A 72,089-nucleotide genomic window follows, 5' to 3' on the forward strand; every position below is an offset into this window, starting at 1 on the left:
TGAAAAGGATGATTTGGTTGATCAAACACTATATAGAAGCATGATTAGGTCTTTATTGTACCTAACTGCATCTAGGCCAGACATAATGTTTGCAACATATGTTTGTGCAAGATCCCAATCAGCACCTAGGAAGTTTAACCTCATTGCTGTAAAAAGGATATTCAGATACATAAAAGGTGCTCCCACACTTGGTATCTGGTATCCTGCTGATGGGTGTAAGTCCCAACATCCCAAGATATAACTCAAAGGTTTAATCGAACGTGGAACATAAGATCAAACCACAAGAACAAAAAGAAAATATATTATTACAAAACATTGTGCCACTGCTTCGATCGCACACGGTTTCTAGAACCGTCTGGTACGATCTCTAAGAATATTGCACACGTTCTTTAGGAACGTCTGGTACAATCTCTAGGAACCTTGCACACAATCTCTAGGATTGTCTGGTACAAGGTTCTCCATAGGGGATTACATGATTACAAAATGAGAGGCCTACCTAACAATAAACTAGATAAGAAAATATATAGGAGCCTCTAACCAATTGGTCCACATGGCCTAGCCTAAACCCAAGTCCTAATCTAAGCCCAATAAACATAAACGTGTACAATAAAGATAAGCGTAAAACTATACAATTTCCGGGCCTTACAATATCCCCCTAGTTTTATGCTATCTTTATTACGGCTTAGTAAAAAAATAATATCTTCAGCTTTTATGATCTTCAATCTTAGGTCTTTTCTTTCAAGGGTACAATAGTAAACAGGCACACTCTCTATAAACCTTTCGGTCCAACAAAGAAACTTAATCAGCCCATAAGACCCGGAATAGAGGAGATCCACCAAAAAAATCCATATCCTTCTTCGGCCCAGAGAAAACAAAACTGCGCCTGGCTTCAGGTGATGATCGACGGAGGAAACGAAGAACGGTGATGCGTTGGAGTGTGCGGTTTCGAAAATGTAGTGTGCGGATTTGAACGGTGAAAAGGTGTGCGAGGTCGGTGTACGGTTCCGTTGTGCGGTGTGCGAGATCAAAGTGCGGGATCGGTGTATGAGATAGGAGTTGTTACGGAGAATCAATGAAGAGAACGATGATGATGATGAAGACTTGTTGTCAACTAGAGATGATGTACGATGATAACCAGCGTAGGTTGGAGGTGATATTAAACGTTGATGATGATGAACAGTACACCGAACTTGTAACCTTTGTAGGAATAGTATGATGATTGTGACGATGAATGATGATTAACGATGATGATGAATGGTTAGATGTCGCACAACACCGATGTAGTCGCACACTTGAAGATATGGTTTGATGTCACACAGTTAACTGGAGTCGCACACTAATTTGAATATTGATGATTCTGAATTTTGATGAAAGAGGATTTGTCGCACACTAGTTCCAGCTCAACTTGTCTTATCGTACACTCCAACTCTTGTCGCACAGTGATGTTGAATGTGATGAAGATGTCGCACACTCCAAACTTTATCTTTGAATTTATAAAGTGGCACACTCAAAAGGCCGGACCCACACACTCCAACTTTGTCGTACACTATATGTTGAACATGAAGATTAGTTGAACACTTCAATATTTGGTTGGACACCTTTCTGAATTGATTATAGACGCACACTTCAAAATAATTCAGCTAATCAAATCCCGAAAATCAAGGAGTTGATTTGAAATTCAATTTTGAGAGATTATTTCCACCAATAGTCTCCTAAAAATCAGGAAACACCAATTTCAACCCACCAAATAGATCAAAACGTAAAATTCAAGTTGTTCTTGATGATCTTCAAACTATTCTTCGAGATCTTCAAATCTTTTTCTGTCTTTTTCTTCACTCTCGTTCTTCGATCTTCCAAATCATACACATCTATAGTTCAAATCATGATTCTCAACAATAAGATAAACTATTAACCTTGTGAACCGAAGATCTCCCTTTTGACGAACATACATCCCACGACAATGTGCAAATCCTTCTTCTTGTTCTTCGAGTGATATCAAAACCGAGCCCTTGAATGGCTTCAATGGCTCTGATACCACTTGTAAGTCCCAACATCCCAAGATATCACTCAAAGATTTAATCGAACGCAGAACATAAGATCAAACCATAAGAACAAAAAGAAAATATCTTATTACAAAACATTGTGCCACTGCTTCAATCGCACACGGTTTCTAGAACCGTCTGGTAAGATCTCTAAGAAGATTGCACACGTTCTCTAGGAATGTCTGGTACAATCTCTAGGAACCTTGCACACAATCTCTAAGATTGTCTGGTACAAGGTTCTCCATAGGGGATTACATGATTACAAAATGAGAGGCCTACCTAACAATAAACTAGATAAGACAATATATAGGAGCCTCTAACCAATTTGCCCACATGGCCTAGCCCAAACCCAAGTCCTAATCTAAGCCCAATAAACATAAACGTGTACAATAAAGATAAGCGTAAAACTATACAATTTATGGGCCTTACAATGGGAATGTTAAGCTTTTAAGTTTCTCAGATAGTGACTTTGCTGGATGCAACACAACCAGGAAGTCTACATCAGGTGGGTGTCAATTCCTAGGCAATTGCTTAGTGTCTTGGCAAAGCAAAAAGCAAGCAGCTATTTCTACATCCACTGCTGAAGCAGAATATATTGCTGCTGCAAGTTGTACAGCCCAACTATTGTGGCTTCAAAATCAACTGCTGGATTTTGGTATAAATGCTTTAAAGACACCTTTTATGTTGGATAGTCAAGCAGCTGAAAATATCATCAAAAATCCAGTCTCTCATTCAACCACCAAGCACATTGACATCAGACATCACTTTGTGAGGGATTGCTATGAAAAAGGTTTGATTTCTTTGCATCATGTTCCAACTAAGGATCAGCTGGCAGATGTGCTAACAAAAGCTTTAGACACATCCACCTTTGAAAGCTTGATCTCTAGAATTGGCATGCTTAATGTGGACTAACAAGCAATATCTTGTTTGTACATGCATAAAAAGCATTAAAATGTTTTCAGAAAATCAAAAATTCATCCTTAAAAATAGTTAAAATGAAATTTTTTCATTAATCCTTAAAAGTCTGTCCATATCCACTGTTTGGTTCAAACATCTGATTGTTGAAAATTCACCCACTGCTGAAAGACAACCTCTGTTTCTTCATTTTCTTTGTTGACCACTGTTGACCAAACATCAGTGCTCCAACCACTGATGTCTATCCACTGATAGTTAAAATCAGACATTGTCCTCGTTTTTCACTACTGTCAACCACTGATATTGTCCATCAGTGGTTCCCAAACAACTGTCTTCCACTTTTTCATTAGAGGTTGCCACGTGGGCAGATGTTAACCGTCCGATCTTTGAAACCACTGCCACATTAGCATTCACTTTTTTCACTCAAATAAAACCCTGATAAAACCCCCAAACAGAGTTTTCACTGCCATATCGAATTCAAAAAATTCTTCAAAAGCGGTTTCCTCTCACATTCAACCTTTCTCTTTCATTCACGATTTTCATAATCACCATGGCTCTCATCATCAAACACCCACACAACTACCTCTGTACACTTGAAAAATCAAGCAAAAATACAGATTTTCATTCCATTATCAACGCCCTCTCATCATCAAAGTACAGAACTTTGTTGACTTGCAATGCTCCCATTTACCAAGATACTCTACGAGATTTCTGGGCAAATGCCAAACTTGAAATACAAGATAAAAAGGCTTGGGCAATCTTATCACAAGTAGGTGGAATTTTGGTCCCAATAACACCACAGACCATATTAGAAGTCTTTCAGATGAACGACCAAGCAGGTAAAACCTCTTTCCCTAAGGATGAGTATCAAATTGATTTGATCGAAAGAGGGTACGCAGGACAATGGTCAAAAGCTACTATGCAAAAGGGAGAATTTCCACCTCCCATGAAATTCCTGTTTTATACCCTTCTCACCTGTGTGTCTAATAAAACAACTGCTTTTAATGAAATTCCTCTGAAAATCCAATACTTGGGGTATGCTATCATGTCTAAAATTGATTTCAATTACTCCCAAGAAATTTTTAATGATTTGGCCAAAAATGTGAAAAATATTAAAGAAAAGAATCCACAGGCTTTCTTATTGTTTCCAAGATTTTTGAGTTATTATTTGCAACAGAAAATCCCAAAAGAAAATGCACAAGTACTTGTACAAGGTGCTCATTTTCAAATAAACAGTCTGTCTGCTGAAACTTTTACTCGCTTCATAGCTAAAGAGACAAAAAGTTCAAAAACACAAACAGGGGAGTCTGAGCAAATTTTGGATGAGTCCACATCTGCTCCTCAGACTTCAGTTGGTGAGCCTACTGCTCTTGGTGAACACAGCAGCACAACCACTACTGTGCAACCCCCACCAAGAACCTCCAAAAAGACCAAAAAGAAATCCACCAAGCCCACCAAACCCAGTAAAAAGGGCCTTCTGGAAGATGAGATCCCAGAAGTTAACCCAGTGACAACACAAATGTCACCAACAACCATTGTTGCTACTTCCACACAACAGTTGGAAAGATCTCCACCCAAAGCCTCAACTCCTCATGATTCCTCACAAAAGGAACATGTTGTAACCATAGGGACACCTCAATATGAAGTATTACCCTCACTTGAGAGTATGCTTAACAGCCCTTCTCCCTGGGCAAATTCTCTTTCAACACCACTATCTTCATCTCAACTTCCACCATCCCTTGTACCTCTGTTTGATGCCATTGAGCTTCAGACTCAAAACAGCCCCTCTCAATCACACATTAAAGAGAGTATAACTTCAACAATGGCTGTGTTTGAACCACCTCAATTGGTTATCCCACAAACAGCTAAGGAGGCTACACCACATGGATTTTACGAAATCCTTGTTGGTAGTTCAAGTGGAGCAGCTACTACAGATGTTGGATCCACTGATCTACATCTGGACAGTAGTTTCATTAGTAAGAATCCCTTGAAGGCAAGTTCTTCTATGGGAACCAAGGTATCCACTAGTGTGTTCAAACTAACCAATGGTGAGATTTCCAAAGTAACCACTGCTGAAAAAAGAAGTCCCTAGTACCAAGAAAAAGGGGCATCAGCTGATGAACCTTTGGAGACTCCTCCAGGTTCAAAAGCTGATACAACCACCACTGGTGGGAAATCAGATGATCTCATTCATTTGGGTGATGGTTTAAAATACCAAGATTTGAGGGAGGGGTTATCTTCCATTGAAACCACTGTTCTCACCATGAATCAATCAATACAAACTCTGGTAGAAGCTTCCAAAAGTCAACCAACACATCAACAATTATCCCAAGAGCTCTGGAACTCAGTCCAGCCCATTCTTACTGCTCAAAGGGAACTTGCAGAAATTCAACATAATACACATATGGCACTGATCAGAAATATGGTTGAAGCAAGGTACAAAGATACTCAGGCTGAAATCAAGGCTATCAAAGAGGCCTTGACAAAAATGACTGGCACTGCCCCTGCACCTATCTTTGAAGATGATGATGATCAAGATGATGCCAAAAAGGGGAAGAAACATGATATGAAGAAGTTTGGCAGACCTACTCCAACGCAAAAGCCACTCAAAAGTCAGAGCCTGAAAAGAAGTCTTCTGCAACCACTGCTGAAACATCTGTCAAAGAAAAGGAAAAGGGAATTGATGAAACCCTGAACATTCAAGCAGATGAAGAGGCTGCAAACAAAAAGACTGTCCAAAATCAGAATGCAACAAAAGAAAGGATTTGGAAGAAGGAACAAAAGGCAATGAAGTATTGGGAAATCAAAACAAAGGATCTTGGCACTTCCAACAGGAAGAAATCATTCAAACATAATAAACCACCACTTACCACATTTTCAAAACCACAATTACAAAAACAAACACCTAAAAAGCAAACCACAGCTGGTCTCAAAACCACTGCTGGTTCAAAAAAGACACCCACTGTTACACCTAAACCAACACCACCACCACAAAACCAACCTGCCAAAAAGCAGAAAACAAAACCATCCTCACCAATACCATCCAACACTGCAACAAATGTTGACAATTCAACAGTTATTATGACAACAGCGGTTGAGACACCAGTTGTTTCCACAGCTGTTAGTCAACCAACCACTACTTTCCAATTTGCTTCCTAAGAAATATTCATTCCTATTTCCAACTCTCCAACAAAAACTCCTTCTCCTAAATCTGTTTATACAAGGAAAAGAAAATTCCAGGTGAATGATTATGATATACCTGCACCTACTCCAATATCATCTTCACCATTCATTCAAACCAACCCTGAACCTTTTAATCCTCCATCATCACCAACATCCAATCCACTTGTTCAACCACAAACACTTGAAGGTCAAGATCCTTCAAGAACCATCCCATTGGCAGTAAATTATCCTCTGGAATTGCATGCATTGAAAGCTGAAATGAGGCAATTCTATACAGAGGATGATCCATCTAAAAGAACTTTCCCATCTCTTCGTGGCTTCAGAACTCCAAAGAACATGGATGATTATCTGAAACTCAAAGCCAAGTAAGCTGAATATATTGCTAAGCAAGAGGGTAAAGGGAAAGGTGACACCAACATCTCAAGTCGAATGCAGCATGGGTTAAGTAAAGTCAGGAAACTGGAAGACTATGCAAGAGACTTGAACAAGGAGATGTCAAACCGGCCACCAAATGTTGATCTTCAAAAGAAGCTAAGGAAAGATCTCTTAGAGCTTATCATGAGAGGAAAATTTTACCATGCCAAAGTAGAACAGTTTAAAGACTGGCCACTCACAGCTCTCAAAGCAGAAGTAAACAGAATTGAAAGAATAAAGAATGATCCTCAGATGAAGAAGTCTGCACCAAACTGGAACAGGTTCAAGAAATCCAGTGCAGAGCTTACTTTAGAATACAAGAGGGAGAAAGTTGAGTTGGTTGCAGCTAAGTATGGGTCTGCAAAGACCATTTCAAGATGGTCCAGGCAGTACGTTGATCAAATCTATGACAAGCTGGAAAAACTAAGAGAAACTGATCCTACAGCTCCAAAGAAGCCAGTATACAAAGAAAAAACCACTGATAAGCCAGAACAGCAGGCCCTCTCTCTGAAAACACTATTCACATCCTCTGACTTATCCACCCATGTCTTAGATCAAAGAAAAATACAAAAGCAGACGGATAAGGAAGATGCAAAGAGATAAGCTGATATCATGAAAGAATCTATCAAGAACCAGATCTTGTATGCCTAGGATGATGCCTCATTAAAACTTCAAGCTCAACTTGCTGTAACAGTTCAAAGGCTGACAAGCAGACCTCCTTCACCAAAATCATCACAAATAAAGTCTATCCCCAGCAACCCTTTGGACTCAAAAATACTAAAGTGGAAGTCTGCTAGAAAGACCCATGTATTGACTTTGCTCAAGTCTAATGGTAGAGTTGAACACATTTCAAGGGAGGATGCATTAGGCCTGGATGCATCTGATCTCCTAGATCTTTTAGAACTTCAACTTCACAATGATGAGGATGATGAAGACTCCATGAACTTTGAATTACAATTCAAAGGGCAAATCAGGGAGAAATTGATGAGAGAATAAAGATCATGAATAAGGAAGTGTTTTGGCATCATCTGTTCTAGGGGGAGATTGTTGGCCCATGTAATCAAACCTAGAAGAACTGATGATATTGAAAGCCAAAACTGGTTCTCAACAGTTGATCACCAATAAGCAATGCTTGACCTAAGTTCCCTCCAATGGAAGTGCTTCTATCAACTGATGACTTCAAGTACTGATCTCTCAACAGTTGCTCTTCAAAGAACTACTGATTGTAAAGACTGAAGACCTAACAACTGTTGTTTGTCAAAGTACTGATGAAGACAAAGCACTGCTGATTCAAGGCCTGATCAACTATTGAAGAAAGCACTGATATGCAACATCAGTGCTTAGGCAACAACATTGGAAAGCAACATCAGTATTTTATGTATCAGTTGTTTAATGTAACAGTGTTTAGAGGTTGTTAGTCTGTTAGATGTCACTGTCTAGGTGACGTCAGCATTAGATGCTCAGTGGTTAGGATTGTACAATAAATAGAACAGTACCTGTACTATTCTAATAGCTCTTTTGCACACATTCATCTTGTACGAACTAACTGTGAGCTCAGGCTGAGGGGGAGTTTAGTGTTGCATGCATGCATAATTGAATCTTGTAATTCATACAATCATTCAATTAATGAAATCATGTTTGCTGAAAACTATTCTCTTGTGATTGTGTTATAAAGTTTAATTTCCATTTCCGCTTAAATACATCTCTGTTTCATCTTCTTACATTAATCATTTAATTAAACAACACAGACAAAGAAACTCAGATCCTAACAATGATAAAATCTGGTGATAACTTCTTCTAGTGACTCGTGCCTCATGCACTTGAACACAGCAAACTGCTTCTTCAGTAGATCAACCTTACTTTTCTTGACTTCTGCATTACCCTCATATCTCTTTTCTAGGGCATCCCATAGTTCCTTGGAGATAGTATACCTACGAAAGGTATGTTTGATTTCATGGGGTAGAGCCATTTAATAGCAGCTAAAGCTCTTTTTTCAGCTTCATACATCTTCTTATCTAGTTCAGACATGGAAGCATAGGGAGTCACTCATTGTATTCCCTCAAAATCATGAGTGGGATTCACATCCACGTCTTCGTATCATTATAATATGCGAATGATTCAGACCTGTCTTTCCATTCCACATACTGCGAAAATGGAGTAGTTTAGGCAGTTTGTTGTACCTACCTCATGATCCATCTTTATAAATTGGGTTAAGTTCGTGAGATTCGACATTTTTTTAACACAACCGGCTCGTTAAAAATGGTTAAATATTGTCTGAAACTTGTTTTTACTAAAATGTACTGTTAGTCTCGTCTCGAGATTACGAATCCAATGATATATAGTGTCCAAAACCTATTTCAGAATTTTTGTGTCTTTTTCCTTAAAAATCAAAGGAACCTAACCATGCAGTCGGTTTTTAAAGATAGTTCATAGAACAAATTTTACACTCAAAAACGTTTATTACTGAATACACCAACTGGTTAAACTTCCACCTTTTTGAAATAATCCGGAATTGTTAAACTCTGAACACTAAATTCGGACCACCTTAAATTAGGAATATCGTGTCAAATCTGGAATAAGTTCACAAATTCGGAACACTCTTCTTGTTACAAATTCAGATTGATTAATTTCAGACAGATTAAATTTTTGATGGGTTTAAATCCGAAAGGTTAAATTCGGACACTTATAAATCCAGAACTCTTGTATCAAATCTGGAATGATTAAATTCAGACAAGTTACAAATTCGGAACAATGTGACAAGTTCGGAACCTTGTAACAAGTTCAGAACAGTGACAAATTCGGAACAGTCCAAAATTCCTAAAAAATTTGTGTGTTTTTGGTAAATCGCAAAACTGTGACTTCACGATAATGCAAATTTGCCCACAAACTTAGGAAACTCTAATGATCACAGAAGGATGACGACGGAAACTTTCTTCACACAAAAACTTGAATCTTGTAGAATTAATCTCGAACCATACAATAAGAGCAAACACTCTGATACCAATTGTAGGTCCCTATCACATGTGGATTGATACGAGATTGACTAATCAACCAAGGGTGTGGAATCTCCTTGATAGATCACACGAACAGAAACAAGTATTAAGATAAAGAACATACAAAATACTTTAAACTGATCTTCTGTGATTAACAAACACAAGTGTTTACAATCACTCAAGATCTCACACCATTCGAACTCACAGTCTTTCTCTGTGTTTTCTCTAACTCTGTAACTGCTCTCTCTAGTGTTTATCAAGTATCTAACCTAAAACCCTAATGTAGAACTGTTTATATAACACAGTTACATGCATACTGGGCTAGGCCCATATTACATAAAATACAAATTCGGAATATTTAATACAAAACACAAATTCGGGCTAACTAACTAAACTCAGAATTATTCCATGCATTCTCAAACTCGGACCATTATCCACAGACTCGGGATTCTCTGAATCTTCACAGATTCGGGATTCTCTGAATCTTCACAGATTCGGAATTCTTGTTGATTAACAAACTCGGAATCCACTTCGTAAACTCGGACTCTTGTTTAGCAAAAACTCGGAATTCCTCATTTCTCTAAACTCATAACCCAAGTCTTGTTTAAGATATCCAAAGACTAAACCATATGTTGTTGTCACATAAAATGCACCAAGATCACTATCAATGTGATGTCAACCAATCACAATATAGCTTCCGTACTTAGTATAAATAGATCTCACATGTTAGAGATCTATTCTATCACACACATTACCTTTTCTTTTGTACGAACAAATTTGTTAAGTGATCGGCTGAGAGGGGAATTTCTAGAGTCAATCTTTTGTCAAACATTTGTAATCGTTGGATTATAATTGAAAAAAAAATTGTTGATGATAACTTCTCGTTTATGATTATTTATCTTTTGTTATACAATTCAATATTATTTAAGCTTAAACTGTTTCATAATCACAAAGTAACTCGGACCTAACATGTATATTGATACAGTGACAGACCGAACTCATGCTGAGATCAGTACTGGGCTACTGGTATAACTAAAACTGATATTGATATATGTTTTTATGTATAACCTTTTGGGGTATCACAATTTTATTTTTTGAGGCTTTTCTTTTTTCGATTGTTATACGGTATGATAGAATCGTATCAAATTGATACTAACCGGCATCCCGCATTATTGTGTGAGAAATCCCACTAGTTAACTTTAATTTAAACTGGAAAGATAAAGTGAATACCGAATATGATGTAAATGATCATATTTAAAACGTTTTGTAAATTCTACTTGCCTTTTTGCATATTATTCACAAAACAGTTTAATTATCCGATGAAATTCTTAAATTCAGGTTCCCGGAATTGTTTAGTTTGGAGTCTAACAAAAGGTGTGTGGTTGCGGACCGAATAATTAATCATGGAAGTGGGAATATTCTGTGCTGGAATTGGAGGTCGCCGAGCTCTGATCCTGGTTTCGTTTCGAGTCTTCAGCAGCTCTCCTCCCTTGTTGCCGAAGTGCAGGTCTCGGACGCCGAAGACCGGTGGATCTGGTCCCCTGATCCAGCTGGTTCTTTCTCGGTCAAGAGTGTTAAGTGGTGCCTCTTTGCGGATGTTGCTCCGGAAAACAGGTTCATTATGGAATGGTGCAAGTGGGTCCCAGCTAAAGTCAACATTCACTCGTGGAGAATGGAAATGGGTAAGATTGCCACGGGTGTCGCTTTAAAGAACTGGAACGTCCAGCTTGGGGAGCCTTTATGCCCGTTGTGTGGTTCGGATGACGAATCGGTCGATCACCTTTTTATTGCTTGCCAGGTAGCGTCGGTGATATGGAATAGCATTAGCTCGTGGTGCAAGATCCCGAATATATTTGCTTTCTCTATTAAAGACCTTCTTGGAATATATAAGGAGATTAGAGCATCGGAGTCAAAGAAAGAAGCGGTTCAAGGTATCATCTTGATTGCTTGTTGGTCTTTATGGCGTGCTAGGAATAACCTTGTGTTTTCGAACATAGAGATAAGAATTGATAGAATTTTGAGTAAAGTGAAGGCGTTGGGTTTTCTTTCGTTTTCAAGTAGATCTAGACATAAAGGGATTGATTGGGCTGCTTGGAGTTCCTTTGTAAATATGTAAGTTCGTAGTGCTTTTGTTTGGCGGCCCAGTTTGGGTCGGCCTGTGTGTTTTAATGAAAGTTACCTTTCAAAAAAAAAAATTGTATTTGAAATATATTTTTTCTTTACCTTAAATTAGAAAACCTAAAATTAGTTTAACAGGTAATCTAATCGGACTTCTAACAAATTATCATAAAAGTGGCGATCACGTTGTTAGATCGGAATGGCTGGTGCAATCACTTTTTTTTTTTTTTTTTGAGTTTTTTTATTATTTAAAATATCTTGCTACAACTCACTATATTTCGGTTTTGTTGCGAGATATATGTTCTTGGTTACCGGTTAAAAAAGTGATCTAATAAACCATTTATTAATCTTGAAATCAAAGAGACCTATCATGTATTTAACACTTAGTCCCACAGAACTTTATATATGTCGTTTACAATTATTTTATTATATAAATATTAAAATATTGCACAAATACAATTGGATAAACATGATATCTTTTTTCTATATATACGTATAGCGATAATAGCATAGGAAACAACACCCACATGAACACATAGATTATTATCGTATTTCTCTCCTCCTCATCTCCCTGTTTCATTTCGTTAACCAAATGAAGGAGGCTCAAGAAGAGGCAACAGGTAAAGTTTTCTTTGTGTAATCATGCAGTAGTTGTTTGTACTTTGCACATTAAAAGTTGTACTTTGTATGATCTTGTAAACTAAATGTTAATTGGTATTTTAAATCATAATCTGGAAGCGACTTCTTCAATTAAATTACAATTTCGGAAGTTACTTTTATTATTTTATTTTTATTTTTAACAGTGTACGGTTAAGATGTCACTAACCAGGTTAATAGTTAGTATGTTAGTATTAAAATCTCGTGTCTGGATGTGAACCCAATATCTCCCAGAAAAGCAAAGTTTCCCACTTCCCTTTGACACCAAAAGATTATTGGTAATTTTAAAAGTTATTATTATATATATATAATTTATAAACTTTTTAGTTAGAGTGATTTTTCTATTTTTGTGATTTTTAACTTTAGTGAACTTTTTTCATCTTTCCTTTTTCTTTTCTATTTTTTGGTTTTTCTTTTTCTTTTTTAAGTTTCAATCAAACTTGGTGTTGGTGTTGTACATGTAACAAAACGAACGGTCTAATACTGATCGAACAACGTTAGTATCGAAATCGATATTCGTTTTTATTGTTCCGATCGATGTAAACACATCTCGATATTTTTTTAGTCGTATCATGACTTTTTTTGTTTCTCTTTCGATAAGTGTCGGTATCTTAATGAACCGAACCAATATCGAACGAATTCCTGCCATTATCGTTATTTTACTATTACGTCTACGTTTCCATTAAAAATTGAGTCGCGTAAAGCGCGGGTGTAACCCATTAAAACTTGCATATAGTTAGACATGCATTATTGATGTCTGATATTTTCATCCAATATTGACTTGCATATAGTTAGACATGCATTAATGGTTGTACCTTAACATGTATATTGTCATGATACGTCTAACTTACAAAATCTCTTTTGCTCTACTACCATATCAATATCAAGATGACTGGTACATTTGAGTCTTTCTAATAAAGTTCTTGAATTCAAATCCAACTTCTACTCGTTCTCAATCTTAAACTTGTTAACAATCACGTGGCGAAGCTTGAGATTTCCGACCGGGAGACGAAAGTCACCGGACCTAAAAATTTCTATAAAACCGAGGGGTCGAAAACGTATATACCCAAAAATTTCTATATGAAAACTATATACTCTCCACTACTGAACGAAAAGTTCGAGTGGTCGACCGCCCATTCCCGCCCTACTTAAGTTGCGCCAATGCCTATACGTCGGAAGTTGTGTTTTAGTTGGTTCCATTGCTTAGTAATATATTAATAGAAGGTAATTTTAGTTTTCTAGTTACAGATTCTCTAAATTAAAAAAAATGTCTCATGCTATAATAACTTTGTCTTTCGAAATAAGTCTTGTACAACAAAATATAATCGTTGTATCTAGTGGCGGACCTAGAAATTATTTGTTGGAGGTGCGTATGAGCCATGAGGTGTCTAACCATATTTTCAAAGGGTGCGGTCGGGTTGTTTTGCCTAAAATATACACAATTTTGTTTTCAAAAGATACGACCACCTACCTTGGCCAAAGGATTAGTCCACCCCAGATTGGACGATGAAATGGATATGGTGATTTTAATAACATGTAATATAATAATATATATTATATTATATTATAGTTATATACAAATATAAAAGGATAACCATGTTATATTGTTTATTTATATATAAAGAGAGATAGCAAGCACCCTTACGAATTACACAAGTTGATATCATCTCTCTCTCACACTATCCAAATGAAGGAAGCTCATGAAGAGGTGATTAATACCATTGGTAAGTGAAAAATAAACCTTTTTATTTTCTTTGTTCTACAAACAATCATATCATAATTACTTGTACTTTTTGCACATTAAAAGTTGTACATATTCTTCTTGATAAAGGGGATCCATAGTGTTATGAGAAGTTTTTATAAGAGCATTTGGTTTTTTAGAAAGTACTTGCAAGACTAATATGCTCTCTTAATCGATGAGTTCGAAATTAAAAAAGTAAAATCTAACTACATGTTAAATAAACTTGTTCTACAAATGATCTCCTTAGAGAACTCAAATAGATAAAACAAGGCAAACACCAAAGCAATTGTTCATGAATTGTGTGTATTTAAAGTAACTTTCATTTTCATTGTTATACGTTTAGGGTCGATTTGCCAAATTCATTTGCCCATATTAAAACCAAATATATTAATATATTACACAGTTTTAAAAATTACAATGAGTAGTATGTCGAATTTGTTAAAAACTCAATTATTAGAAATGTAGTTGAGTATTTGATATTTCAATGCGATTTTAAACGAGTTTAAGGTGAGTTTTGGGTAATTGGCATTAGGGATGAGCAAATCCCGATCCCGTCCCGATCCCGAAAATCCCGATCTCGAATTTCACCAAAACTGGGTACCGATACCGATACCGAAATATGTTGGTACGGTACGGTATCGGTATGGTATCGATACGGTAGCAGTATTTGAAGGTAAAATTCGGTATTTTACCGGTATCGTACCGAACCGGTACCGATACCGAAAATGCCAAAAAGTGGATACCGTTTCCGGTACCGAAAAAATTCGGTACGGTATTTTCGGGATCGGTATTTGATACCAAATGCTCATCCCTAATTGACATCCCAATTGAGGGTGTTCAAAAAAATCCGATACAAAGCATGCCCCGATGGATTATAAGCATGGTTGCAGAAATCGGCCTAGGCGGCCGATTAATCGGCGCCTAGGCGCTAGGCGGTCATCTACTGCCTAATTTTGAGCTAGGCGGTCAATTAATCGGTTATGGTCAAAAATCGGTCAACATCGGTCCTAGGCGGTCAAAATCGGTCCTAGGCGGTCAAAAATCGGATTAATCGGACAATATTAGTCGGTCAAAATCGATAAAAATCGGTCCTAGTCGGTTCTAGGCGGTCCTAGGCGGTCAAAATTGGTCAAAATCAGTCAAAATTGAACCATACTATCTGAAACTTGAAGTATTTATGTGAATTTTGAAGTATTATTTTTATATTATTGGGTATATATATATAATTATGAAAAAATACATATAAAAATCCCATTCCGATTAATCCCGGTTAATCCCGATTAATCCCTAGGCTGTACCTCACCGCCCGACTAGCGCCTAGCGCCTTCTACAACATTGATTATAAGTAACGACACCCAACAGTTATAAGCCGTGATTTTATGATAATATATATTTGTGATTTTCAATACTGATTATCTTTTCATCCTATCTTTGTTATTAGCTAAGTGTTATGCTCTAGATTTTATTGTGAGTTATGCAAATGCTATAGGGAAACATGTTTGAATTTTGGAGTTGTTTTATCTAATCTTGAAGTCAAAAGTTAGTTGTTTTGGAATTTTACTTTAGAAATTAAGCTTACTATTACTATTTCCTGATGTTGCATCATATTTTTTTATAATATCTTGACTCAGTTATATATATATTTTTAACCAACAATGAAAATCTAATTATAAAAAACCATTCAGTAAAATTATATATAATAATTGATTTGATTGACATCTTTCCATATTTAAAAACCAAAATCCAATCAAATTAGAGTTATTTAATAGGTGGAACCCAGCTGGACTCGAGCTTGAGTTTGTATAGTAATAAGGCCATGAGGTATGTCTTAACATTTCTTAGGGTTTTTTATATATTTTCCCCTCCTAAGCTGGTTTATTACGTATTTCCTCAAACAAAAAAAAACAATTACATATTTCCCCTTCATAACCCATATATATTACATATTTCCCCTTTTCATTAAAATTACTCTTAAAATGACTATTTTACCCTTAATAAACTATTAAATGAATATTTACATATTTCCCCTATCTAATATCATCAATTAATTACATATTTCTCCAATTCACCTATGTTAAAAAATGAGAGAGAATAGAGTAAATTACATTTGACTAATTAACATCAAAACGTGAGAAATATGTAAACAGTATGATAAATTAATTCCTCTATTTTGTCACACTATTGTCACCTGTCATTACTATAACTTGATTGTTAGACCATGTGTAGTGGTAACAACTTATAATGCCCCCACCATGAGGCATTATCCGACACGTGGCGTCCTAGTCAGCAATGGGGCATTATAGCAAAAGTGGCGTAGTGGGGCATTATGCCAATAACCCCCATTCAAGCATTTCTCAATTTTTTTTTTAAACTTAAATACTTCATTAAATAAAAAAAATACAATACTAGAAATAAAAAAAAACATCCGATTAAATTAAAAAAAAAAACACTAGTTTTCGTCTTCGCTTTCTTCACCCTCGCCAACTTCGTCTTCCTCGTCCTCCGTTTCTTCCTCTCCCTCAGGTGGTACATATCGAATCGACCATGCGTGGTGTACCAAATCAACCATTAACTGGGAATGGTACGGTTCGTAACGCAACTCTCGCGCATTATTCACTCTTTCTTCCATTGACGCCTGTGGATGCTCCTCTTGAACGGCTTCTGGCACATAATTCTGGCATATCGCTTTTCCTTCGTCTTCTAAAATCATGTTGTGCATGATTATACAAGCGTACATAGCATCTCTCATTTTTTGCTTGCTCCATGCACGACAAGGATTTCTCAAATATTGCCAGCGTTGTTTAAGAACCCCAAAGCATCTCTCAATGTCTTTTCGTGAAGACTCTTGAACCTTTTTAAAGTATGCTCTTTTTTCATCAATAGGATCACTATACGTCTTCACGAAAATCGAATACCTAGGATAAATTCCGTCGCTCAAATAATATCCATGAGGGTAGTAGTTTCCATTTGCGTAAAACGACGCTTTTGGAGCTTTGCCAGAAATCCACTCCTCTAACAACGGCGATTGTTCAAAAACATTGATATCATTGCATGACCCGACCACCCCAAAGTAAGCCGACCAAACCCAAAGGTCCTGTGAAGCAACCGCCTGAAGAATAATAGTGGGGCCTTTTTGGTCACCACGTGTGTGTTGGCCTCGCCATGCAGTCGGGCAATTATCCCAACGCCAATGCATGCAATCTATGCTCCCGATCATACCAGGCAAACCATGCTCGGGATTATGTACCTCGTAGATCTTTTGAAGGTCCTCCCATGTAGGCGTTCTAAGATAACGCGCACCGTACACATCAATTATACCTTTATAAAATAATATAGACAAACATAAGATTCAAAAAAAAAATTCTAAGCATACTCGTCGTTTAAAAAAAATAAAAGTAAAGTATAAGAATTGTACCGCGACAAAAATGTTCCAAGCTGTCTCGTGTTATTTTCTCCGCCATTTTTAGATACTCGTCGTTGATGTCGGTAGTGTTACCATAAGCAAGGATTCGTAATGCCGACGTACACTTTTGGATACCGGTAAATCCAAGTGCCCCTCTCGCATCCGGTTTTTGTTTAAAATAATCGTAGTTGCCTTCCAAGTCGTCGACTATGCGTAGAAACAACCGCTTACTCATTCGGAAACGACGCCTAAAAATTTCGTTTGAAAATGTCGGCGCCTCGTCAAAATAGTCTTTCATCAAACGATCGTGTGCCGCGCGTCGGTCTCGTTCAACATAGCCTCTTTTATTTTTTTCTGCTTGGGGCCGACAAGAATGGTTGACATATCTCACCGCTAGTTGACAAGCACTTGTAACCGCCTCTTGCTCAAGCTCCTCATCGGTCGAACCATCGTCATCCGCAAAATACTCGTTGTAGTAAAAATTTACCATGGATGAAGAACTAGGAGAATCCATCAAGTTTTTTTTAAAAATGGTTGGATTTTTTAGAGAGGTTTTGAGATTGTTTTTGTTGAAAATGAATGAGTTTTGGTTGTTTATATATATATATATATATATATATATATACATATATATATATATAGGGTAGGGATCCTATAACCTACTACTTCTCACATGATCCTTATCCTATATATATATAATAGGTTTAAAAAAAATTAAATCAACTAGCCGTTGATTGGTTGGTTGAACATTGAGCGAGCGTTTTAATTTAAACGCCGGGGGAATTTTTTTTCGAAAATCACGCCCTATAACGCCTACCGTAATGGTAGGCGGGGCGTTATAGGGCGTTATAAAGCAAAATTTAAAAAAAACGCCCCACTACGGGCGGTCTTAAGGAAATCGACATTGAATACACAACCATTAGCTCTGGCAGGTTTCTTCGTTGTTTGTTTCCTTGTAAAGCCTTGACCTTGTCTGTAAGCATAGATAATTGTGTGCCATCAGCCATGGAGGCTAATGTAAAATGAAAGCACCAATGTACTGTGTGCTAGATTGAATGCAACAATAATATGTTGAAAGAGGGATATAAATTTTACTCAGAGCAAAGGTGGGAGAAGAATCACAAGGCTAATAAGAGATGGGAAAGAAGCCATAACAAGATTCAACAAATTCTCATAACACACACTATTACAAATTTTATGTATGACTAATGACATGTCTATTAAACATAGAGAATTACATTAGCTGGCAAAAGAAGAGAACTCAGATTCTAAAAAACTGAAAGTAGTGCGGCAAATTAAAAAATATTAAAAAAAAGTCATTTTAATTGATGATAAAAAAAAATTAGAGAAATACTACATGAATTAGGGAAATATGTAATTAATTGATGATATTAGATAGGGGAAATATGTAAATATTCATTTAATAGTTCATTAAGGGTAAAATAGTCATTTTAAGAGTAATTTTAAAGAAAAGGGGAAATATGTAATATGTATGGGTTATGAAGTGGAAATATGTAATTGTTTTTTTTTTTTTTTTTTTTTGTTTGAGGAAATACGTAATAAGCCAGCTTAGGAGGGGGAAATATGTAAAAAACCCTTTCTTAATTCTGTATACGCGTCACATCACTCGTTTTTCCCTTTTAACTCTACCTCATCCTAAGAAAATGGTTTAACTTGTTAACTCTACCTCACCTACCATTTTTTTAATTATTTCAATAGTTAAATTAAATACAAAATAAATAATAATAATAATAATAATAATAATAATAATAATAATAATAATAATAATAATAATAATGCTATGTGATGTGGTCATGACCCGAATGACCATCATCTCCCTCCATGTCAGTACGGTGTAATCTCTCACCTTCATCCACCTACCTAATTCACTACCCTATATGGTGTGGACCACAACCCACACTATCATCCCCTATCTTCCTCCACCAATCAAAATCCCCTAAATAATTGGAAGAGTAACATGGTGGCCATGTATCAAACCATGCGAACCATCATGGTTTGGGAAGAGGGGTGGTGTATCACAAGAACCTTGTCCCTCATGGCAATTCATAATCCATTGTCGACCACCCCCATACCCTATAGCCTAATAATACCATTTCATTAATCTCATAGCTAAAATAAATATTGATAATAAATAATATTAATTTCTTTTTTTTTTTTGTCTAATTAAATTGTTAACTAAGGAAGGTGGTAACACCCCTTAATATTGGGAGGAAGTTGTTTGAAAAATGTGTTAACTTGTCATGTCATCTTTTAATATCAACGTAGTTAGAATACACCCAAAAGCCTAATTGAGTTGGTTACGCTTAGCTTTAAATCTCTGTGTTTAGCTAAAATTTGAACTTGAGTTCCGCTAGTTTTCAACTCAAACCAGCTCGTTATTTAGAGGGCTTAATATCCAAAATAGTAGACTTTTTCGAGCCACTAACTATGTAAACGATCCAAAATTCAAATGAATATATGGAGACATAATAAGTTGTAAAGGGTGTATCAAAATTCTAGGTGTTTGGTGTTGCGTTTTCAAAATAGATTATGCGTTCTCAAAATAGATTTTGCGTTTTCAAAATTGCGTTTTGAAAAAGCATGTAGGTACATGCTTCTCCAAAACTGCGTTTTAGAGGCAGATATTCACTTTTTCATCTAAACACTTTTTTAGATTATTTATGTTTTACAAACGCAATAATCAAATAATTACTTCAAAACGTAATCCCAAACACCAACCAAGATTATATTTCGGCTTGTGCACTTCAAGATGCATAAGAAGTTAAACCTCCATCAAACTCAGGTAATTCGATATCTGGAAAAGCTCGTTAACTTGCAAACAAAAGGTCATAGTACTTTTTTTAGTTTATCATATAAACTATAAAGCCTTGGGCAAACCCTTTCTTTTACCGGCAATCGTGCCATAAGATTATCTACATGTGTTTTTAGGAGTTCTTAGCTGCCACATCATACCTTTACAAATCATTAAAAACCATCATTTTATCTTCAACCATACAAATATTATTATTTTTCTTAATTTCCACCTCATAGTATACCCCTACAGAAAATATTAAAACAAAACTTTTTTTTTACTTTTGGTCCACCCCATACGGAAAAACCATGCCCTTGTAGAAGGGCTTGGTTGCTACAGGCATCTATGGACAAAATTTCGCAATGGTAAGAGCTAGTAAGGATTTTGAAGGGCACGACTTTAACAGGCGCGTTAGAGGTGGCGTAACAAGGTGTACCTTTTGCCTTATCACTTGTACAGCACACATTAATGGTTGTACCTTAACATATGGTGATTCAACCTCTGAGCTTACACATTAATTCCGCTGTATTACCAAATAAAGGAACAGGGTTGTACATGGTGATTCAACAGAGCTGACCAGTTACCTCTATAATTCCATAAATTATACACATACATCCAGATTTACATACACTAACTATAAGCATACAAATACATGATACATCATCTATATATGTTGACTCATTAAAACTATACAATATATACACACACATCGTACTAGTGTCAACAACTCAAAGAAAACAAAAGGTAAAATGATCTATCAATTGCGAACTGGAGTGATAAACTATGAACGAACGATGAAGATGGAAGTCTAGAACGAATGATGGAAGTCTGGAACAAGTCATGAACGATGGAGTGATGAAGTAGGTTTTGAGTTTTGATTGATTGAGATGGAGTATTGAAAGTTGCTACTCGCTAGGTTAGAACTGTGGAGTAAACATCGAGATGGGTTGATAAAAAGTAAAAATCCAAACCCAAAAACTAACATGGGCCGGTACCGGTATAGTGGTTCAAACAGGTATACCGGATTTTACCGTTGGTACAAAGTCGATGTCGTTTGCCCTATTTACAAGGTTGTTTCGTACCATATTTGCATCCGGCACCGGTAAGTAATACTGGTGTACAGGTTTTTAAAACATTGGTTCCTCACCCTCAATCATGCTATAGTCACTTGTATCTTAGGCATTAGAACTTGTACAACATGCTATCATGGTTGTACCACAACATGGGTATGGTGATTTAAGGTCTTTTTTAACAGTCTTTTTTGCACTATAATCAGAAGTAGATGGATCAGCTAAAATTCAAAATGGTGGAAGAGGGTCTTCAGGGGTTGTACAGTACAAGTGGTGGATCAAGATAGCATTGTTCACAGTGTTTGTACTTTCAGGCGGGTCAGTTGGAATAATGTTGGGAAGACTTTACTTTAACAGAGGAGGAAATAGTAAATGGATGGCAACACTTGTTCAAACTGTTGGCTTCCCAATCATGTTCCCTTTAATCTTAATGTATTTACCTTCAAAAACACCCTCAACACAACAACAAATTACCAAAGAACCTTCTTGGATTACCCTTTTGATGCTCTATACGTTTCTTGGTGCATTCTTGGCTGCAGACTGCATGTTATACACCTACGGATTGAATTTTCTGCCGGTTTCGACGTACACGTTGATCTGCGCAAGTCAGCTCGCATTCAACGCGTTATTTTCTTACTTTTTAAACGGGCAGAAGCTCACTCCATTCATTGCCAATTCACTCGTTCTTCTTAGCTTTTCGTCTACATTACTTGTGTTCCAGGGTGATGATTCTGAACAAACCGCGAAAATTTCGAGAACCAAGTACATCATTGGGTTTGTATGCACAGTTGCTGCTTCTGCAGGTATGTATTTTAGAACCTTCACAGATCAGGAGTTGTATATTTTATTGTGTAGTTTGTTTGATTTTTAAAAGTCAAATCTTGACTTTGCAGGATATGGATTAATGTTATCTATAACTCAACTCGCTTTCAAAAAGATTCTGAAATCACAAAGCTACAAAGTCGTATTCGATATGATCGTCTATCAAAACTTGATAGCAAGTGTTGCAATTGTGGTGGGACTGTTTGCTAGCGGCGAGTGGAAGGATATAAAAGGAGAAATGGAAGGTTACGAGTCTGGCAAAGTTTCATACATAATGAATTTAGTATGGACAGCGGTTGCATGGCAGATTTTCACGATCGGTTACGTAGGTTTGATATTTGAGGTTTCAGCGTTGTTTTCAAATGTGATTAGTACTTTAGGGATCCCAATTGTGCCAGTTTTGGCAGTAGTGTTTTTCCATGACAAGATGAATGGAGTGAAGGTTATTTCAATGTTGTTGGCCATATGGGGGTTCGCTTCATATATCTATCAACATTATCTCGATGATGTTAAGGAAAAAGCTGAGGCTAGAATTGCAAATCGCCAAGTCGATCTTACAGAAATATGAATCAGACGGTATGGTTTATCTTTGGGGATTATCATCAAGTAGGTAACAAACACCACCGCTAGATTTAAAACCATGTACTCCCGAACAACTGTTTATCTAAATATGTCAAACAAGTTAGGAGGCTGTAATGTTATGTAATTAAGTTGTAAACAAGTTAAAGGGGTCTGTAAACAGGTTCACAGGTTATAATGGAATTGTTTACTTTTTTAACATTTTTAAATGGGACGAGCCGAATTGTTTACTTTTACTACAGCCTAAGCACAACCTGTTTGGTAAACAGTGAATGCAGATATATAAAAAAACATGTCTAAAAGAATAAAAAGGTTTCAGAAACTCCATTGCACTATAAACCAGTGCCAGCCAAAAGAAAGGGTTAGACAAACTTCACATATAAAGTTCATAACATCATATTGCAGCTTGCATCAACATGCTTTGTAGTGGGATTCGTCAATTGTTGAGTATATCACGCCTTCCTCTTCCAGTGTTTTTATGGATTCCCTGCATTAGAGAGAACAAGAATGAAAGTGAAAAAACACATTTGCACACACACAGCAAACATAGAGATAAAGAGTTATGGAAGTACATGATCTTGTCAAAAGGAAGTTTCAGCTTCTGTGACAGTTCATCTGTATTTATGCCCTTTTCATTAGCACTGCAAAAGCAAAGATTAGATAACATAATAGTTATAGGTAGATGTATGCAATCATGACCCTTGACCCATTGCTTAAAACAATGAGGTGAAATATAGGTAGTTGCTATTCAAAAAGGGGTAGCGGCGCAGCTTGTTGCCCATTTACCTTCTATCTCGATGTATTTTTTTATTTATTCGATATAAATATTATAGTAAGTTTAATATACATATATATGTATATATATAGAAGGATCCGTTAGGAACCACCCTTTATTGCGAGAAACACGAGAACCAATGTGAACACAACCAAAAATATCTAAAAAAACACTATTTTTTAATATTTTTTATAAAAAAGCGCTACTTTTCGTCATCAAAAAAAAGTTATTTTTTATATTTATTTTATTTTTTTACGACAAAAAGTAGTGACTTTTTTATAAAAAATATTAAAAGAAAATGTGTGTTTTTTAGATTTTTTTAGGTTTTGTGAGGTTTAGCTTTATAGTTTAGTTTTTAACATTTAGCTTGGGTGTGGGTGTGTGTGTGTGTGTGTGTGGGTGGGGGGGGTCGCAATAAAGATTGTTCTTGCATGAACCATATCCTCTATGTATGTATATATATATATATATAGGATGGTTATCTTGAGAACGCTAAACATTGCAAGAACCGTGAGAACGAATGAAAAACCCAATCAAAACCAAAAAATTTTAATACAAACCTCATTGTAATTAAAATACAACATCAAAAAAATTTACAACATCAAATAGTTCATTTCTCATCTCAAAATCAATCTTATTAGATTTTTTACACGTGTAAGTATAACATATTTACACATGTGTAAATGACAAACTTACACATGTGTAAATTTTTTTTATTTACGAATTCACGTAAATTTAAACGTGTAAATTAAATTTCTAACATTGTAACCGAATCATAATGATAAGTGTAAAAAAATATTTTGAATTGTTTTTGACCAAGTTCTCATGGTTTTTTTATTCGTTCTCACAGGTCTCACAATATTTAGCATTCTCATTTAAACTTTTCCCCATATATATATATAGGTTTATTTATGTCAACTCTAATAGACAACGGTTCAACTTAGGTCTACTCAACTACAACAGAAGCAGGCCACTCTTAAAAAACTTGTTCAGTTACAATGGGTCCATGGGACCAAACCCATTTATTCTATCACCCACCCGGACCCACCCAGGCTTAGGAACTGATGATGTCTATAACACAAATAAACTACAAATCTATATCTATATCTATATAATAAAAGAAAACCAATTGAGGAAATGCATCATTTATTGGAGCCATCTAGCTTTTGGTTTCCCGCCTCTCTCCCTACTTAATTATGGATAATTAATTTTTTAATTAAAGATACTTATTAAATCATTAACCAACTAAATTTAATATGAATTTAATTATAATTATTTTTTTTTTTAATTTAACTATTTTTTAATTTAAAAGTTTCACCAAGTTAAAAATTATGTTGGTTAACATATAAAAAACAAAAGATAATGATAATAATTGTTTTTGAGTGATTTCCAAAAAAAAAATATTTAATGTTGTTTGATGGTAAAAAAATATGTTAAATAATAAAAAATAGGTTGTGTTAAAAAAATACCAAGTCGAAAGAAATAATGTTTTAAAAATCAACTTAGCAAAATTTACAATAGTCACGTCAAGTTTATTTTTTTAAATATATAATAACTTGACGAATGTATATTTTAACAAGTTATATTATATTTTATTTTATTAGTATAATACACTGGTTTATTGTGCAATGCATATGTTCTTTTTTTTTTGAAACACAACTTTTTTATTAGTTATTACTAAATTTATTAATCCGTGTAATACACAAACATTAAAAGGTACAGAATGCTGAAGTAAAACTTACAGGTTTGCAGGATTCTGGAGATAAGAAAGAACAAGTTGATCAACGCCTTTCACTCCATCAACATTAAAAGGTACAGAATGCTGAAAATATAATAGACAAACTTGTTCATCAAGAAAGCAAAGATAAAATGATTAGTATAATTGTGCATCCAATATTTGGATTCCAAGTTGTGATACCTGACTTGAGAGGGTGGACACAAAACCACTAGTCCCATTCTGGATAGGTGTTTTTGGAGTTGAGTTTATGTTCTCACCATCCCCTTGAATCTTCTACAAAGTCACAAAATTATGTTTGTTAGTATCAAATCAAATCACAAATCATTATCCTTGTGAGTTGTGATGTATAATGTGATATCATATACCTGAACTTTGGACGTACGCGCATGGTGATGTATACATGCAATGAAATGGAAGGTGATCTCATCAAAATTTGTCACAGGCCTGAAAGTAAAGTTCAGAAACATATCTTTTTATTCAAACAATTTTGAAAAAAATATATATATATATATATAATCTCAAAGGAAGATTGTCTACATTAGTTCATTGGCATACAAATCAACATCTAAAAAATTGACGTAGAACAGAAGCAAGAAAATGGCTATAAATACATTCTAGCAAATGTTTGCATAAAACCTGACTCGGAGAAAGTTCATTATCATATCAGAGGTTAACCCAAGCATAACAAAATGTCAAAGTAAGGCTTAAAATATTTAAACAGCACATTCGGCTCCTTTTGTTTCTTATCAAACACAGAAAACAGAAGCCCACCAAATACTGATTACAAGCCCACCTATTCTAATTCAAACTCTTAAACATATAAATAAACTCCAACCAACAACTCAAACTACTTAAAATTCAAAACAAATAATAAATAAATTAACCAAACATTAATCTCCTTTTCTTTGATTTATCTTGCACTCGCTTCACATTTATTTCAAACCAAACTCAGATTGAATGTAATTTCCAATACCACACTTAACTAAGATAAAAAAGAAAAACCAATAATGTAGAATTTGAAATAAAACTAAATAACTAAAAAGGTTTTCTAATGATTCTTTTTGTGAGTTATGGGCCATTTTCACTCTTCAACATTCCCACGTATAAGTTGATTATTCAGGTAGTCAGTCCCTTATCAATGAAGTTATTTTTCTAGTTTGGAGGTCAAGACTCAAAACTAACTTGGTTCATATAACCACCCATTTAACAGTAAGTAGCAACAAATCAAGAAAAAAGTCAAGATTCTGAAATGGACATCAGAAATGCATCAAACTGCTTGCAAAATAATTCACTATAAAGTCATTATATAAGTCATACCTAACAGAGAAAACGGCAACATGCTTTTCACCTTTAAAGCTTTTCAAGTGTCCATCAACATGAACATAAATCCCTTCTCTGCCAATCATCAAAGATCATCAAAATTTCAAACAAAACTAAAAACTCCCATATATATCATGTTCCTAGAAATGTCATTTAATCCAAATCCCACCAAATAACTCACCTTATTTCTTCCATCTGCAATCTATCAAACGGTTCATTGAGCCTACACACAAAGTACTCTAAAGCATTAATTTGAAAAAAAAAAAAACCTTATCTACACACACATAAAATATAGAAGCACATTCATTTCAGATCAGATAATTATGTTGATATGAACTTGTGCATTTCACTTTAAGTGAAACGTGATACAAAAGCCGGTTACATAACCGCCTACCACACAATCTTTCTTTGCACCATTAAATAATCAAAGCAGTACGTACAAGTGTTTTATGCAGATTCGAAGCATATCTATATGTGCATATATATACGTACATAGGGGATGGATCATGAGAAAACTAGTTTAAATGAGAAAACCAAAAAACTAACTAAAAAAACCTAAAAAAAACCAAAAAAAATACCAAAAAATTTTTTTTTTTTTTTTTACAATTTTTTAATAAAAAATCGCTACTTTATATGTATGGAAAAAAATTTTCAAAAAAAAAAAAAAAAAAAATTTTGTTGTACTGCACATGTGCACTAATACGGAAAGCCTAAACCACTTAACCCACCACCCACCGACACCCCCCAAAAACCTAAACCCCCCCCCCACCCCCACCCCCCAAAACCTAAATTCACCCTCCCACCAAAAGCCTAACCCCCTTACCCCCCACCCCCCAAAAACCTAAACCCCCCCCCCCACCCCCCACCCCCCAAAAACCTAAAACTAAACCCTAAACATAAACCCGAAAAAAACCTAAACCCCCCACCCCCCCCCCCCAAAAAAAAAAACCTAAACCCCCCTCCCCCACCCCCCAAAAACCTAAACCCCCCACCCCCCACCCCCACCCCCCAAAAACCTAAACCCCCCACCCCCCACCCCCAAAAACCTAAAACTAAACCCTAAACATAAACCCGAAAAAAAACCTAAACCCCCCCCCACCCCCAAAAAAAACCTAAACCCCCCTCCCCCCACACCCAAAAACCTAATCCTAATCCTAAACCTCCAAAAAAACTAACCCTAAAAGCTAAACTAGACTCAAAAAGCTAATTTTAAGCATGTAATGCAATTGTAGTACATGTTACATTGCACATGTGCACTACTATAATAATAGTGTAGAAAACAAGACGACACCATAAATCTTTTTTTATGTCATAAAAAATATGCTCGAATATACTTGAATGAAAGATAAGAAAATTTGTGATCTTATGGTGCCATTTTTGTTTTAAAATGATAACGTATGGAGAAATAGGAAATGTTTGAAAATTTATATATTTTTTGTTCCAATTTTACCCCTCCTTCATTAAAAGTCCCCCCTCCTTCATTAAAAGTCTCCCTCCCTCTCCCTTTTAGTGGATTTTAGTTAGTTTTCTAGTTTTCTCATTTATATCTAGTTTTCTCATGATCCTCTCCCTACGTACATAAATGTATATATATATATATGTGTGTGTGTGTAATGTATTATGTATGTATAGTTTTACCATCTCTTGCAGTCCAATTTTCCAGTTCCATCATCTAAGCTGAAAGTAACATCAGTATTCCTTTCCACTATATTAAACACCATCCCTACCACCGATACCTAAAATCAAAAATTAAATTCCAAACTGAATCTCAGCAACAAAACAAAACAAAATTAAAACCATTACATCACCAAAAAAAACCTAAAACCTCTTTTTCAACAAACTCATCATCATTAAATAAGTTACAGAAAACCTAACGAAATCGACATAAAAATGAACTGAAATGAGAACTTACATTAACAACATCTGCACCGGAAACATTGAAGTTGGATTTATCGTCGCCGGAGTGAGACGCTTCACTGATCTGCTTTATCGTGAGCGGCACAAGTCCAAAAGTGTCACGATTCTACAGATAGAGTACAAATAAAACGTTATTATAGATGATAAGAGACACGATGAGGTAAAGAAAAGGAAAAATGATTACCGCAGCGGCAGTGGCAGGAGAACTGGCGATCTGAGATCCGCCGTCGAACTGACTCTCGGAGAACATCATGATGTTGAGCTTTTCTGATGAGAGTTGTGTAGGGATTAGAATATTGAATAGAACGGATGCAGTTCAGTGTTGGAAAGTTTAAAGGGAAATGAAAATATCATTATAAGGATCTGATTTTCCCGCCAATTAGCTTCTCGATTTCCCGCCAAAGGTCTCCATGGTTTTGCTCTGCTTGTTGTTTACAGTAATAGGACCCTCCGCAATTTGTTACTTTTTAATTAACGAACCGAGAAAAATGTTCGGATAGTCCCTGTGGTTTCGTCTTTTTTCACCTATAGTCTCTATCTTTCTAAAACTACTTGAATAGTCCCTAAGTTTTCGATTTTTGTTCTCGGATAGTCCCTGGGTCTAACTTCAGTTACTTTTCTCAGTTAAGTGGGTGTTGAAATGACCAAAATACCCTTTCCTTAAAAGGCCAAACCATAGGGACTATCCGGACACCTCTTTATAAAACCCATCCACCCTTCATCTTCAACATTAAGAAACCCTAATACCCACACCCTGCTTCTCTTTAAATCCACTACCAAACACCCCTGCCTCTTGTTTTCCCTACCGACGAGCACAAGGGAGTCCGACTGGACTCCAGTGACGGGTCTAACTCGTTAATCGGCCGGCAAGACACCCCAAACACCTCCCCTCGTCGACAAAACGGACCACCACCGTCCGGTGGTGGTGAGCGATGGTTGCGGAACCAGAGAGACAGAGAGGAAGAGAGAGAGACCGAGGAGAGGGAGAGAGATGGCGGAGGTTGGTGAGTGGCGGCGGGTCGCAGCGGTGGTGACGTTCTCTCAAAGAAAATGGAAGCACAAAGCTCACTCGTGCGCTCGGTCACAAGTCCGACGGTCAAACAATCGGGTGACATTCTCTCAAAGAAAATGAAGGAATGAATCCACCTTTTAATTTGTTTCGAAGCCAATTCTTGCTGCTACATTGTTACTTGGACATGGTGTGTAATTGTATTGTAACTTTGTATTTTGTATTACATCGGTTTTCTATCTTCGAAAGTATCTGGAATAAGCAGCAGAATGAGAGGATTTTGAATACAGAAATTCACTTATACTGAAGTGAAACAGGATGGAGGGCCATGACTCTAGTATTTTACTCGAATAATCAATTAACACTTCTAAATCTTGCTGGACTCAGGTGCCGATTCTAAATAGCAAATTTAACAGTGTTTTAGTATTAATACATGGAACAGAAGTTATTACATTAAGTTCGTTTCGACTTGGAACATTAAAGCCTGCTTGACTCGAATCTATTACTGTTTGTTTAAATCTAATTACTATTTGTTTCAACAATTATCAACAGGTGTTTCAGATTATATACCATTTGACGAAAAACCCCAGAAGCACACGATGAAAACGACAAATGTCAAGAACACCACGAAAACCGTAACGCAAAACACGAGGCGGGGTGAAAACTGGGTTGACTGGAATCACGTCGCAGGTCGGGTCAAGTCGGCCGTGGTGCGGCATCGGGATTTACCGGTTACCATAACCGGTTTTGTGGGTCGGGCGACGGTGGTGGTATGAGGTGGTTTCAGGTGCCCGGATAGTCTCTATGGTTTGGCCTTTTAAGGAAAGGGTATTTTGGTCATTTCAACACCCACTTAACTGAGAAAAGTAACTGAAGTTAGACCCAGGGACTATCCGAGAACAAAAATCGAAAACTTGGGGACTATTCAAGTAGTTTTAGAAAGATAGGGACTATAGGTGAAAAAAGGCGAAACCACAGGGACTATCTGGGCATTTTTCTCTAACGAACCAAACAGTTCGGCGAATAAATCGACGCGAAGTTCGTTCGTTTAGTTAAACGAGCGGACACAAACAGCAAATTTTGTTCGTTTAGTTAAACGAGCAGACATGAACAGGGGCTACGTTCGTTTATTTATGTTCGTGGGTGCACGTTCGTTTATGTTCATTTGTGTTTAATGGTTTATTAAGAGTTATTACTTTGATTGTTTATTTAAGTACTTCCAAATTTCCACTAATGAATTATTTATTAAATATGGTGTATTACATATTAGTGTTACTCCTAGTGTTACTCCTTGCGTGCTGGAAAACTTAGTTAAACATTGTCATTCCCGCTTTTGTTCCAAGCAGACGCGACGCGACTACGCCCCCGCTAGGGGTGTGCAAACAACCGAATTAACCGAACTATAACCGAATTAACCGACAAAACCGAACCAAATAAAAAACCGATGGGTCGGTTAATGGTTTTTTTGAAAATCGAAAGTAGCGGGTCGGTTATGGTTATCATTTTTTTCATACCCACCATAACCGAACCGACATGTAATAAATCTTTATAGGATTTAGGACTTTTAACCATTTTTTTAATATTTTATATTTTTTACTGAAGATTTTTAGTACTTATGAGTTTTTCATATCATTTTTTTTTGTTTTGGTTGAATGTTTATTTGAATTTATGGAATGTTTCATATCACTTTATTTGGATATCGATAATAATTGTTATTAATATTATAGATTATATGTATTTTTTAATATTATGTAATATACTAATATATACAAATATGCAGTAACAATTTATTCCATGTTAAAAAATTAAGAGAAAAATGCCCGGATAGTCCCTGTGGTTTCGCCCTTTTTCACCTATAGTCCCCAACTTTCTAAAACTACCTGAATAGTCCCCAAGTTTTCATTTTTTGTTCCCGGATAGTCCCTGGGTCTAACTTCAGTTACTTTTCTCTGTTAAAATGATGTGAAATGACAAAAATACCCTTTCCTTAAAAGGCCAAACCATAGGGACTATCCGGGCATCTTCTTCATTTTTATTTATAAAACCCCACCACCACACTTCATATTCAACCTCCACCCACCATCACCCTCCTCCACCCTCCACCATCAACCCGAGCCGGAACCGAACCGAGTTGCACCAAGACCTAAATTGAACCGAATCACCACTCGAGCCGGAGTCACCACCACTGCAACGAATCGAACAAAAATGACTAAAATGAAACTGACCGGAGACTGAACCGAGTGAAAAACGGTCGGAAAACCCTGGTTCCACCGTGAAAAACGGCCGGAAAACCCTGGTCATACATGTTTGTAATGCAATATATAAAACCTTGCCATTTAATTGTTAAATAATGCTTGATTATAGCAGAGTCCAGAGACAAACTAAGCAAATAAAAAAGATGCCATTCTTTCTAAAATGAGTCTCTTTGATTAACATCATTTCAATATTACACAAACTGAGACAATCTTAACAACCATTTCTTCATTGGGACATTCCAAGAATAAAAAGTGAAAAACCAACATTTTTTATTCTTCCAACAATCCATTTGATTCAAACGAGACTCGAGAGATTAGCCCATGGCATACTTCTGCGTCCAGCTACGAGCAGTGGCCTCGTACTTGGACTTGTCGGTTTTATACATGTGAGCAATCTCTGGCACCAACGGATCATCAGGGTTCGGGTCTGTCAACAGAGAGCAGATGGAAAGCAACACCTACAAAACACACATACACCTCTTCAATACAAGACATTTCAGGTTTAAAATAAACCCAATAATAAAAACGAGAGGTGCATCGGACCTTGGAGATTGTTAGTGCTGGACTCCATTGTTCGTTGAGGATATCCAAACATATGCTACCGTTGCTGTTGATGTTTGGATGAAACACCTTCGTCCTAAATGCAACCTGAATATTTCACCCTGGTTCCACCGTGAAAAACGGCCAGAAAACCTTGGTTCCGCCGTGAGTAGCCGGACTTTCGCCGGAATTGGAGAGGGAGAGAGAGAGGGTGATGGTGGAGGGTGGAGGAGGGTGATGGTGGGTGGAGGTTAAAAATGAATGTGGTGGTGGGGTTTTATAAATAAAAATGAAGAAGATGTCCGGATAGTCCCTATGGTTTGGCCTTTTAAGGAAAGGGTATTTTTGTCATTTCACACCCTCTTAACACCCACTTAACAGAGAAAAGTAACTGAAATTAGACCCAGGGACTATCCGGGAACAAAAAATGAAAACTTGGGGACTATTCAGGTAGTTTTAGAAAGTCGGGGACTATAGGCGAAACCACAGGGACTATCCGGGCATTTTTCTCAAAAATTAAGCTATTTTTAGCTAAGCTAAATACACGGTTAACCACCCATAACTGACCCGTTATAACCATCAAAACCGAATAACCATAACCACCATAACCGATCGGTTATGGTTATAGTTATCCAATAACCGACATCACGGTTATGGTTATGGTTTTTGGTCAAAACCGACTCAAACTGACCCATGCACACCCCTAGCCCCCGCTATCATTCCAGACTTCGATTTAAGGTTTTTGCGCTCGTGTTCTTCATCATTCTTAGTACAAGACAGGGGTGGTTTGTGTTTGCTTGCCTTCATTTGTGGTCGTGTGTGTTCATGAACATTAGCATGTGTTCGCTTTTGTCCAGCACCTAAAATTAACAAACGAACATGAATACATTCATTCCCTTAATGAACGACTATGAACAAAAAATCTAGATCGGTAAATGTTCATGAACACATTATTTCCTTAACAAACGAACACGAACAAGGCTATGTTCGTGTTTGTTTGGTTCGTTTGCAGATCTACAGAGGAGGGTATCTATGAGAGTAGGGATCATAGTTGTTGATGGCGCGAGGCGCACTTAAGGCGTTAATAGTGAATCTCGAGTTTTAATGCAAGGGGCTTAAAAAGCGAGCGGTTTTTTTTTGTCGAGGCAAATAGTATAAAGATACAATTTTAAGGGTTTTAGACATGGTTTAGTCTTTCTTAGGGCTAGTTTAGGTTGTTTTATGTTGATTCCATGCCTGATTAGGGTTAGTATAATTGTCTCATACCTGTTCAAAGGATTTTCGGCAAAAAATTTGTCGGAGCTTGACATGAAAAATAGGGTTGAGGGCCTAAAAGTGAGGCTTTTGAAACACAAAAAAAGGCTGCGATGGGCCTAGGGGCGCATCCGGGTGAGCCTTAACAACAGAGGTTGAGATGACGATTGAAATCGAACTTGATAAGTAAACCGAAATCCAAAACATTTGGAATAAGCATGGGGTCCGTGAAACAGGTATATTGTATTATTTTATATTTTTCATGGGTTTGAGACAGATATAAGCTTTGATCCTATATTTATTTATCTGTTGTGATATATGTTATTTTTTATTAAGGAAACATAATCATCACCCAGAGGTCCAAATCATAAACACTGTAAAATTAAGATGAATCTTTGTTTCATTTTGGTTTTATTTCTGAACATACCTTATTTAGTTTGGGTTAACGAAACATAATCATCACCTAAAGGCCCAAATCATAAACAATATAAAATTAAGATGAGTTAATAGCCAAAATGGTCCATGAGGTTTGCTCACTTTTGCCACTTTAGTCTAAAATCCAAAATTTTTAAATCTGGGTCCCTGAGGTTTGCATTTTGTTGCTATTTTAGTCCAAATTTCAAAAACTCTCTTTTCTGACTGTTGCAACCAGCCTACTTTGTCCTTTTGTGCAGGGGTATTTTGGTCATTTTTATGAGTTATTATAACAAACTCAGATCAAAAACCCGGAATACCCCTGCGCAAAAGGACAAAATAAGCTGGTTGCAACAGTCAAAAAAGAGGGTTTTTGAAATTTGGACTAAAATGGCAACAAAATGCAAACCTCATGGACCCAGATTTAAAAATTTTGGATTTTGGACTAAAGTGGCAAAAGTGAGCAAAACTCAGGGACCATTTTGGCTATTAACTCAATTAAGATAAATCTGAACATACTTTATTTAGCTTGGGACTTAATTCTTAAGGGGTATTTAGTTTAGGTTTTTTGTTAGGGTGTTGCTAAATGTATCCCTTTTTTTTAATTTTTTATTGGCTACACCTCCCCCCTGAAGTTTGTAAATAAAAAACAATGAACCCTTTTGTTTTCTACTTTTTTTAAATTACATAAGGAACTATCCCTATTTTTTATAGGGGTTTATCCACTTCCCATAATTTGAATACTTACGTAAACGTGTTTTGCTTTTACATCAGAACGGCTTCATAACAAAATTCCCGTTGATTGAAAAGAAGGAGATTAAGAGAGACCTTGAAAAACGATTTAGTGCAACTTTGATTTTCATCAAAAATCTAATTGATTGAGCGTTCTTGGTATGTATTCATCTTTCTCATTAATATAGTTCTTCTTCTTCTTCTTTTTTTTTTTGATTGAATAGTTATAAGAATAATAGAATTTGCCGATCAAACTTTACCACAAATCGATTACCAGATGTTTGTAGTGGATTTACAAAGAAACAATTACCTTTATAATATTTGTCGTTCTTAATATATAGTACATATTAGGAACACTTCTGCTATCAATTTATTCTCGAATCTGCAAATTACACAGAAGTGTTTGAAAAGAAAATAAATTAATTTATGCACGAAGACTTCATGGTTGTGTGTTAATTTATGCATGAAGACTTCAGGAATTTTTTTCTTCCGCATTGGATTGGACACAATAATATAAATAATCGAACATTCTTGTTTTTTCACAAAGAATTTTTCTACTTTGTCTTTGACATGTACTATTTTTGCTTACAACGTACCTTTTCATTGTTACAATTGTTTATATAATTCTAGTGAAAAATGATTTCGATTGATCATGCTGTTTATGTAAATCAATTTCTGTAATTAAAAATGTTGATTCAGATCAAGCTCCAAATGTATTCAACCCTAAACCTCCACCAGATATTGTCATGGTATAAAAAATGTGAGTAATGGATTTTTAAAGGGTGGAATTTAAAAAGTTTTAAAATGTTTTTTTTATGGAAAGGGCACTTAGTAAAAAGGGGGTGCATTTAGCCAACCCCTTTTTGTTAGTGAATTGAACACTTAGGGATTGTTTGTTTACCTCTTAATGAGGCTTTTAATGGTTCATACATCTTACTGGTTCAGCACTTAATGGTTCAGACTGTTTGTTTCACGAGCAGATGTCTGAATGGTTAAGATTTATACAGAGCCATAATGGTTAAGGCCTCTAATCTTAATTGGCCAGACATTTGCCTCTGAATGGTTAAACATTATACAAACTCTTAATGGTTCAGACCTCTTACTGGTTCAGCACTTAACCATTCTGATGTTGCCAAACAACCCCTTAATCCAATTGTAGTTAGATCTGCTAAACCCTAAACTTCCACAGCGTTTTAAATAACAGAAGAACACTACATTTACTACAAGATGTTTATTTTGCTCACTATAACCGAACACCTACAGTCTCAAGAACTTGAAACCAACAGGTTTGCTCAACATCCATGGGTATACTTAGGGATAATTACCTAATAGAGACCCGACAGGTTTTGGGTTAGGTTTAGGATAAACATAATAAAAAATTAACTATTTTAAATAGTTATTCTAATAATATATTTTTTACTTTGATTAACATGATATGCCTTATATCGTTCCCAGGTTTTGAAGACTTTTTTTTTTCTCCATAAAATTGGTGAATACTCACCGAATATCACCAAGAGTTGCATGTGTGCGCACGCACACCCACACACATATATGAGGAAAATGGGGAAAAGTGAGACGACCCCCTCCAAAATAGGAAGAATAAGGAAAATGAGGCAAATTAGAAGAATGTAGATGTGGCGCTGATGTAGCATGCGAGAAAAATAAGGAATTTTGAGACAACTTTCTCCCCTCCTAATGGTAGTATAAGAATTTTATGAATTCACCAGGAAACCACATATCTAAATTCAGACTTTTTTAAGAACATGGAATCTATGTTTCTAAACCAATAAACCATATATCATCTTTTTCTAGAACCTACTTATGTAATAAACCTTAAAAATCTCTTGCGTGACAGCGTGAGTTGTCAACGATGAGAAAGTTGGTGGAAATTAACGATGTGTTGTCTTCACTTTTAGGCTCATTAGGCGAATGCCTATAGAAAGAGATCATTTTAGGTGGTCAAACAACTTGAACTAATTTGAATTCTCTTAAATTCTAATTTCTTTAAAATATTTCAATTTCATCATGCAAATCAAGGAGAACCTTATTGTAGAAGAACTTGATCAACTCATCCGCTCATTGTTGTTGCTTCAAGCGAATTCACCATGCAATCGAGCAAGGGTATTTTTTTTATATATTAGTTTCAATTTGTTTTGTATTTTCATGAAAATAGTAAAATAATCATGAGTTTTATACTTTTTAATATGAGTTTAATAGACATCTTTAATCTATACTAATGCTATGGGCTAAACCTGTTATGGTCCATACAAGTTACGACATGACAAAAAAACTGACCAAATCTGCAACAAAAAGATAAAGAGACGGTAACTTATTATTATTTTGAACGGCTAATGGTACCTCTATGGGTTTACACCAATTATCCCGAAATACTCCCATTGCCCAAGTTTGAACCTAGAACCTCCCATCTAAAAGTCAGGTCTCTTTATCAAGTGTGCTAATCACACATTAACAGGTAGTAACTTATTTATATAAAGCAATTTTTATAGTTTATGCAACATTTCAGCTCTATATAAATTTAATTTATAAAACTGTAACAAATACAAATTTCTCATTTAAAGAGCAACTAATTCCAAACTAACAATTTGCTTCAACTTAATAATAAATTGAATAATTTAGAGTAAATTGTCATTTTAGTCCCTGAGTTTTTGTTCAAATTGTCATTTTAGTTCAAATAGTTTTTTTTTCTCTTCTAGGTCCCTGACTTTTCCTTTTTCTTGCAATTTTGATCACATTGCCTAACTTAGTCTAAAAACCATGTTATAATCAAGGGTATTTTTGGCATTAAATTATCATGAGGTTTATAAATTATGTTTTAAACTACCCTTGGTTATCACTACACAACATTTATACCAAAAATACCCCTGGTTATAACCAGATTTTTAGATTGAGTTAGGCAATGTGATCAAAATGGCAAGAAAAAGGAAAAATCAGGGACCCAGAGGAGAAAAAAAAACTATTTGACTAAAATGACAATTTGAACCAAACCTTAAGGATTAAAATGGCAATTTACTCAATATTTTAATTCAATAAATTGATTATCAAAACAGAGCGTATGACGGTTTATAAATTGGTCTATCTTGCTTGAAGTGTGAATAATATTCCAATGTTTAGTTACTTCTTAAAAAAACTAACTTTTAAGTTCCATGACACAAATTCACCTAAACGTAACTACAATCAAATTCGACCCCATGGGACATGAAGGGAGAGGCCACTGGTTTTCGAGGCCAAGGTCAATGTGCACCTCTACGAACGATTTCTGAGAGATAGAGAGGATCGATAGGTGAGTTGTTTTGGGTCCATGGGTTAGTTTGATCTTATACCAAAATTAAATATATTAAAAAAATATGTAATAATATCATAATTAAGAAATTACAAATGCTCAAAAGAATAAACATCAACTTCAAAAGTCAAAAACAGGCTTACCAAAGCTTTGCAACTCTAGTTTAACATCATTTCCATTTCTTAATTTCTATGTTTTGACCTTCCTGACGACCCTACAGAATCTTGATGGTCTACCTACTTAAAATAGGGGTGGGAATTGTGTTAGGTTGGCGGCTTGAACTGACGAATCCGAAGACAAACCATACATTTCTCGTGTCAAAAACATCAACCCTAACCAGATACACTTTAATCATTTTTTCAGGTCTACCTTACTAAAAGTAGGGGTGCAAATCGTGTTAGGTTGGCTACTTGAATTGACCCAAACACGAGCCGTACTTTTATTCGTGTCAAAACAGTCAAACAGGTTAGTTAATGATTTATAAACGGATTGTAAATAGGTTGTAAGTCTTAAAGTAGTTGTCGAAACACTGCAAATAAATATGAGAACTACACAAATAAATAAACCCTTAAAATAAAGGTTTCATCAATCTGGGAGCGAGCAATAATTGAGATTGATATAAGATACAAGTGACAGAAAGTCGACATACATTAATCGATGGCCATAGCTTCTGCATTTCCACCAGCAGCATCCTCAACAATGTTCTTATTCTCATAAATTGCCGCCATTCGCATTTCCTCAACCATACTTTTTTGTTCTTCCTCAATGGTGTTCTGTAACTCATCCACCTGCGTAACATATTATATAAAACAATTACAGTTCAGCTATAAAAATAAATCAGTTTAAGTTATCACATAAAACAAATAGATTTTTACGAAATTATAGAAATAAACATGTCAACCCGTAAAACACCCAGGTAGGCCAATCTGACCCATTTAGCAAAATGAGTTCTCAGGTTCGACCAAAACCTACCCAAACCCACGAATATAGTTTTAGGTTCATGTCGTGTCAGCTCATAGTTTGAGTTTTAACTAGAATTCATGTTGCAATACAAAATGCACGCAAGATGCCCTAGAGTTCATGGTGCCCTAATTTTAATACTTCATCCTTCACATCCTGCTGCATCTTCATTCTTCCTCATTCAGAATTCCACAGACTATGATTGTGCATCTTCCCATCGATCATCAATGTACTGCTTTAAATCAAAGGGTAATCTTCTGAACTTGTACTGTTACACTAAATCAAACAGTTTATCAGTATTCCTTCGTTCAGTGACTAGTAAACTGCATCTACAAGTGTGGTGAGATAGAGAAAGTTGTACCATTAACGGTATATTTTTATTAGAAACCGGCCAAGGATTCATACACTATCACTTAGCTTGTTAACTTTTAATGACTAAGGAAGCATTTAAAGGAGCGTGCTACCAAGTTCTCAAATTTCTAGATTTCTGGGTATGAATATGTGACCGGATTCATATTGATTACATGTTTGAAAAGATTATGGTTGACTTCAAAGTTCAAAGGTTGGTGAACCATTTTGCTAAGTTTAAGCCAGTTTCAGGAAACCAAAAAAACAGTTCGACTTATAAACTGAAAAAAACATCTCAAACAGAATTGAATATTTACATTTTTGACCCACGAACAGATGACTAACAGCATTTTTTCCCTTATCACACTAAAAGCGGACACGAGTTTTTTTTTTTTTTTTTCAAATTTCACTTCTTTAAAACCTAAATTGATCAAATAAAGATGAACTGCTTGTGAATAAAAATAAGGTCATATATACTACATGAGTGGAGATGCATGGAAACTTGGTTTAAGAAGGCGCGCCTGATGCACAAGGCACACGAGGTGATCAGGAAAGCACCTCAAGGCCTTGAGGCAGCGCCTCATGTACTTTTGGGTCAAAACTGGTCAAAGGTGGAAAAAATAAGGTTTGTGGGAGACTACTATGTAAAACAACCAAAGGATAAAGAAATTTTGAAAGGTTTTCTTGATAAAAAGGTTTTATGTAAAACAGGCGAGAGAAACGCAGCTTCTGGTTGCAAATAAAAGCTTATTTGGTTTGGTTGTAAACAGAGCAACGCCTCGTGTACTTGATGCGCGCACGTCGGCCTTTGGGACATAAAAGCCTCGAAGCACCTCACACTTTTTTAATCCAAGCATGGAAAGGAGGAGAAACTAATGCTACAGGTAAGCACTCTATATCCACACATTACATTTCATCCCTAATAAGACAATGAGCTCTTTAAGAGAATAAGTATACATATTAATTTGATTCAATTATTTAACAAGTTGTTTTTTGTTACTTTAAGAGAAGTTGCATTTGCACCAACAGCTTGTTGATTCGGATGCTGATGAACTTATTTTGTATTCAATCGAACTTGATTTGTATATGTATTCTGTTGAACTTAATTTGTATGTTTCTTAGTTAAACTGTTGAGTTAGTGCTGTAGAATGCTAATTTGTACTATTGAACTTGAAAGGTGTGCATTAATTTATTTTTTAAAACAGAGCAGAGTTGAACCAGCTCAATTAGAAATCAAGCCGAGTTCTAGCTTAACATTCAGCTTGGTTATGTGAATTCGAGCTGACCCTGGCTCAAGTCAGTTCGGCTCGTGAACCGCCCTATACTGAGAATCCTTGAGAAAAGTAAACAAAATTCTTCGTATACAAATATTCTTATTGATGAAAAGACTACATATTAGACAAAAGAAAAGTTATCTCAAACTATAAATAAACAAGCATAAACGAAAAGTGCTTTAAGGACAGAATGTACTAAAAGTCTAGAACATCTTTTATAGTTTTATCCTGTATTACTTATCAAAAACGAACACCCACATGTCAGCAAAGATAATGCTCAGTTCAGCTTTCTATTCTTTAGGAGCCAAGATGAATAATGGTTCATTTATTGTGGAAATTTACGTGCCAAGATAATCGTAGAAATTTATGTGCCAAGATAAATTTCTATTCCATATGGATCGTAGAAATTTATGTGCCAAGATAAAACCATGCTCGTTAGAAGCACCTGTTGCTGGATCCAAAAATACCTGAATACTGGTTCATTCATTCTTGCCCAAAAGAAGCCAATGACTATATGGTCTCCCAAGTTGATCCATGAAGCCAGTGTTCATAACGTTGGTCACTTAATTCTCAAGAACCTGAAGTATCAGGTTATATTTTGGTAGTATTTGGTTTGTAAATGGGTGTAGGTTTGAATGAAAAAAAAAGAGAGAGAGAAAACCCACCCCTCACACTAGGTTTGATAAAACCCACCTCTCACACTAGGTTTGATGACCCCCCCCCCTTAAAAACAAGGATAATATGTCATTTCATTTCCATTCCTGAACCAAACACCACCTAAATATTTACTTACTTTGGTAAAATATTAAAATCACTGTTTAAGGTTTGATAAATGCATTGACAGCCACGAATAAGGGTATCTTTATAAAACATAACCAGAACTGTTATATACAAGTAATTCACAAAATACCATGTCTTTAGGCTCGACTCACTAAACGGATAAATCTTGAGATACAAAAACACATAAAAAACGTCTAAACAAAGGTGAGTTTATGTAACTATTTTCAAAATGGGATACACATGAATCTTGTGAAATATGTATATCTAGAAATCTGCAATGCATGTATAAATAAATCACAATAAAAAGTCGGGCACATATTTACATATAAACGGACTGATTATATACGCGCTGTGGTGGCCAATAGATAGCAGTGTTACGCTGCGGTACATTTAAAAACTGTTACTTGGCCAGTTGGCCCTTCTTTCCAAGTAACTCAGCGGGGAGCTTTTGCAAAACTTTATTGGGAAGATATAAAGTTGAACATTTTAAGTATTGATTTGATAATATGCTATTACATATGTTTACATTTGTATATTGTGATAATGAATTATCATACCCACTCATCACCAGATCAACGTTCTTTCATCTTGAGGCCCTTCTTTCCATGTGACACAGCAGGGAGCTTATCGGGCCATATAGAAGGCCCCAAGATGAATGAAAGTTGATGTGGAGATAAAAAGCTCCATGCTGAATTACTTGAAAAAAAAGGAACTTGAGGCCCCAAGATGAAATAAAGTTGGTATGGTGATGAGCGGGTATGATTATTCATTATCACATTTCAAAAATGTAAGCATATGTAATAGCATGTCATCAAATCAATACTCATAAAGTTCAATGATCAATACGATAATTAATTACCATTTGTTATTTTTAATCATTTTTCTAATGTAATGCCACATGATATATAAGATAAAAAAAAAATAAAACAATCAGTTTATTCCCCATAAACGTTAAAGAGCATGTAGTGACTATCTCACAAGGTATGGTTGGTATTTGTGCTTCTTTCTCCATTCAGAAAGGCAGAACTCGATAAAAGTAACAGTTTGTCCCAACCAAAAACTAGCATAGTGCTATAGGACCATTTGTTCTAAAAGAAAGGGGGATGCAACTATGCCATGAAGCAAGCATCTACACATCATAATTCTCACAAGAAAGACTAACATATGATGCGGATGTTCACCTTTTACATCCACAAGAATCTTCTGATTCTTCTCACATAACATCCCCACTTTAACTTAAAGTAAATGAAACTCTGGACACAGTTAGAGTTAAACTATCCATGCCCAAACTCTCAAGGTCTCTTCAGTATTCTAAACAGCATCTCCTTTACTATATTAGTGTTAGTTTAGATGTTTAGTCCACCTACTTATACATGAATTTGTATTTGGTTACCGTCGGATGGATAAGAATTCTATGTGAAACTTGCAGAATACACATATTTTACTTGCCATCAAACCAGAAGTTTGGTGGGCGATGGGATTTTTCTACCATTTACGTAAAAGTTCCATGTATCTAATTTGCGTTTGAGACAAAACCATACATCAGCATATCTTGTAAGGCCTAAAAGGTTTTGTGCATTTCTATTTTACGAAAGAGAATCCTACACATATAACTCATCTTTGATAATTCAACTAGTGCACTGTCACCATATGTTAACCAGAATGCAAACATCACAAAGAATAGCAAATAACATGTTAAGAATGCTTAGTGTGAAAGAGGGTACATACCACATGCAACAGAAGCGCAAATTGCTTTTTACGAAGCTCCAATGTCCTCGAACTAGCAGTATTCTCGGCTTCCAAAGCTGCAATCTCCTTCTCCAGTTCATTAATCAGCTTCTGCGTCTCGGACCTAGGCGGCTGCGCAGCAATCAACTTCCTAATCGTCTCACACTCCTCCTTATGCTTCCTCTCAACCTTACTCTCCTCAAGTTGCTTCTTCAAATCCTCAATATCATCCTGTGCTTCCACTATCTTCCTATTAATCTCATCATTCAACTCATTAAAATTCTCCTTCTCCCTAACATTCGCATCAATAACCGCCTTTGTCTTCACCAACGGAAGCTCAAACGTCCTCAGCTCCTGCAGGAAAGCCTTGGCAAGCCTCTCGCAATCCGCATAGTTATCAGAGTCCTTCTCGGTTTCTAGAGCGAAGGAGGTGAACTTCTTTTGAAGCTTTTTTAACGGCGGTTCGCCTCGTGTGGTTGTTGTTCTGGTCAGAAGCCTATGTTTGATTATTATGTCATCTTCTAGGGCTCCAAACGCGTAATGTGCAGCTCCTCCTGTTGTTTCTCCCCTACCGCTGACTTTCCTAGATTTCAACATATCTATAACCTAATTTTGATACAAAATCACGACAGAGAAATTGAGATGATGACGTGTGACCTAATTTGTGAAATTATCGTATTACGAAATCTGAATCTATTTGTGAGATAGAAAAGTGCGAACCTTTGGTCGGTGATATTGCAGATTCTGGAAAACGCGCCGGCGACGGAGTTTACTCCGGCGGTAGGAGCTGAAAATCAAGCGGTGGAGATTGCCATCGTCGCTAGGTATATACACTTTTATTTCCGTTTTTCTTCAAAATAATATAAAATAATTGTTTTCTATTTCTAATTTTCATATTTTACAAAAATCATTGTCGCTAAGGGTGTGTATAGGTCGGTTTGGATTTTACCATTAATCATAACCATAACCGCAAACTTCGGTTATGGATTTTCTTAACCATAACCTTAACTAAACTTCGGTTGCGGTTAATTGGTTATGGTTCAGTTTCGGTTAATTTCAGTTATTAATAAAAAACATTAACTAAAACTAACTTTTGGGCTAAAGTTAAAAAATTATACGCCAATGGGCTTACAAAATAAGAATGAAACCAACCATGGACATAGTTTGGAGTTTTTTCTATATGACAACCGAGACTACTCTTTTGGTTAAACTATTGATGTTGGATCTCTTTTAGGGCATGTTTGACTAAGCTTTTCCACCCCAACTTATAACTTGTTGACTTTTACAAAAAACTAATAAGGAGATTTAGTGTTTGGCAAATCCAAAAGAACTCTTCGAAATGACTTTTTGTATAGGAGAAAAAGTCATTTTTGATAAGTTAGGATGTTGTGACTTTTTTAGTAGCTTGTAACTTTTCAAACACTTTTAGTCATTTTACATCAATAAGTAGGGGTGAGTAGAAAACCGAAATAACCGAACCGTAACCGAAATAACCGAACCGAAACAAAAACCGACGGTTTGGATTTCGGATTTTTAATAACCGAAAAATTCGGTTCGGTTTTCGAATAATCATTTTCAATAACCGAAAATAACCGAACCGAACTTATAAGTTTTAATAGTATACCAAATCTATATATTTTTATGTTTAAGTTGTTTAAGTGTTTACCCATGCTATTAAGAATTATTAATTTTATTCTTGTTTGTTAAATATTTATAATAAGTACATTACCGTTTTATTTTTCATTAAAATTATCTATTGTTTACAAGAACTAACAAAGTTTAATATAAAAATTAAATGGTTTTCAACGTATTATAAAAGAAAACGTCTTAACAAAAACTTTGGAGAAACACTAAAATAGATTAGAAGGTTAGGTTTATGTGAATAATATTAATTTAAAAGACTAAATATATTAACTTAAATGTAAACATTTAAGAAAGATTTTTAAACTTTGAATTGAACTTTTAAGTTTTGAATCTTACATAATTTGTTTCAAAAACCGAAAAAACCGAACCGAAGCGTTGCTAAAACCGAAATAACTGAAACCGAAAAAATCAAAACCGAACGGTTTTTAAAGACCAAAAACCGAACTTTCGGTTACGGTTTTGGTTTTACCCAAAAACCGAACCGAACCGAACCGTGCACACCCCTATCAATAAGCAAAGCCAAACACTTTTTAAAAAAACAACTTATTTACTTGTTGGCTTTTCCCACCCAATAAGCTAATCCAAACAATTTTTAAAAACTTCTTTTCAAAAAGTCATAAGTCAATAAGTCATTTTTACAAAAAGTCCTTTTTAACTTAAATAAGCTTAGCCAAACATGCGCTTAATAAAGTAATTATGTACTCAATTCCTAATCATAACACTTCATTCCTTAATCGCTTAATAACATAACACCTTAGTTCCACATCATAATAAAGGGAATCTACATCAATATTATTTTGGTGAGTGATGATGGTGGAGAGTTTTGGTGATTAAGGATGGAATGATGATGATGATGATGATTCGGATTGTGATCGAAGGGATGAAGGTAGATGATCGGAATGGATTGGATGAGGTGTAAAGGATGGTTGTGGATCCAACAATGGTTCAAAGTATTCAAAAACTCGTAAAAACTTAAACTTAAACACAATAAGACACCGGTTTCCAACCATGTATCAAGAAACACACAAGATATCTAGATGATTGGACATAAAATGAACTAAGGCTATGATTAACAATGCAAGTGACCAAAAAATGAACTCGGGTTTATGATTAATTATCAATTGTTATCATGGATGGATTTTCATACATATACGTGCCCATTAATCGATATAAGCCCATAGGGTTATGACAGTGAAAGTTCTTTTCTTTTAAAAAGTAACTTATGAAACACTTTAATTAAGTGTAAGCTATATCTAAATACTTGGATTTAAAATGTTATTAACTAGTAATATAACTCGCGCTATGCTGCGGGGTTTTGGTCAATATCTATTTTGGTTTAGTATAACAACCGAAAGAAATATGCTCAAAAGAATATCCATACATGTTTTACATCGACCGAAACCATAAAAAATAAATTTAAATTAGACAACGGGACGGACTGATTTTGAATTAATTGTAAATGAAACGTAACGTTATCTTAAATTTAACTTTAATGAAAAAGAAATCTAAAACTAAAACACTTAACATAAAGAAAAGTAAAAAAAAATATAATAAAGTTCAGGAAAAAAATCAAGTAGGAAAAAAAAAAACCAATAGGATGAAAGCACTATTCACACAACTTGCTAATTGTAAATTTCCGTTAAAACGTAGACCAACTGAAAACGTACATAAAATAAGCACGAAAAGGGATTAAGTTTAACCCGGCATAATTCCGAAGAAAATTTACGTCCAATTGTAAACCAACTTAAATTTATATCGACACGTTCATAAAAGCGGTATCGAAATGTAAAACTCGAATTTATACTAAAGCATTTATATCTGAGCCAACTCATTTCTGAAATTTTTTTGACTAAATTACATAAATCAACCTTTATGTTATATCTAAACTGCACTTTATACCTTTCACTATGAAATCGACAAAACTCAACTTTTACAACTAACGCCGTCCAAAAACTCAGTTAAGTTACCTGACATGCAAACATGTGAGGGCTTTTTAGTCATCTTCCTTCTTTTAAAATTAGTTTATTTTAATAAACTACAAATGGTAAGTATTCTATAAATAAGGGACCATATTGCAATTTCTTAAAAAAAACAAACAGCAACGCAGGCACCATTAATGGCGGTTTCTACTCAACACGTAACAACCTCCACCCTTGAACCATGGCGAGATCTCACCGGCACCATCGTGATGGTCACCGGCGCATCCTCCGGTATCGGCTAGGAATTCTGCATCGATTTAGCCAAATCCGGTTGTAGAATCATCGCCGCAGCTCGTTGAGTCGACCGCCTCAAGGCTTTATGCAATGAAATCAACTGATTACGTGTTTCCGATACTCATTCAAACTGAACTCAAACCATAAACGACGGCGTATTAGCAGTTGTAGTGGAGCTTGACGTCAGCGCCGACGCTCCGACTATTCAGGCTTCCGTGATAAAAGCTTGGGACGCTTTGTAAAAGTGTCAGGGTATAAAGGTGCCTGCGTTGCCGTTTCGTAACTGAAATCAAACAATGAAAATGATGCATGGCCTTCTCTACCATTGAAGGGGTATGGTCACAAAAACCTTGCGCAGGCGCATAGGACCATACCACAATCTTATCCTAAAACCTCGGAGACAAAGACCCTGCGTGGCTGCGCAACGGTTTTAAACAAAGATATAGAAGAGAACAATCTTCGATGACCGTGCGCCGGAGAAAGGGAGAAGCTAACGTTCAACCAACACCTTTGCGCAGGCTTGCGCAAGCATAAAGTTAGACTTGAAAACAAGATCTTAAACATCTCCGCGCGCCGGAAATCAAGACTTGGACAAAAGTGTGTTTTCTGTTACAACAGAATAGACACATGGCAAGGGTATAAAGGATTACAGCTATAGATCTTCTAGAAGGTTGTCAATGCTCATCATGCACAGCCATTCGGTTACAACTGAAAGATGACGTGGCCTGATCCTGGACACTCATCTAAATCACGATGATGGCATCAACTTAGAGAAGGGTCTACCTAAATCCACTTTCCACGTGGCAACTCCCTAGCCGTCGATCACACTCATGATCCCTGTGATTAAATGTGACGTTAATGATTGACGGAAAAGAGGATAACCGCTTACAGAAAATGCTTTCCGTTATTTCCTCCATTGCACCAATTTTCCCGCCAAAACCGGTTATAAATAAGGCATTGCATGTATGATCTCAAAAGTGACATTCACTTCACTTTTACTATTTCTTCTTTTTCATCGAGATCACTGTACTTATTCTCATGTCGGAGGGTGGTCACGGAGAGAACCCCCATTCTCCCCGTGGCGAGTCTAATAGCTTTTTGTTTTGCAGTGATCACTGGAGAAGGAGCTCATTTAAAACCCCGAATTGAGCGAGAGGACTAACCCTTTTATGCAGAAACCTGACCCGTGATCCGATTGATTCCGGTCATTCGAACCACTGTTTCTTCATTGGCGCCCACCAATTTTTCAATTTTCATTCTCATCTTCTCGTTTCAATTCATTTCTTTTCATTTTCTGTTTTCTATGGCAGAAATTCCGTCGAATCGTCCATCAGGCCCTCGACCGGAGAATTTTGCTCATGATCTTCGTGTCGAGGAGACTGTGGAAGAAGCATTCGATGATAACGATGTCCAGCACAACGTTAATCATCCAAATGATCCTGTTACACCAGGAATACAACCTGAAATCCCAATAAGTTCGATTTTACCTCCTGGTGAAACTTCGATTTCATGGTACGTAAGATCTCAGGGTGCACTAAACGCAGTCTATGCATAGCTCTGTGCACAGGCTGCTCAACCTGCAACTCAATCACGAAGATCTGCATCTTAGGTGCGAGCCTCGTCTGCACCACGAGCATTGCACTACGATGCACCATCACGTATGTCCGTGGACGATACGGAAGTCTACTCCAGATCTCCCACTAAGTACGAATCCACTCACTCTGAATCCAGGCGAAGAGATCACCATGATGAACAGTACTCCCACAGACATCAGTCAGTCCATTCAAGGTTGGGCCCATGTTCATACTAGAAGCGGGACACCCAAACCGATGAATATGACAGGACATATCAAGAAGGTGACGACACAAGCATTTTCAGTAGATTGTAGAGAGATCATGCAAACTACAAACCAAAAACCCGTGCGGTTTACAACCCAGACGCGGAGTATGATTACAATCTAATTTACCGACCAGATCTAATTTACCGATCAGCAGAAGCTGCGGAAAACTCAAAGTTTGTTAGCGAGATTGCTTTAGCTCCCCTTGAGAGGGCGAGATTACCGTCAAATGTTGGGAAGTTCAACGGATTGTCAAATCCGGACGACCATCTACGCGTGTTCACCAGCGCAGGATTAGTCGGAGGATGGACCCTACCCATGTGGTGCCATTTATTTGTCCAAACTTTGACAGGCGCAACACGATTGTGGTTCTACAACTTACCGGTGGGTAAGTTAACGTCCTGGGTAGATTTGAAGAAGAAGTTTCTGGTCCATTTCAGTCAGCAGCGCAGATCCGTTAGAGACTCGGTAGATGTTATGAACATCTGGAGAAGAGACGATGAAAGCCTGGAAGATTTCATAACAAGGTACAACAAAGAAGTACTAGAAATCGGCGATGTACACGAGCACCTAATCCGCGCGCAATTCAAATACGCGGTAAAGTGTGATGATATGATAAAAGTCTTGTCAGGAACTGAAGGCCTGCCAAAAAGTTGGGAAAAGTTGATGGCCACTGCCAAAGTCTATGCTCAAACAGAGCGTAATCTAAGCTCCAACAGGCCACCAGTACCACAGAACCGTCCACAGGACATGAGTGGGAACAGTGGTAGAAAATTTAAGAAAAACTGGAAGGACTCAGCCTCAGGCGCATACTCATCTAATGACGCCCGCACAACAATTAACAAGCTAGCAGCGCAAAAATAGGCCAAACAAGGGAACTGCGAAAGGCAGTGGACTCCTCTTACCAAAACGCCAGCAGAAGTGCTTAGCACTGAAGATTACCAATTCAAAACACCCCCGCCGATGAAAAACAAAAGAGGACAAGACCCGAACCTTTACTGCGAATATCACAAAGACAATGGCCACACCACAAACAACTGCATAAGTCTCCACACAGAAATACAGAAAGCACTAAAGAGTGGAGAACTCACCCACCTGGTTCAAAACGTGCGCAAAGACATCAAGCAGATCACGCGCGGGGACGAAGGGCCGAGCAACCAAAAAGCTAAACAAACTTAAGCCTAAGGCAGATCAACGCGCATGCAATCTTAGCTTTCCTTCATATTTAGCTAAGTTCGTAAACTTACCAACTTATGGCACATGACTATTTGCATGCGCAATAAATTAAGTCTCACTATTTATCCTAAAACAACTTTGTAACTCACGGCGTCTGCGCCGTATCCAAATCAATACAAAGTTCGTTACATTATTTCTATGTTTATTACAAAATGCATGCAATTTCTTTTGGAAAGCGCAAAAACACTATGGCAACCTAATACAAGTCTCATGAACGGTCCGCGGTCACAGGTACCGCGCAAGGTCCAGCCCTACGTTCACACATGAGCTTTATACCATCTTTATTAGCCTTACCTAAACAAAGTAGTTGTACCCATGCAAGACATTGCAATTCAAACATACCATATATTCAAAACAGTTGCTAAGCACATTAACAAAAATTTACATGCACAACAGTGCATCAACAAGTTACTTGCGCAACAACGCATTAACAAACTGTTAAAAGGGATCCACATTCCAAGCCTATCCAAACTACAAATGTTCAACAACCACAAAAAGTACAAAAAACCTAATTTAGGTCTTCATCATCTCCTTCATCTGGAAACACCTCCTTCAATTGCGCCGCAAAGTCATCAGCCTGAAGCGCAGCAGTGACCAGGTCCATCACGGGGAGGTGCAAGTTGTTGTATTCAGTCTTGGAAGCAACATGAGCAGCTTCGGTATCAACTCCATGCGTGGCAGACCAGCTGGTATCCCAATTAACCCTTAACGCATTATTAACATGTTGGGTACATTCCGCGTATCCTTGGGCGTATCCATCATTACGCGCAATAACCAGCAGATGCGCGACTGTTTGATCCAACTCATTAGAGTTGAGGACATAATTTGCAACCTGCGCAATGCAAGAAATAAGAAGATGTATAACCACATCAAAAGTATAGCAAAAATTTACACACGTACACTTATAATCCCACGATGCTTCATCCAGAGCACGTCATCCTTCAACGGTTCAACCACACTCTCCGCCGTCACCCGAGCAGTTTCAGAGTTTTCTAACTTTTCTTCGGTTTCACTTAGGCGGCGGGAGGTCTCAGCTTTTTCAACTCGCTCAAGCTGTAAATCTTTTTTTGGCAGATTCGAGCTCCGCCTTAATTTGTTCCCGATCAGATAATAAAGAGGTAAGTTCGTATATTTCCTTATTCTTAAGGGCAAGAGTGGCGCACGTGTGTACCTCTCTCTGCTCGCTCCTCTCTCGATGAGAACGGGCCTCATCGCGGGCTGCCTCAGCTTCTGCCTTCTCCTGCTTCAGCTTCTCAATCTCCTCATTTTCCTTCTTCAGCTTCTCAATCTCCGCTTTGAGATTGTTGAGGCCATTACGGAGACCCATTTTCTCATTATTGTCTTTCTCACAGATTTCTCTCCAACGCTTATGCTCTTCTGAAAGAAGGGCAGTGTCAGCTTCCGCTTTTCTCTTCCACCCCGCAGCAGACCACTCTTCAGTTTTCTGCTCGTTCTCAAACTTGGCTTGATCAGCCTCCAACTTAGCCCTCAGCAGGGCAATCCTTGCCTCCTCTTTAGAAGCTTCTTTCTTGGATGCTTCAAAAGCAGCCCATTCTTTATGCATACTGCGCCACTCGTGCACTATACGGTGTTTAGTGGAAGTAAAGCTAGCAGCTTCTTCAAGGTAAGCATGATAAGATTGATCGTTAGAACACTCTTCTTGAAACTTCACTTTAGCAGGAGGGAAGGTACGCTGTAACCAATCACGGCAAACCTGCCAGTCTGAAAAAGTGTTGCCCTTCTTAAGTTTCCACACCGGCGCATGAATCTCAGAAGCTTTCTTTTCTGAGTAAGATCTATAATAATAATCCCCCGGAGTTTCCTCTGGGCGGATGGGAGAATCTTCTTCATCATGGGGCAAAAAAGCCTTGATCACCAGCGGGGTTTCTCTCAACATTCACAGGCGCAGAAGTAGTGGCAGAGAAAGGAATAGTTATCACTGGGTTGTCCTGAACAGATTTCCCTTTCTCAAGCTCGGGCACCACAACTTCAGGAGACTTAGGCTGGGAAACACCAACATCCATAGCCTCCGTCTCCACAATCTTCTCCGCCTCCAGCTCAACCTCGACAGTTTTCTCAACTTCTTTAGGCTTTCCACCCAGCAACCTTTTCTGCCTCCATTTCAACAACTTTCGTACCTTCCAGCTGTTCCCTAATAGATGCGCGAGGTGACGAAGGCGGGAGATCATCATTAAAAATAGATGATGGCTCCGCGCAAGCAGAAGGAGTCGGCTTTTCTGCAAAAAAAAGGTCGTATTAACATATCGTATGAGGAGACAACAACTAAAGAAAATACTCACCTGGAGGAAGTTTTGTAACAAAGGCATCCAGATTGCCTCTTTTGCCAATTTTCATTCTCGACACCTTCTTAGCAGGCTGCGCCGCAGCTTCAACTTCAACATGCTTCCGCTTCATCGCCTTCGTTCTCAGTAAAGGCTCTGGACTTGATTCCAAATCAATGGGATAATCAGGGTTTGACGCTGGGATGTCCGCGGTATCCTGAGGCTCCGCCTTGGGTTTTCTTAAAGCTACTGGCGCAAGTCCTTCCAATGTGTCAGACACCACTATATAATCACACCAGGAATCAGAGAAACGGCGCGTACCTTTCTTCTCTTCCCTGACTTTCTTGGCCTTTGAAGATTGTGCCTTCGGTGCATCAGTTTTCTTCGGTGCAATAGTAACAGCCGGTACACGTTTTTTCTTCTTCTCAGGGCCTATGCCCAGGTTAGTCAACTGACCTAATTAAAAGAAAATATTGCAATATTACCCCACGTGCAAAGACATCAAAGAGTAATATTGCAATATTGATAAAAAAATTGAAATAAACCTACCAGCACCAGTCGAAGGTTGCGCGACCAGATCTTCATCCCGTGGAAGGGCAAAATTGTTCACTATCTATAGATACCAGAGCTCTTCACCATCACCCTTCGGGATGGTTGTCATTTTCCCCTTCTTCCTCTTGTATGAAACAACATACAAGGAAACAACTACAAAAGCAAAAACAGTAACAAATTCATGTTATTTACAAGAACGGAAAATAAAAGGGTAAGAAAATCCCAAATCTTACTTCTATCATCCTCCATGTACACCGGCTTGTCTTCACGATCCATCTTCCAGTGAAGACTCATACCAGCGGCAACTAGAGCCCTCTCAGGAAGCTCAATGGACGGTATATCCTTCAAATCTTGGTACCAAATCTCTGACTCCGGAGTCTTCATATTTTCCACCACAATATCTTCGGTACCCCTAAAAATCATCTTCATTGGGATCACCCCGGCCTTGATAAAGAAAAATTTAGGTTTCCACTCATGGAACGATTTTGGGGGAACCCGCAAGATCTTCTTGGCCGATGAACGTTGGGCAAAGGAATAAAAACCCTGTGAACAATGAAGTTGATAAAACACCCCGAAGCGGTTAACCGTTGGCTCAATACGCATTGACCGACAAAGGAATTCGAAGTGTCGAATCCGAACCATCCCTATAGGGTGTAACTGAGAAACGTGGAACTTGTAATATCCAAGAATATCAAGAAAATCTTTGTAGCCGGTAATCGGAAGTTATCCTCAGTAAAGTAATCCCAGAATAACGTAACGTAACCGGCCGGAACCTGTGCCGCCGTTTGCCCCTCCTCTAGGTAAGTTGCACCCCAACTATCGGGGAACTTAAAGTTCTGAACTAAACCATCAAAGATTTCTTTCGACCACTTCAAGGGTGGTACGATGGCAGACATTTCTTCTGATGAATCCTCGTGATGTTCTCCGTAGACATAAAGAAAAAGACGCAAAGTTGTAGGTTCTCTAAAGGAAAAATTGGAGAAGATGAAAGGAATTCAAGAACAAATAACGAACAGAAAGACACTCAAGGGGTTTATATATCCATCGCCATTAAAGCTCTCGAAAACCGCAATAGCCCCTTTTCAGGAAAACACGGTTATCAAGGCATCATGGGCGAGTTGGGAACAACAAATAACCTCACGCACGCGTGCAGACCACGTTTGACGACGTACATTTAATGAATGACTGACAAGTGACAGCCTGTCACCAAAACTCTCACACGTCAACAGTCAGCGTAGTACCTTTTATCAGCCATGAGGCAAAATTTTCAAAATTTGAAATCATGTGCACAATATCTTCCACAAGAAGATTCCTCATATTTCGCGCCAAAAAAGCTTGTTACTTCTCAATACAAAAAGCGCACATTTCATTTTATACAAGTCCAGTGCTCCACCTACTTGCATAGAAGCAACACTGGACTGGGGGGACCTGAAGGGGTATGGTCCCAAAAACTTGCGCAGGCGCATAGGACAATAACACTGTAGGATCATTGAATCGATCTAAATGAGTCGATCAGAAGAGTTCTTGACCAAATCAGAGGCGGAATTCAGTGATTTGATATTCATTCAGCTTGATATGCACTTAGAATCACATTAACTGTCTCTTGTATTGATTGGACAAAGATACACGGGCTGGAGACACTTCGGCAGAGCTTCGCTACCGGAATCCAAAGTTACAAATGAAGACATAAGCTCTCTTATTTATAGGCAGGCCAGTCCCCATGAACCAGACATCACCAGTTCGTGAGAAGTGGCCACTTCGTATGAACTGGCTCTGCCAGTTCGTGAGAACTAGACAATTTACTCTAAAACCCTATTTTCTTGACTACCGAGCTTTGTTCTATCCGATCTAGATACAAGACACAATACAAGACGAAGTCAACAGACATATACACCAACACACTCCCCCTTGGATGTTGACGAGTCTTCGATACGAGTCTTCAGCATGACGAGTCTTCAGTCTTGATCAGTCTTCTTATTCTCTCCAAAATGTCTAACACTGTAAGCATCTTTCAATCTCTATCTTTCTTCTTTCTCTTGCTCATTAGCAGCAGATGTCTTGAACTGCAGGATTCGAACCTGGCACTAAAGTCTTCAGACTCCCCTTTGCTAGCAGACTCCCCCTTAAGTTGTTCCGGGATCGCAATCTGACATAGCTCTCGTTCTAAGATCGTGTCCTGGCTCAAACTCTGCTCAGGCTTAGACACGGGGACCTGCACAACTCTACCCAAAACATAAGATTTTTATTTATAACAATTATAATCTTTGCTTAACCACTTGTAATCGAAACATTCAAATTTGGTTATTTAATCATTAATTTGAAACCATTCAATCATTTCAAAATCATTTCTCATTTCAAACAAACTCTCCCAACCCTGTTGTTCATCATGTTTAGCACTTGGAATTTTGAAAATCAGCTTTTCAACATCAGTTGTTGAAAATAAGATGAAATAAAATCTTTTTGAATTTTTCAAAATTTTATACTAAAACACATTCTTTTTGGATTTTTGTTTTTAATGAAAAACAGTAAAGAAGTATTTACAGACAATATTTTTGTGAGTTTGTGTAAGAGGATCATATCAGTTTTTGAGACAAATCACTAACACCGTTGACCTTTTTAGACTTTAAGTTCTAAACGATTCACTTAGATTGTCAGTATACTGATCCACTTAAATTTTCACACAAAGTTCAACTGTTTCGAGATACGAGATTAGTGTTTTAAGCACTTAAACTTATTCGCGTGTCCCACCTCAGAATATACTCCCGTATCAAGATTCCTATATTCAGTCTTACAGGTGAATGTATACTAATGATATCTGTAAACGGGTAATGTGAGACCATGAGAGCTCAGGTTAGAACTTCTGTTCAGACAAAGAGATGATGGCTCGACTTTTAGGTGTGTCCCGTTTGGGGATCTTTTCTTCAACAGCACATGATTAGCATTTTTCAATGTTTCATCATTTTTTATGCTGAGGGTGGGCTTTATGACTAAAGCTGTGCAGAGCATTATACGAGGACTAGGCTATTGCTCCCGCAAAGTCAGAAGTCCTGGTATAATACCCCAGATATCATCACGCATAAAGACCTAGTATGTCAGAAATAGAAAATCTTTCAAACAAGATTTCGGGGGTTACCCATATATCCGAGAGATGTTCCCCACGAGATAAGTAAGCTATTCATATTTAGATTTATATCTCGAAAACAATCTACTGAATGAGTAAAAATCTACTGGCATATCAGCAGTGAGACCGTTTATCACATATTTAACTTTCCAAATCTTTAGCATGCTGTGATAGTCCACTGATGTACTATCATTTCCTCTTTTTCACAACAAAACTCATTTTTGATTTTTCGATGTTTTTGGTTTTTTAGATTTTAACATGTTTTTGGATTAATAAAAAATTTCTAAATTTTTTACTCCCCCTAAAATAAAAAATATGTTTCAATTTTCGATTTTCAAGGAAAATTTGAAAAAGAAACGCAATAAACTGTACAAATAAAATGACAAACTGATTTTCAAGCAATTCACATCAATTCTCTTGGCATAAACAATCAGAACTCCCCATGACAACAAACCATTTTCCCATTATGATTTCAAAACACTTAAGTTTGTTTTAATCAAAATAGTTTTTCCGGAAAATCAGTTTTGTTGATTTCACTTGAAGGATCGGGGATTAATTCATCACTTTGTTCTTTCAACCACTTTGTATGAAAGTTAAATCAAGTTCAATTTAATGACCTTGATTAACCACTTGTAAGTTCACTTTTTCTTTTTTCATCACTTGTAAAAACTATCATTTGACATTTTTCAAGAATACTACCACTTGTAAGTCGAAATATCACGGTCGTGAATTTCTCAAGAAAGATGCCGATTCATACTCCTTAATTACCAACCTGGGAGTTCCGGAAAGTCAGGATTTTTAAGTATGGAATACAGACACCCAAGCCTGACCAGCTTTGGGTGCTTCCGAGTTATTTTCACTCGGTGTTTGAACATTCCTCTTTGATTCATAAAACTCTTTAACCCCTTTTTCCTTCCCATCGACCATTCTTTCAAACATATGTTTCACTTTTCCAACTTTTTATTTAAAATTTTCAGTCCGCAATGGTGGAAAGTTGAGATTATCCATTGGCGGTAGTGACTTTTCTTTTTTTTAGCTCAACTCGTGGCTCCTCTGACTTTGACGAATCAGATTCATCGCTAGAAAGTGGAACCCAATCCATACTGGATTTAGGTTTACCAAATTCATCAACATTTGTCATGACCGACCTTTCACAATTTCTTTTATATTCAAACACTTTTATAAAAATTTTATTTGAAAATTTAACTTTCTTTGATTTTTTAACCGTTTGATTAACCAATTTTTCTTTCTTTATTCTCTCTTTTGTCCTCAGATTTGTATCTGATGAATTCTTTTACTTGACTGATCATTCTTTAGAAAGCAAAACGATTCATCAGAATTGTTATCTGGTTTATCGGTTGTATCCGAGGACAAAATCATTTCAAGATACTCTCTCACCTTCTTTCTTTTCTTTCTCAGTCTATCCTTCTGCCCTTGTGATAATTTCACTTTCTGTTCTTTGGGCTTTTCTTCAATTTTGGCTGTTTTCTTCACCAGTCTATGAGATTCAGCCCTCAATCTTCTCTTTGATCTCATTGGGCAATCTCTGGCAATATGACCTTTGATTTGACATTCATAGCATCTTCTCGTCTCAAATATCTGACTCTGACAGTTAACAGCAATGTGTCCTTCAAAACCACATTTGTAACACACTCTGTTATCATACCAATCTCCACTTTCAAACCAAACACTCAAATCATAACACTGATTTGATTTGTAGTACTCATCATTTCTCTATTTTCTATCATTGTAATGATTTATCTTTGAAGAATCTTCATTCCATCTTCTCCTGTAAGCTTGATTTGACTTTTGAGCACCGTGGTCAAACCTGCACCACTTATTACCAACTTTTTGTGAGTTTAGATTTTCAAATTTTTGTGATTTTTTATAAAGATTGAATGATTGATCTGATGATATTTTATTGTTACTTTGAAAATTTTTAGAATTTTGGTTTTGTTTTTGTTCCACATTCTTCTTAAAAGGTTTTTGCGTTGAGCATTCAACTTTTTCAGTAGATTGTAAAACAGCTTCTTGAAATTTTTCTTTTAATTTCAAAAATATTTTCCTTTTATCATTTTCATCATTAGATTTATCATGACAATCTTCAGTTATCATATCGTCATAACTTGTGACATTGTCACTTATTGGAATTTCATTGATCGGTTTTGGACATATATGATCTAGTATTAATGACGAAGTCACAAAACCTTTCAATTTCTTTTCTAAATCATCAATTTTATTTCTAGAAATCTCAACTTTATTTTCAAGTTGAGTGATTTTCTGAAGATGAGAATTTATTGCTTTTTGATTTTCAATATTATTATTATCCAAAACAGATTTTTCATTTTTTAAAATTTTTATTTGATTTTGAAATTTTTCTTCATTTTCTTTTAAAATTTTGTTTTCTAATTTTATCCAAAACACATCTTCATTTTCTAAAATTTTTATTTGATTTTTAAAATCTTTTTCAATTTTTAATTTTTCATTCTCTAAAATTGTTATTTTATTTTGAAATTCTTTTTCATTTTCTTATAAAATTTTGTTTAAAAATGTCAAACTCTCGACATCTTTCAAAAGTTTGATGTTGTCTGATCTAGATTTATCACATTTTGAGCACACTGGTTCAGAACTTGAAGTTTCATTTTTCTCGGATTCTTCATTCTTTGGAATTGATTATGTCTTGAATGTACCTGCAGAAAAAATTTTAATAAAATCAAGAGGATTCAAAATTTTCATCTATATAACAACCCCTCTTAATATCATATTTCATAACATTTTTTGCTGCAAGACATATATTGACTCTTCTGCTTATTTCAAAAATCACATCCAAACTTATTTTATCTAGATTCTTTTCTATTTCGTTTATCAATTTTTTCTTTTTCTTATTAATTTCATAATTGTGTATTTTAAGCTCTTTGATGAATTCTCTTGGATAAAACTTTGAAAATCTAGAATCCTTTTTTAGTTTAATAAAAAATTCGTCCCACTCTAAAGGTAACGCGTCTGCAAATTTGATATCTTTTCAGCATTTGACAACCTTATCTCGTACCTTTTTAAACTGTCAAGTAATTTATCATATCTGTCTTCCAACTCATTCACCGTTTCATGTTTCTTACACAAAAAAACATTCAAGACTTTTAACCCAAACATTCTCTTTCTCATTTTCTTTCCTATTATCCCAATACACATCAAACCAATCATTTAATCTTTCAAGTTTATCGTTTTCCTTTTCAACAACATTTTAACCACAATTTCTTTGTTAAATGACTTGGTTCAAAACTTTGTTTTTAGTTCAAAGTCCACAAAATTTCAACTTTAACAAAGCCCACTAATCAAACCCGGTTTAAAACTAGAAGCCCAAATTCTAACAATCTCGATCCCAAAAAATTTTATTTATAGGATCGGCCCAACAAGCAACTCAATATCCAAACCTTGTTAAACACCTGCAAACGAACAAACAAACGATCTGTTTAAACGAACTGGATATGTGAACGTGTGTGACGTTGGAATTGATCTAGGACAACAAGACAAAAAATTATGATCACAAAAATTCAAGTCACATGGGTCGAAAATTTTGATTGGGCCGAGATGTTCACGTGATAAAAATGGACAAGCACCTTTGATTGCTTTCTGTGATTGGGCCGCATACCTTGAATGAATGACCAAATTAATGATTTTATCACATGGGCTTCACATGTTTACTGAAGTTACTAAAGTATGATTGGACCTCAATGTTCACTTAAATATAATGGCAGACAAATTTTATTATATCTTCAATTCGATTGGGCCGATAACAAGTTCAGACAAATTGATTCTTTATTAGAAATGCGCTGATAAATCTCTGATGAATTCACATGGTTTGGTCAAACTTTTTACACGATCTGACCAGTTTCAACTCATACGGTCTGAAGGGACTCAACTCACATGATTGGACCGATAGAGTTAATGAACTAGCAACATAAGGATTTCTTAATTTGACTTTTGTAACACCACCGATTGCAATTTAAAGACTCACATGACCAAATATTATGCTTATTGTAAATGGCCGACAAGAATGAATAGAATCAATTTTTATAGGACCTCAACTTGTCTTGGGCCGAGAAATTCACATGACAAACTGACAAACTCTTTAATATCTTTCACATGCAAACACTCTAATAGGCAGAATTCAAGTTCAAACGACCTGAAGGATATATTTTGACCACATCGTGCGAACTGAAGATTATATTTTCAAACGACTTGACTGATTTCACGCGACCTGAGTAAATTCAAACGACCTGATAGGTCAACTCGTGCGTACTGAAGAGAATTCAAGCGACCTGGCTAGTTTTACACACGACTTGGTTCACTTCGTGTGAACTGGATCACTTCACACTACCTGACTTCGAACGAACTGGGGATTTTTCACGCGGTTTCGGACCAAAAGTTCATGATTTAATCAATTTTTAGGTCGAATTAAGTTTTGATTTCTTCAAGGATTGATTAAAACTTAGTTTTACGTGTTATATGTGAAATTCAGATCATTTTAACCGTAAAAACTCAGTAATTTGAAGAAAAAGTGTAGAAATTGAGAAGAAGTGAGATGATTTTGAAGCAATCAAGCTGAAATGGTAAGAACTCTTCCTCCTGAGCTCTGATACCACTTGTAGGATCGTTGAATCGATCTAAACGAGTCGATCAGAAGAGTTCTTGACCAAATCAGAGGCGGAATTCAGTGATTTGATCTTCATTCAGCTTGATATGCACTTAGAATCACATTAACTGTCTCTTGTATTGATTTAACAAAGATACATGGGCTGGAGACACTTCGGCAGAGCTTCGCTACCGGAATCCAAAGTTACAAATGAAGACATGAGCTCTCATATTTATAGGCAGGCCAGTCCCCATGAACCAGACATCACCAGTTCGTGAGAAGTGGCCACTTCGTATGAACTGGCTCTGCCAGTTCCTGAGAACTGGACAATTTACTCTAAAACCCTATTTTCTTGACTACCGAGCTCTGTTCTATCTGAAGTCACAATACACAATACAAGACGAAGTCAACAGACATATGCACCAACAGAACAATCTTATCCCAAAACCTCGGAGACAAAGACCCTGCGTGGCTGCGGAACAGTTTTAAACAAAGATATAGAAGAGAACAATCTTCGATGACTGTGCACCGAAGAAAGGGAGAAGCTAATGTTCAACCAACACCTTTGTGCAGGCTTGTGCAAGGATAAATGGAGACTTGAAAACAAGATCTTAAACATCTTCGCGTGCCAGAAATCAAGACTTGGACAAAAGTGTGTTTTCTGTTACAACAGAATAGACACGTGGCAAGGGTATAAAGGATTACAGCTGTAGATCTTCTAGAAGATTGTCAATGCTCATCATGCACAGCCATTCGGTTACAACTGAAAGATGACGTGGCCTGATCCTGGACACTCATCTAAAACACGATGATGACATCAACTTGGAGAAGGGTCTACCCAAATCCACTTTCCACGTGGCAACTCCCTAGCCGTCGATCACACTCATGATCCGTGTGATTAAATGTGACGTTAATGATTGACGGAAAAGAGGATAACCGCTTACGGAAAATGCTTTCCGTTATTTCCTCCGTTGCACCAATTTTCCCGCCAAAACCGGTTATAAATAAGGCATTGCAGGTATGATCTCACAAGTGACATTCACTTCACTTTTACTATTTCTTCTTCTTCATCGAGATCACTATACTTATTCTCACGCCGGAGGGTGGTCACGTAGAGAACCCCCATTCTCCCCGTGGCGAGTCTAACGGCTTTCTGTTTTGCAGTGATCACCGGAGAAGGAGCTCATTTAAACCCCCAAATCTAGCGAGAGGACTAACCCTTTTATGCAGAAACCTGACCCGTGATCCGATTGATTCCGGTCATTCGAACCACTGTTTCTTCTACCATCGGTGCATATTGACCACTGTCATAAGCTGGTGATTCCAACCCTCTCTGAATTGATTCACACAAAACGATATCTTCCATCTACAAGTTATACAAAAATTGGTTATATGGCATGTGATTCACATAGTAAAGAAACTGTTAGCCTCATGAACTTGTGTCGTACATCCTAAACAATAATCAAACATAAAGAACATGTCTTAGATAAAGGATCAGTTAGACTCGGGATTTAGCATAATGACGATCGAGCGATTAACTTTGGTGAATCGTATGAGACTGGGACGGTTTTGATTGCCGCGATGTCAGATGGTTGTCCGGAATCTGGTCATCGGAAAACGGAGGGGATGAAGTAGTACAAACAATTTGTTTTTTTAAGAAATTGCAATATGGTCCCTTATTTATAAAATACCTACCATTTGTAGTTTATTTAAAATAAACTAATTTTAAAAGAAGTAAAATGAATAAAAAGCACTCACATGCAAAGCATGTGAGGTAACTTAACTGAGTTTTTGGACGGCGTTAGTTGTAAAGGTTATAGAATGTAACAAAATATGAACATAAAGGTTAGGTTTTGCCGATTTTGATAGTGAAAGGTATAAAGTGCAGTTTAGGTATAACATAAAGGTTGATTTATGTAACTTAGTCAATTTTTTTACCTCAAAACATAAAACAATTGAAAACGTACATAATAATAATCATAAAAACATATTATGTTTGAACCAATTTATTACCAGAAAAAGTTATGCCTAAACGTAAATTTATTTGAATTTATAACTACAGGTACATAAAAATAAGCACGTAATACATGATTACAAAGTTTTTAGAAAGTTAAAAGGTAGTAATTGTTAACGCTAAAAGTTGAGAGATAAAAATATAAAAATAAAAAAAAGTAAAAAAAAAAACAAAACATAAAAGACTAAAGACTTAAGACAAAAACAATAAAAAACATACAAACAAACAAAAAACAAAAGAAAACAAAATGCAAGTTACTGGTTCATGTAACTTGCAAATGTTATATTGTATAATTAGTTTCTAACGTTTGTTAAAATATTAGGTGGAATAATCTATACTTTCTATAAAAGGAGAAAATGCAGTGACATAAGAAAAGCTTAGTTGGCAGCATTAGAGGCTGTTCAACAAGGCTTTTCTTATGTCATTACTGCATCATAAATCAAAATATATAAATCACTTTAAAATACATTTAATTTCAAACCATTGCCCTATATTCAAATGTCAAATGTCTGGCCCACATTCAAAAGGGTAAACCACTGCCCATCTCCAAGAAAGTATAACTTAGAAGATGTTTCCTTTGACAAACGTATACCTTAGCAGATGTTTAAATTGCTGGTAATTTCAAATTCAAAATGCCTGGGGATATGTAATTTGCAATTAATGCATGTCACTCACTCACTTCTGTCAATCATCTTTTTCAATCGATCGGACATTGAATTGCAATAGCGATCCACTTAATACCCGGTATCGTGGCAGCACCTCCCTAATGGAAATTATGGTTTTGAGCAGTGTATCTTTGTTTTTGATAAAAGTTTTCGACACCAGTGAACTGCTCAGGACCCAAGCAATTTATAGCTGAAAATGGGGTTTACGCGGCCCGCGTAACCCATACTTAAAACTTATGCGGCCCGCGAGGCCGCCTAGTCTACGTGTAGGGCTGGGGTGTCACGAGTAGGTGTGCCAGATGGACGACACGTGGTCCGGCATGCTTATCTGGTCAACCTTAAGTTGATGCGGCCTGCGTGACGTTTAGCCTGTCCCTTACGCGGCCCGCGAGAGGACCAAGTTTCATGTTTTCTTGGTTTTTCATGCATATTAGGGTTTCAAGGGTCCGGGTTTTCACTTACGGGTCGTTTAGGGACATTTTTGGCAGTCCTTACATCCTCCCCACCTTATTTAAAATCTCGTCCTTGAGATTTATTGAAATAAGTGAGGATGCTTTCGCTTCATCTCCGATTCCAGCTCCCAGGTGTATTCGGGTCCTCTTTTCGAATCCCATTTGACTTTGACTAGTACCAGTCTTTTGTGTTTGAGAAACTTAATCTTTCTGTCTTCTATTTGAAGTGGTTTCTCAACAAACTTCAGCTTTTCATTTACTTGTATGTCTTGAAGAGGAATTACTAGCGTTTTGTCCGATAGACATTTCTTGAGGTTAGATACATGGAATACGTCATGTACCCCGGCTAACTCCTCTGGTAGTTGTAAACTATAGGCAACTGGTCCTATGCGCTGATTTACTGGGAATGGTCCTATATACTGGGGACTTAGCTTTCCTTTCTTACCGAACCGAACTACTCCTTTCCAAGGAGAAACTTTCAAGAGTACCTTGTCTCCGACTTGAAACTCTAGCGGCTTACGTCGGTTGTCTGCATAACTTTTCTGGCGATCTCGAGCCGTCTTTAGTCTTTCCTTGATTTGAGTTATCTTGTCCGTGGTTTCTTGCACAATCTCAGGACCTGATAATTGACTTTCTCCTATTTCTGCCCAGCAAACCGGAGTTCTACACTTGCGTCCATACAGTGCTTCGAGCGGGGCAGCTTCAAGCTTGAACGATAACTATTGTTATAGGAAAATTCAATTAAGGGTAGGTGGTTATCCCAGTTACCACCAAAATCGATCACACATGCCCTGAGCATGTCTTCCAGGGTTTGGATCGTCCTTTCACTTTGTCCGTCCGTTTGGGGATGGTAGGCTGTACTTAAATTTAATCGGGTCCCCATTGCCTCTTGAAAACTCGTCCAGAAATGTGAAGTGAAACGACTATCTCTGTCCGATACAATGGAGAGTGGAACTCCATGTAAGGATACTACTTCGTCTACGTATAACTTGGCTAACCTTTCCATGCTAAAGGTTTCTTTTATTGGCAAAAAGTGAGCGGATTTGGTTAATCGATCCACAATTACCCAAATCACATCATTACCTTTTCTGATTTTGGGCAACTTAGTAACGAAATCCATGGTTATTAGTTCCCATTTCCAAACAGGCATTTCTAATTGTTGGAGTAACCCTGAAGGTTTCTGGTGTTCTGCCTTAACTTGCGAACAAGTTAGACACTTAGATACATATCTTGCTATGTCCTTTTTCATTCCTATCCACCAGAAATTGTTTCTTAAGTCTTGGTACATCTTATTGTTTCCTGGGTGCATGGTATATCTAGATTTATGGGCTTCCTCTAAAATCTTATCTCTTAGGTTTCCTTGTTTAGGTACCCAAATCCTTTTCTTGTGGAATCTCCAAATTCCATCGGTGCTTTGCTCTAGTTCTTTTATACCTCCTTTCATTCCTTCAGCATCATCCTTGATTGTTGTTTCCTGAACATTCCTCAATTGTTCCATTAAATCTACTTGAAGATTTAATCTAAGAGCACAAACTCGCTTTTGTTTTTCATGATACTTACGACTTAAGGCATCTGCAACTACATTTGCTTTTCCTTCGTGATATTGGATATCACAGTCGTAGTCGCTTAGAATTTCCATCCATCTCCTTTGCCTCATGTTCAACTCTTTTTGCCCAAATATGTATCTTAAGCTCTTATGATCCGTATAGACAGTAAACTTACTTCCATATAGATAATGTCTCCAAATTTTAAGGGCAAAAATTATTGCTCCTAATTCTAAGTCATGAGTCGTATAGTTTTCCTCGTGCTTCTTCAATTGCCTTGAGGCATACGCAATTACCTTTTTGCGTTGCATTAACACACATCCTAATCCTAATTTAGAAGCATCACAGTAAACTTCAAAATTTTCTGTTCTTTCTGGTAAGGCAAGAATTGGGGCATTTGTTAACCTTTGCTTTAAAATCTTAAAAGCCTCTTCTTGCCTAGGTCCCCACTCAAACTTCACCGCTTTACAGGTTAGCTTAGTTAATGGCACGGCTATCTTAGAAAAATCCTTAATGATTCGCCTATAGTATCCAGCTAATCCTAGAAAGCTTCTAACTTCCATAGCTGATTGCGGAACCTTCCATTTGGTGATTGCTTCTATTTTGGAGGGATCTACGCGAATACCTTCGTGATTCACCATGTGCCCTAAAAATTGCACTTCCTGGAGCTAAAATTCGCACTTGGAGAATTTGGCGTAAAGCTTCTCTTTTCTTAACAAAGTTAAGAGTGCATGTAAATGCTCACAATGTTCGTCCTGACTTTTGGAATAAATAAGTATATCGTCGATGAAGACAATTACAAATTTATCCAAATACGGTTTACAGATCCTATTCATCATATCCATAAATGCTGCAGGAGCATTTGTTAATCCGAAGGGCATTACTGTAAACTCGTAATGACCATACCTAGTTCTGAAAGCGGTCTTAGGTAGGTCTTCTTCTTGTACCTTTAATTGATGGTATCCAGAGCGTAAATCTATCTTAGAGAAATATCTAGCTCCCTGAAGCTGATAAAAAAGATCATCAATCCTAGGTAATGGGTATCGATTCTTAATTGTAACTTTATTTAATTCCCTATAATCGATACACATTCGCATCGAACCATCTTTCTTTTTCACAAACAACACCGGTGCTCCCTAAGGGGATTGTAACAACCCTCGGTAAAAACCAACACTTTCATAATATTTTCCGACACCCTATTATATCTTAAAATGTCCCAATATGTTTTATATTACACCCCGTATGTGAAAACCGAGCCCGAAATATAACATAACATATATAATAAATTAAAAACAATAAATATTAAGCTGAGGCGGGCCGCGTAGGACCCCACCTCAACCTTATGCGGGCGGTATCAATGCTGAAACTTAGTCCGGTGAAATTCTAAGTTAAGGCGGGCCGCGTAAGAGTTTAAGTCAGTTAACGCGGGCCGCTAGAGATCATTAACGCGGAGACACCAGAGGCCGACACGTGTCGTCATCGTGTCGAGTCTAGGCAATGACCCGGATCAGCTAAACCCTACCCAGTCTAGTACGTGGGCCGCGTAAGCCCTGCTGATCCTTTACGCGGGCCGCGAGAAAGTCCAGTGTCAGCACTATAAATAGAAGGCATCAGCTTTCGTTTTCAGTCGCTCACAATTCGTTCTCAATCACAAATTTCTGTAGAGAAGTTATTATAGCCGGGTATTACACCCCTAATTAGCGAGGTTCTGCTCCGTTGTAAGTATTATAACCCCAGTTTCGTAACAGTTACGCTGCCCGATTGATTTAGGGTTCCGTAACAACTGTCGTTGTAACATTTGTGCTTGTAATCATTGTGAACAGTTCAGTTATCAATAAAACAATGTTATTTGATCCCAATGTTTGTTTGGTTGTGTTTTACATTTTTCATGTTTTGACTTTTGTTCAATTTCAAACTCTACATCGCTTTCTGGAGAGTTATACGCTAACTGGTGCTTAAACGTACTCAGTTTAATGCGACAAATACTCCGGAACATCAACATATACTCAACATACCTTAAATAACCTTTACATAACTTAGAAATAAGTTTTGAAGGCTTTAGTATGGCAAAAACAAGTTAATTCGCTTACAGGGACTAAATTTGACAAACTGCGAAAGTATGACAATTTGAACTGTAACGAACATTCCGGAACATGTCCATAAGTTAAACATACCATAAATATCCTTTACATAGCTTAGAAATAGGCTTTGAGGGGTTTGGTATGCTAAAACAAACTTTTGGATCATTCATGGACTAAAAGTGTCAAAAAGTGCACAAGTTTGCACTTTCGCGCATAACTTACGTTCTGAATACATCCGGACATCCAAAAATTTATGTAAGCATCCTTATATTATGCCTTAGTGCATGGCATGAGAAAAATCCATTCGTCATGCATTTTGGATCGTTTTTCGCGCTTATGCGCTTTCCATCGTAATTAATCGAACATCGCGATCGTACGGCCAAACGAACCAACATCCGACATATTTTTGAGCATGTTTCAGGTCCACAATGTTTAGGAATCATTTTAGGGCCTTAAAGTTGGCTTTACGGGTCTTAGAAGTGTCGGAAATGGCTTAAACACACAACAGGGACCTAAACTGTAAATTCTGCAAGTGGTGCAGATCAGACAGGGCCAGGCGGCCCGCATTAGTTTGGCCTGCACCTTGACGCGGGCCGCGTCAGACATACAGATCAGATAAGATCAATTAGTCAGCAAATCTCAGCTGATTAAACCACAACCACATGATTTCACTTGCCCTTTCAGCTCACTAAGGGTCATTTTCAGTAACCACAACTTTTCGACAAGTGTACGCACGAGATTCGATCACGTTTTTCAAGAAACGATCCTAACGGTTCGGGATATACTATAAATACCCCACCCCCATTCTTGTTAAAACCCACAAAAATCTGATCAAAAGCTCTAAGTTGGAACCCTTGTTTCATACCTGAGCCATATGATCTAGATTAGCATTCGGGGACCCTTCGCAAGTGTTCTTTCGTTCTTTTATTCGCTTTTTGAGTCCGAAAGTCAACGTTTTGTTGACTTTCTGCATTGACCAGCCTATGGTCAACACGAAGTTCATTGGAACTTCATAACGTGAGCGTGATCACGATGGTTATAGTCCATGGCGACTGTACCTACTGATTACCTCGTTATCTAGGCTCAGTGACGAGTCGTAGTTTCGGCCAAAATGCGCATTCTTGCGTATTTTGTAACCAAACTACTCGTGAGCATCAAAGCCGTTTGTTTTGATGCCAAACCTGTTTTCTAAAACTTAGTTAAGCATGTTCTAACATGCTTAGCTCGTCACTTTTAGTTTAGTGCTTATATAGGGTCGTAAGGTAAGAGATCTAAACCATCGCTTATACCTTCGAACCCGACCCATTTGGTCGATCATTAGGATCCGACCAAACACATTAGGTGACCATAGCTATAACCTTCCGAGGTTATACCTTATGGCCACGATGTTAGGCGTTCCAAACGCGTTCTTCGCGAACGACGCGTAAAGGTAGCATAAGCTACCTAAACGGGTCGTAATGGGTCGTAAGCACTTAGGTTAGGTTTCATTTTAGTATGTAGGCTTTGTTAAACCAAATTACACGAGTCTCCACACTCGTTTGGTTTACGAACCCGCATACTATCCAATCTTCCGATTTTGGTCCAGTATATTAATATAGCTACCTATTAGGTGCCGTTTGATATCCCGTGATCTCTAGCATTGTGTGATTATTACACAAGGAATTCAAAGCAATCTCAGGTGAGTATATTGAACCCCTCTTTTACTGTTTTCCAAACTGTTTTGGGGTGAAACACATGTGCCTACTTGTTACTTTCATGCTTTCATGTTTTCACATCATATACCTGCTATGTTCGTTAGTACATTATAGTACATGATTTCATTACATTTCATGCTATGTATGCCCATTGTGTGCGTACTTAGTACATTGTTTTACATTACACTTCATGCTATGTATGCCCATTGTGTGCGTACTTAGTACATTGTTTTACATTACATTTCTGCTATGTATGTTGACTGAGCATGCTAGTACATTGATTTACATGACTTTTATGCTACGTATGCCCATTGTGTGCGTACTTAGTACATCATTTTACACTACATTTCATGCTATGTATGCCCATTGTGTGCGTACTTAGTACAATTATTCATTCACATGCCTACATTTCGGTATGACATTTGGTTTGTTTAACATGGAACAATACATTCATTAACATTGATCACGCCATTCGTTAGTAGGTAGTGGTACCATAGGAATTGACAACTCCCGTTCCGGACATCCTAGTTTGGTTTGGATGAAAGGAATGACCGAATTCGATATACATAACTTAGATAAACCATTAATTTGTTTAAGGGTTTATCGCCACAGTCTCAAGGCTTGGATGTATGCATATTTCACAATACCGCATAAATGTTAATATCAGTAGAGCATGCATTGTTCCACAAAACATAACGTTGATTTAAACCATGTTTTACTTCAACACCTTGTTTTGTGCATTTTACATATGGTTTAGTTGATACGTCTCACTTACCATACAAGATATATTTTGGGTACACATTACATGATCTACATTAAACATAAACATTTTGACATTGATATACATACTTGGTGGTTTACATTGAACATAGACATGTCGATATGGTTTACACAATAACACTTGACAATCGATTTATACATGAACAATTTACATGGTGGTTGGTTTGGGTAAATGGTTGGAGTAACGTGGCGTATGTAATATGATACAAACATGGTGGATACGCCGCTGGTACTTCCTATATATAAATGCTTGTATAATATTACATATCCTAGCGTTATCTAAGTCATTTCAGTTTAGACACATTACATTTTACACAAATAACATACTCTTCACAAGACATTATTTTTACAAGCAACTTATCTTATTCAACTCATTTTACTTGGTTACTCGTTTAACCTTACACTTATCTATACATAACATCTGATATTATCGTTTTTCAAATGGTTTACAAAGCAAGACAAATTACAAGGTTCATGACTGACTGTTATTAAACATTTCTTTAAACTCAAGTCATGAATCCCATTTTCACAAAACCTATGTATCTCACAGGCATTTTTATGCTGACGTACCTACTTTCACATGTGTTTTCAGGAGCTATCGTGTAGGATGACAATGGTGACACTAGGGCGGACATGTGCCTTAGAGACTAAAAATGAAGATAGACTAGTTTAATTATGTCACGAACTCTTTGTTTTCCTGTTTAAGACAAAGTATTACGCTTGTTTAATAAATAAAATGTAACTTTGATTTCCATGGTTATGAAACAATTAATTCTGTCCCAACACTCCCCGGCGTTTCCGCCGCGGTTGCATGTTATACGCGGCCGGGGTGTGACAGTCGTGGTTCTGCCCGACGTAGTTGTTGGAATGCCGTCTCGGGGAGGGTATCATTAATATTTTTCAAAGGGTTATAATACTAACCAATGTACATTTGTATAAATTATAGATTATATCCAGGAAACCCTTACGCGAAGTCTAAGATAGAAATGTGAGTTTATCCTCTTTTTGTTAACCTTTTCGGAATATTTTACAAAACCTTAATTGTTTTACAATGTGATTAAGCGGTGATTGAGTCTTTGTAGTTCTTCAATTACTGCCGGTATTATGGGGTTTTGCATACAAAATTTATTACTACGAGTAGTAGTAAGTCGGGAACGACAGTACGTTACCATTGGACAACGAGTGAGCCAATGGGTAGCTTGACCATAGCCATAGATCCGGTCGAGTGGCAAGTACTGAATGAGTAATTGTGTAGAAATAAACAATGTGATCGCTCTCAATACTGTCTTAATTAATAAAGTGTTTTCTTGATAAAATTGGGATTTCTCACCAGTATTTCCGACTGACAAATGTTTTTAAAACGCGTTACAGGTAACACAATGTGACAGCCAATTAGTGAAAAGCCAGCTGGAGAGCACTGAAGGCTTGGGGAAAATGTGGCTATAAAAGTTACCTAATAAATGATGTTTTAAATTTAATAAAATAGGGTTTATCCCTATAAATGTATTGTAATAAGAAACTTGGGTTTTGCCCATGTGATTATCAATATTAAATATGGTGGTTTTACTCTGATAAACATTTCCTAACTAAGGTCCTGATGTAATTTCCGCTGCCAAATTAATAAAGCTGATACCACCAAACTCCGAGCTCGTGTCCGCCCGTTCCCGGGACAGATAAGGGATCGGGGGTTGCGACAGAAGGTGGTATCAGAGCCTAGCCACTGGTCTGAGCCAAACAAGTGCTCTGCTGACACTTAAATTTTAAATTTTGTGTTAGGAAATAAATTACAGAAATACATGCATAACTGTATTTATTTGTTATGTGTTATTTGACTATTTGTTAGTTTACAGTATGAGTGATCAAGGACCCTCAGACATGAGTCGTCAGTTGTCTGATTCACCTAGGAGTGAAGGCACCTCTTCTCAGCCTGCCTACTCTGGGTATTCTGCTGACACAGAAGAAGGGATGTTTGTCTTTAAAGCTAAGTCAGAGGAGCCATTCCCTCATAAGAAACAAGGATGGTTCAGCAAGGAAGCTTTTGCGCGTAGGAAAAGAATGCGAAAGTTGCAACAGCAAAGAGTTTTAGCAGCCGCTAAGCGAGAGTCAGATGCCCATACACAGGATATGCTTAATAGAAGCCTAGCTAATTTCCATATCCTAGCTACAACTGTTGCTGACCCAAATCTAGAACAACTAATAGCCCCACAACCACAAAACCCAGAACAACCCATGGAAATAGAAAACCCG

General features: G+C 36.9%; 5 protein-coding genes and 1 long non-coding RNA gene across 10 annotated transcripts; 3 read left to right on the forward strand and 3 right to left on the reverse strand.

The window, feature by feature from the left end:
- Positions 1-3,507: 3,507 nt before the first annotated feature.
- On the forward strand, positions 3,508-6,509 carry LOC110930419 (proteoglycan 4-like). Its single transcript, XM_022173719.1, has 4 exons — positions 3,508-4,455; positions 4,516-4,860; positions 5,541-6,032; positions 6,198-6,509. The coding sequence occupies exons 1-4, from the start codon at positions 3,508-3,510 to the stop codon at positions 6,507-6,509; spliced, it is 2,097 nt and encodes a 698-aa protein (XP_022029411.1).
- Positions 6,510-10,782: 4,273 nt separating this feature from the next.
- LOC110930427 lies at positions 10,783-11,663 on the forward strand. The gene is made up of 2 exons (XM_022173731.1): positions 10,783-10,787; positions 10,886-11,663. Exons 1-2 carry the CDS (start codon positions 10,783-10,785, stop codon positions 11,661-11,663), a joined length of 783 nt encoding a protein of 260 aa, XP_022029423.1.
- Positions 11,664-12,128: 465 nt separating this feature from the next.
- LOC110876379 (probable purine permease 10) lies at positions 12,129-22,950 on the forward strand. Of its 2 annotated transcripts, XM_022124553.2 has the most exons (4): positions 12,180-12,285; positions 13,947-14,046; positions 21,555-22,151; positions 22,242-22,950. In XM_022124553.2, the coding sequence occupies exons 2-4, from the start codon at positions 14,010-14,012 to the stop codon at positions 22,736-22,738; spliced, it is 1,131 nt and encodes a 376-aa protein (XP_021980245.1). In that variant the 5' UTR covers positions 12,180-12,285; positions 13,947-14,009; the 3' UTR covers positions 22,739-22,950. The 2 variants fall into 2 exon arrangements, with proteins under 2 accessions (XP_021980250.1, XP_021980245.1); XM_022124558.2 differs by lacking the exon at positions 13,947-14,046 and having other exon boundaries at positions 12,129-12,285.
- Positions 22,951-22,964: 14 nt separating this feature from the next.
- Positions 22,965-28,933, reverse strand: LOC110876388 (replication protein A 32 kDa subunit A). Of its 2 annotated transcripts, none has more exons than XM_022124561.2 (10): positions 28,684-28,933; positions 28,495-28,605; positions 28,221-28,318; positions 26,764-26,805; positions 26,580-26,657; positions 25,628-25,706; positions 25,443-25,535; positions 25,267-25,346; positions 23,322-23,390; positions 22,965-23,236 (listed from the first exon to the last, which is right to left on the reverse strand). In XM_022124561.2, exons 1-10 carry the CDS (start codon positions 28,750-28,752, stop codon positions 23,161-23,163), a joined length of 795 nt encoding a protein of 264 aa, XP_021980253.1. In that variant the 5' UTR covers positions 28,753-28,933; the 3' UTR covers positions 22,965-23,160. The 2 variants fall into 2 exon arrangements, with proteins under 2 accessions (XP_021980253.1, XP_021980259.1); XM_022124567.2 differs by having other exon boundaries at positions 25,443-25,532; positions 28,684-28,932.
- A 2,965-nt stretch (positions 28,934-31,898) lies between these two features.
- On the reverse strand, positions 31,899-32,447 carry LOC110939501. Its single transcript, XR_002592307.2, has 2 exons — positions 32,307-32,447; positions 31,899-32,221 (listed from the first exon to the last, which is right to left on the reverse strand). It is a non-coding gene; the product is annotated as an uncharacterized LOC110939501 (long non-coding RNA).
- Positions 32,448-38,478: 6,031 nt separating this feature from the next.
- Positions 38,479-43,953, reverse strand: LOC110876399 (THO complex subunit 7A). Of its 3 annotated transcripts, none has more exons than XM_022124576.2 (3): positions 43,815-43,953; positions 43,095-43,700; positions 38,479-38,792 (listed from the first exon to the last, which is right to left on the reverse strand). In XM_022124576.2, the coding sequence occupies exons 2-3, from the start codon at positions 43,689-43,691 to the stop codon at positions 38,655-38,657; spliced, it is 735 nt and encodes a 244-aa protein (XP_021980268.1). In that variant the 5' UTR covers positions 43,692-43,700; positions 43,815-43,953; the 3' UTR covers positions 38,479-38,654. The 3 variants fall into 3 exon arrangements, with proteins under 3 accessions (XP_021980268.1, XP_035831058.1, XP_035831048.1); XM_035975165.1 differs by lacking the exon at positions 38,479-38,792 and adding an exon at positions 38,860-39,240; XM_035975155.1 differs by lacking the exon at positions 38,479-38,792 and adding an exon at positions 38,860-39,232 and having other exon boundaries at positions 43,815-43,947.
- Between the last annotated feature and the right edge of the window lie 28,136 nt (positions 43,954-72,089).

The sequence above is a fragment of the Helianthus annuus genome, chromosome 1 (assembly GCF_002127325.2).
Source record: "Helianthus annuus cultivar XRQ/B chromosome 1, HanXRQr2.0-SUNRISE, whole genome shotgun sequence".
In the NCBI taxonomy this organism is placed as follows: Eukaryota; Viridiplantae; Streptophyta; class Magnoliopsida; order Asterales; family Asteraceae; genus Helianthus; species Helianthus annuus.

What these genes read in the sequence shown, in the direction of transcription:
- LOC110930419 (XM_022173719.1), top strand. Translation starts at nt 3,508, where the DNA reads ATGGCTCTCATCATCAAACACCCACACAACTACCTCTGTACACTTGAA. An exon ending in ATGGATTTTACGAAATCCTT is followed by an intron (nt 4,861 to 5,540) that starts GTTGGTAGTTCA and finishes GAAGTTTGGCAG; the next exon opens with ACCTACTCCAACGCAAAAGC. An exon ending in CAAATGTTGACAATTCAACA is followed by an intron (nt 6,033 to 6,197) that starts GTTATTATGACA and finishes AGAAAATTCCAG; the next exon opens with GTGAATGATTATGATATACC.
- LOC110876379 (XM_022124553.2), top strand. Translation starts at nt 14,010, where the DNA reads ATGAAGGAAGCTCATGAAGAGGTGATTAATACCATTG. An exon ending in AGAGGTGATTAATACCATTG is followed by an intron (nt 14,047 to 21,554) that starts GTAAGTGAAAAA and finishes CACTATAATCAG; the next exon opens with AAGTAGATGGATCAGCTAAA. An exon ending in CACAGTTGCTGCTTCTGCAG is followed by an intron (nt 22,152 to 22,241) that starts GTATGTATTTTA and finishes TTGACTTTGCAG; the next exon opens with GATATGGATTAATGTTATCT.
- LOC110876388 (XM_022124561.2), bottom strand. Translation starts at nt 28,752, where the DNA reads ATGATGTTCTCCGAGAGTCAGTTCGACGGCGGATCTCAGATCGCCAGT. An exon ending in TTGCAGATGGAAGAAATAAG is followed by an intron (nt 26,658 to 26,763) that starts GTGAGTTATTTG and finishes GATGATTGGCAG; the next exon opens with AGAAGGGATTTATGTTCATG. An exon ending in CTCCAGAATCCTGCAAACCT is followed by an intron (nt 23,391 to 25,266) that starts GTAAGTTTTACT and finishes TTGCTTTTGCAG; the next exon opens with TGCTAATGAAAAGGGCATAA.
- LOC110876399 (XM_022124576.2), bottom strand. Translation starts at nt 43,691, where the DNA reads ATGTTGAAATCTAGGAAAGTCAGCGGTAGGGGAGAAACAACAGGAGGA. An exon ending in TTGCGCTTCTGTTGCATGTG is followed by an intron (nt 38,793 to 43,094) that starts GTATGTACCCTC and finishes TATGTTACGCAG; the next exon opens with GTGGATGAGTTACAGAACAC.